The 72089-nt window shown below is 45.9% G+C and overlaps 2 protein-coding genes and 1 long non-coding RNA gene across 4 annotated transcripts in view; 2 read left to right on the top strand and 1 right to left on the bottom strand.

Annotated features, from left to right (window-relative positions):
* Positions 1-42859: 42859 nt before the first annotated feature.
* On the top strand, positions 42860-48250 carry LOC123180668 (phospholipase D alpha 1). The gene is made up of 3 exons (XM_044592751.1): positions 42860-43080; positions 45578-47483; positions 47571-48250. Exons 1-3 carry the CDS (start codon positions 42973-42975, stop codon positions 48002-48004), a joined length of 2448 nt encoding a protein of 815 aa, XP_044448686.1. The 5' UTR covers positions 42860-42972; the 3' UTR covers positions 48005-48250.
* A 1384-nt stretch (positions 48251-49634) lies between these two features.
* LOC123180669 (phosphoenolpyruvate/phosphate translocator 3, chloroplastic) lies at positions 49635-54715 on the bottom strand. Its single transcript, XM_044592752.1, has 9 exons — positions 53978-54715; positions 53722-53844; positions 53208-53360; positions 53031-53116; positions 50933-51017; positions 50715-50834; positions 50550-50618; positions 50084-50213; positions 49635-49987 (listed from the first exon to the last, which is right to left on the bottom strand). The coding sequence occupies exons 1-9, from the start codon at positions 54347-54349 to the stop codon at positions 49911-49913; spliced, it is 1215 nt and encodes a 404-aa protein (XP_044448687.1). The 5' UTR covers positions 54350-54715; the 3' UTR covers positions 49635-49910.
* A 16034-nt stretch (positions 54716-70749) lies between these two features.
* LOC123166500 (uncharacterized) overlaps positions 70750-72089 on the top strand; it is a 3075-nt gene continuing 1735 nt past the window's right edge. For both annotated transcript variants that reach the window (XR_006483571.1, XR_006483572.1), the window contains exons 1-3: positions 70750-71101; positions 71186-71257; positions 72022-72089. The exon at positions 72022-72089 is cut by the window's right edge. This is a non-coding gene — a long non-coding RNA (uncharacterized lncRNA). The remainder of the gene's footprint in view (positions 71102-71185; positions 71258-72021) is intronic.

Genomic DNA, 72089 nt, shown 5'->3' with positions numbered 1-72089 from the left:
CATGGTAATTAGACTGCCATTCTTAGGTGTTTGGTTGGCGCTTGTGATGGAGAGGGGAGTACAGGTTGATCATGGGCATGTGTTGTTGGATTGTGTCTCCCTAAATTAATTAGATAGTGCAATTGTTGGTTTGTTTTGATTAATCCCTGCTTGTTCATTTATCTTAGGGATCAGACATGTCTTCAACCCCTGATTCGTCGATGCTGTTGGAGGGCCCTTCGGCGGAGAGAAGGCCGAGGGCGACATCGTCCCCCAATCCCACGCCTCCAGCCCCTGCTTCGTGCACGCTGCTGGAGCACCCTTCAGCGCCGAGGAGGCCCAGTGCGACACGACCACCGCCGGCATCGGTGCTCCCCAGCGCAACACGAATGGGCTGGCGTCGGTTCTCCCGGCATTCCGACGACGCCCGGGTGATCCATTCTCTTGCCTAGAGATGTCGGTCTTCTCTTTCAAATCTAGGTTTTTGTGTTTCCATTGATTTTGTGTCAAATTTGTCATTGCAGGTCCGTTGTAGCTGTCGTCTGTTCCGTTTTTTGAGGCTTTGTTCGGCCTAATGTCTATTGTCGTGTCAAGAGGTTGCAAGGTTCCTAGTTGTTGAGCTCTTCATTTCCTTCATGGCTAGTAGAGCGAATATATGTAGATTAGTTGTTATGTGCGGCTCCAATAGCTTTTTGGATGTGTTGGATGCCTGAATCTAGCTAAAAATTTATTGGATGCACTGGCTGCTCGGTCCTGGATCTGGTAGGATTCCTCTAAATGGATTAGGTGCTCGGGCCTGCTTGGATCAATGGTATTTGTTGTTGCTTTGCGAGAGACTCGGCCTCATGCCTATATTCATGGCAGATTTTTGTTGCCTTTCTTAATTTGTCTGGTGCTTGGACACATTAGGTGCTCGGATATGATTAGATTCCTAGGAGCCTTTTGTTGCTGTGTAGGAGATTGTTGTGGTCTGCCTAGATTCCTAAGTTTTTGTAGGATATTGGCTCGCTAAATTACTTACCTTGAATATACTAATAAATATAACATGTTTGTAGTTGCTAGTAGTTAATTTCACTCATGTAATAATCCATTTTCCTAAGGCTAAATGTTTTATCTTCCATACTGTTGGTGTGTGACAGGTTCAGACAGCATGGGCAAGTTCTCATTTATTCATGGATCTAGCACAAATGTTTGAGGTTGTTCTGCTCTTGGGGTTTCTAGCTTCTTATGTAGATAGGTCGTATTATGGCCCTTTGGAGTTTAGCTGCGGGTATGTATGTATGTATGTATGTATGACGTGATCTATTTTGGCATTGTTGATTGCTTATGAGGGTGCTGCTTTCCAGGTAATTGGGTACCTGCAGGAATTGTATGGGTTTGTTGTTGTAGATTACAACTACACGACCATGATGGCCTATCGAGAACTTGCTCGCAATGTGGTTATTCTAGCCATGTCGTCAGTTAGATCTACCATTCCAATTGCTATTTCATTCCTTTAAAATGCTTGGTCTAACCATTGTGTGCTTATGACAGGGGATCTCGGACATTTAAAATGCTTGGTTTATGGGATCTTTATATCGGTGGGGGTGTATCATCCATCATTGTTTGTTTTAGATTTAATCTGGTACAAAGCAACCTTCTTTTCCTCTTTTATAAGCTAAAAATGGTGGTTGTGAAATATATTATTCTATAAGACGCCTGTGAAGAATTCTGACCAACTCTATAGTTACAGTATGTGATGTATTTTTTTTACGAAAGCCTTCACATTCCATTGTCGAACATTGGCATGAGAGAGGGATTTGACGGCTATAGTGACCATAATGGCAATATTCGAGCCTTTCACTGTTGAGTTCTTTCTTCCCCAGTCTTTGTGTTGATTGCCTTCTCTTGGATCTGTTTCATACCAGCAGCATGCCAGCATCTATGTTTTGTATATGTCATGTGTTTCGTGAAATTGGATAGTGGAGTCATTGTACTTTTATGTTTTGGGTTGCAAGAGCAAAGATTGACTCACTGGCCACTGCGTCATGACCGAAGAACTGATTGAAGGAACATTTCTTCATGGTATATATCAGCTAATTGTTTAGCCTATCTACTATGCTATCCAGGATAAGGATGACACCATATGAGTAAATAGTCGATATGGATTGTGACAGATTATGTTCCTGCAAGAACTTAGATACCTAGATAGGAGTATGCATATATCATATTAGTTATATTATTATTACTTCCTTGGTTGTAGGAACATATTCATCCAATTAGGCATCTGAAGATGCCTTGATTTATAGTGCACTTCTCCTAAATTTAGGTGAACAATCTTGAAAAATATTTTACTCTTTCATTCACATTCGAGATGACAGATCATGTTAACAATCAGTCCATGTGATGATCCATTAATCATTTTGTTGAAAGACCATTTTCTAAATAAACGGTTCTGTAGTTAGAAGATACATGTGCCTCAATACCATGATGAATCAATTCCACCAGTTTGATCTGTTCTGAATCTGGATGTGTTCGAAAACTACACGCCCTTTCTATTTGTTTACTTTAATAACAACATGTGTTTGAGATTCAAATATAAAATACATTGTATTCATTTTTAATTTATATTTTGTACTTCAGTGAGGACCTCTTTCCTCAACCTTTTCCTTTTTAATGTTCGCTTTAATTTTCAGTGAACTGAACAGATGCAAGGTACAATGAACTGAAAGAGGAAGGGCATTTTCATCAAAGGAACATTTATTGGTTTGTCCGTCCTACTTTTTACTTTTTGGTCACTCCGTTGACGGTTGCCTGAAGGAGGACCAGGACATCGAGTTAAGATGGGTTGCCTCTAATTCGCCTGTGGCGATTGGGGTGCCTCGCCTCCTTGACACCCTCCTTGAGACTTAACATGAGGAAAGGTGAGCTGCTCTTGGTTCTTAGGTTGAGAAGGTTTGTAAATGATTGAAGGTGTTGATTATCAAAATCAGTGGATATTATCTAGGGTGCTTCTCCTTTAGATTTGATGCACTATGTCTTCTAGCTTATACTAGATGATTTCTTTCAATGGTTTTTGATAATTATGGAAATGTATCTAATAATCTTATTTTGGCGTCAACAAATTACTCATCTAGCATTTCTTCTATTGCAGTTCTATATCTTTTTCTTTACATGGTTACTTGATAATCCCCAAGTGAAGGGAATCATCGTAGCAATTCCCAAAGGTGGAAGTGATAAGTATGGAGTGTCAAACCCACAAGGAGCTAAAGGTAAGATCAATATTCTCTCAAGCCCTATCTGCCACTGATACGACTCTACGTACACCGAACGTTTGCTTCCAACTAGAAACGAGAAATAAAACTATGTTGTGGGTATGAAGAGGATAACTTTTCATGATATCGGAGAGCTAAAATATAAAAGTAGGTGTTGTTAACATAAAGTTAGAATATATTACTAAATATTATAAATAGCGAGTGTGGAATAATGATGGATCGGTGTGCGGAATTGTTCTAGGCAATTGTTAACAAGACCGGTAGTCGTCATTGCAATTTCATATGAGGTAGAGGCATAAGCTAACATACTTTCTCTACTTGGATCATATGCACTTATGATTGGAACTCTAGCAAGCATCCGCAACTACTAAAGATCATTAAGGTAAAACCCAACCATAGCATTAAAGCATCAAGTCCTCTTTATTCCCATACGCAACAACCCCCTTACTCGGGTTTGTGTTTCAATCACTCACCAACCCACTATAAGCGAATCATGAACGTATTGCAACACCCTACAGCGGGAATCCCTCACGCTTGCGCGACACGGAGGGCACCATAGGACAGCACCAAAATAAAACATACAACTCGTACCAATCTAGATCATCAATCAACCCAAAGACAAAGGATATCTACTCAAAACATCATAGGATGGCAACACATCATTGGATCATAATATGTGGCATAAAGCACCATGTTCAAGTAGGGATTACAGCGGGGTGCGGGAGAGTGGACCGCGTAAAAGAGATGAGGATGGTGATGATGGTGGTGATGTTGATGAAGACGATCACCGCGGCGATGATTCCCCTCTCGATGGCACTCCGGTGCCACCAAGAGAGAGGAGGAGAGGTTCTCCCCCTTGTGCTTCCTCCTCCATGGCCTCCCCCCTGGATGGGGAAAGGTTCTCCCTCTGGTCCTTGGCCTTCATGGCGATGATGGCCTCTCCGGGATACTCCTCCATGGCCACCGGTGATGATGGCCCCCTCCGGCAGGGTGCCGGAGAGGGCCTAGATTGATTTCTCGTGGCTACAGAGGCTTGCGGCGGCGGAACTTCCGATCTAGGTTTCTTTCTGGAAGTTTGGGTATATATGAGAGGTGTTGGCGTCGAGAATAAGTCAGGGGGGTCTCCGGGCTGTCCACGAGGCAGGGAGGCGCGCCCAGGGGGTGGGCGCCCCCCCACCCTCGTGGGCAGCCCGGGACTCTTCTGGCCCACCTCTTTGACTCCGTGGCCTTCTTCTGGTCCAAAAATAAGCTCCGTCAAGTTTCAGGTCAATTGGACTCCGTTTGGTTTTCCTTTTCTGCGATATTCTAAAACAAGGAAAAAACGGAAACTGGCACTGGGCTCTAGGTTAATAGGTTAGTCCCAAAAACCATATAAAATAGCATATAAAACATCCAAGGTTGATAATATAATAGCATGAATACTTCATAAATTATAGATACGTTGGAGACGTATCAGCATCCCCAAGCTTAATTCATGCTCGTCCTCGAGTACGTAAATGATAAAAGAAATAATTTATGAAGTGTGAATGCTAGCAAGTGCACAAGTTTGATCAATGATAGTTCCAATCACTTTTTATAGCATCATTATATGTCATATCAGTAGCTCATCTTCATAAAACTTTTCATGATCAAGTAACAAGCTATTCACGTGTTAAAGTATAGATCATAAACTTTCTTGAAACTAACAAACTATATTCTTAGTCATCAAACAATTGCAATTCATCTTATTTTCAGGAAGGGTCTATGTCAGAGCTTTGATTTAGCAAACTCCACATACTCAACTATCATTTAATCTTTCACAATTGCTAACACTCATGTGATATTTATGGGTTCAAGGTTTTAATCGGACACAGAGAAATACAGGGGCTTATAGTTTCGCCTCCCAACATTTTACCTCAAGGGTAATGTCAACAATAATAACTCATGAAAACCTACATCCAAGTAGATATATATATCCGGATCGCTCCAACACAAAGTGCTTGCTAAAGGAAAAGGTGTAAAAAAGAAAGGTGATGAACACCATGACTCTGGCATAAGGTAGAAGATAAAAGTAAAAGATAGGCCCTTCGTAGAGGGAAGCAGAGGTTGTCATGCGCTTTTATGGTTGGATGCACAAAATCTTAATGCAAAAGAACGTCACTTTATATTGCCTCTTGTGATAGAGACCTTTATTATGCAGTCCGTCGCTTTTATTACTTCCCTATCACAAGTTTGTATAAAGCTTATTTTCTTCGCACTAATAGATCATACATATTTAGAGAGCAATTTTTATTGCATGCACCGATGAGAACTTACTTGAAGGATCTTACTCAATCCATAGGTAGGTATGGTGGACTCTCATGGCAAAACTAGTTTAAGGGATATTTGGAAGCACAAGTAGTATCTCTACTTGGTGCAAAGAATTTGGCTAGCATAAGGGGGAAAGGCAAGCTCAACATGTTGGATGATCCATGACAATATACTTTATTTTGGATATAAGAAAACATAACCCATTACGTTGTCTTCCTTGTCCAACATCAACCTTTTAGCATGTCATATTTTAATGAGTGCTCACAATTACAAAAGATGTCCAAGATAGTATATTTATATGTGAAATCTCTCTTCCTTCAATATTCTTTCATTAATTGTTCAAGTGAGCAATTCTACGTTTGCTAACTTTCAATGAGTTTACTACCTATACTTATTATGTGTGAAGTCATTACTCCCCATGTTGTAAGCATATGAAACATATAAATTCAGATTTATGACATTCAATTCATTCAACCTTTTATTCATAGGATATACGTGAAGCACGTGAGTTATTGACAAACTACTCCAAAAAGATAAAAGTGAAGAACACTGAGTAGTCAAATAATTAACTAGCCATGGGAGGATTCTTTTTCATTCAATAATTCAGATCCAATGATTTTATTCAAACAGCAAGTAAAAATGAAAATACGCTCCAAGCAAAACACATATCATGTGACAAATAAAAATATAGCTCCGAGTAAGGTGTACCGATAGTTTTGAAGACGAAAGAGGGGATGCCTTCCGGGGCATCCCAAGCTTAGGCGCTTGAGTCTTCCTTGAATGTTACCTTGGAGTGCCTTGGGCATCCCCAAGCTTAGGGTCTTTCCTCTCCTTATTCTCCTCATATCGACTTCTCACCCAAAGCTTGAAAACTTCAATCACACAAAACTTAACGAAACTTCGTGAGATAGGTTAGTATGATAAAGAGTAAACCATTCACTTTGGAACTGTCAAAGACAAGGTTCATAATTTTTCCCACACAATGTCTACTGTACCATATCATTTCTACAATTTATATTGAGAAATATAAGCCATAGAAACTAGAAAACAAGCAAACTATGCAATGAAAACAGAATCTGTCAGAAATAGAACAGTCTGTAATGATCTGAACACCAACCATACTTATGCTACTCCAAAAATTCTGAAATAAATTGGTGGACGTGAGGAATTTGTCTATTAATCTTATGCAAAAAGAATCAACTCAAAAGCACTCTTCTGTAAAAAAAAATGACATCTATTCTCGTGAGCGCAAAGTTTCTGTTTTTTTCCAGCAAGATCACATTAACTTTCACCCAAGTCTTCCCAAAGGTCTTACTTGGCACTTTATTGAAACAAAACCTATAAAACATGATTACTACAGTAGCTTAATCATGCAAACACACAAAAACAGTAAGGGTAAATATTGGGTTGTCTCCCAACAAGCGCTTTTCTTTAATGCCTTTTAGCTAGGCATGATGATTTCAATGATGCTCACATACAAGATAAGAATTGGGACATAAAGAGAGCATCATTAAGAATATGACTAGCACATTTGAATCTATCCCACTTCCTATGCCTAGGGATTTTGTGAACACATAATTTATAGGAACAAGAATCAACTAGCATAGGAAGGCAAAACAAGTATAACTGCAAAACTTTAAGCACATAGAGAGGAAACTTGGTACTATTGCAATTCCTACAAGCATATATTCCTACCTCATAATAATTTTCAGTAGCATCATGAATTAATTAAACAATATAACCATCACATAAAGCATTCTTTTCATGATCTACAAGCATAGAAATTTTTCTACTCTCCACATAAGCAAAATTCTTCTCATTCGGAATAGTGGGATCACTAATTCCTAAAGTTGACACTCTTCCAACCCCACTTTAGATTATAGTATTATTCATACTCCAAAAGATATAAGTAAAGTTCATGGATCATTCTACAATTAATATAGACTAACCAATATCCAAGCTCAAAATATGTAAGTGAAGCACACGAAGCATTCTATAAAACCATACTCAAAAGATTTAAGTGAAGCACAAAGAGCAATTCTATAAGATCATACTTAAAAGATATAAGTGAAGCACATGAAGTATTCTATAAATTTATGAAGGGACATCTCATACTAGCACGGTTCTTAAAGAAAAAGAAAAACACAAAGGACACAAATCATGTGAACAAAACAAAAACCGAGGTATACCGATAATTGTTGAAGAAGAAAGATGGGATGCCAACCGGGGCATCCCCAAGCTTAGATGCTTGAGCATCCTCTTAAATATTTACTTGGGGTGCCTTGAGCATCCTCAAGCTTGAACTCTTGCATCTCTTTATTCTTCTCATATTGATAGCTCCTCAATCTTCGAACACTTCATCCACACAGAACTTTAACAAAAACTTGTGAGATCCGTTAGTATAACAAAGCAAATCACTATTATAAGTACTGTTGCAAACCAATTCATATTTTGTTTTTGCATTATATATACTGTAATATAACTTTTCCATGGCTTAATCCACTGATAGAAATCGATAGTTTCATCAAAACAAGAAAGCAATGCATCAAAAACAGAATCTGTCTTAAACAGGACAGTCTGTAGTAATCTGGAAGTTTAGCAAACTTCTGTAACTCCAAAAAATATGAAATAAATTTGACAATTTGAAAATTTTGCACAGAAGTAATGTGAAAAATGTTTCAGACCCATTTGACCTTCCAGTAAAAAATGTAAAATCACGCGCTACAGCCAAAGTTTCTGTTTTTGTTCTGCACATAGTAAACAAGCAATCTAATCATCCTAAAACCAAAGCGTGGCACATTATTTTTATAATACAATGGATATACACAAGGGGATAATTATTTACAGAGAAACTTCCATGAAAAATTCTACATTGTTTCCGTGAGCATGAACACAAGTGCTCAAGGTCGACCCTCACTTCTTCAATGCATAACTTTCCAATCACTTCTCTTTTTGAAAAACTTTTTAGGCATGAGAGGCAAGTAATAATTTTTTTTGTATTTCATTCTTTAAAAAAATTATGTTTCACCCACAACTAAACAGAAACAAAAAGGAAAAAAATCTACTTAGTGAAGAAAGCAAACAAGCACACACGAGAATATCAACTCCACGCTATTGCTCCCTGGCAACGGCGCGAGAAAAGAGCTTGATAATCCCCAAGTGCAGGGAATCATCGTAGAAATTCCCAAAGGTGGAAGTGATAAGTATGGAGTGTCGAACCCACAAGGAGCTAAAGGTAAGATCAATATTCTCTCAAGCCCTAACTACCACTGATACGACTCTACGTACACCGAACGTTTGCTTCCAACTAGAAACGAGAAATAAAACTATGTTGTGGGTATGAAGAGGATAAATTTTCATGATATCGGAGAGCTAAAATATAAAAGTAGGTGATGTTAACATAAAGTTAGAATATATTACTAAATATTATAAATAGCGAGTGTGGAATAATGATGGATCGGTGTGCGGAATTGTCCTAGGCAATTGTTAACAAGACGGGTAGTCGTCATTGCAATTTCATATGAGGGAGAGGCATAAGCTAACATACTTTCTCTACTTGGATCATATGCACTTATGATTGGAACTCTAGCAAGCATCCGCAACTACTAAAGATCATTAAGGTAGAACCCAACCATAGCATTAAAGCATCAAGTCCTCTTTATTCCCATACGCAATAACCCCCTTACTCGGGTTTGTGTTTCAGTCACTCACCAACCCACTATAAGCGAATCATGAACGTATTGCAACACCCTACAGCGGGAATCCCTCACGCTTGCGCGACACGGAGGGCACCATAGGACAGCACCAAAATGAAACATACAACTCGTGCCAATCTAGATCATCAATCAACCCAAAGACAAAGGATATCTACTCAAAACATCATAGGATGGCAACACATCATTGGATCATAATATGTGGCATAAAGCACCATGTTCAAGTAGGGATTACAGCGGTGTCGGGGATATACCCCGCGGTATGACTCGGCCGGATATATGACCCGGCTGGGACTTGGCGTTTCATTGGTAACCCGCCGGAGGATTGGCAACTCACGAGTCTGGCGGCTTACTGGTCTGATGAATCACGAGCCTGGCGACTCACTGATGGCCCAGACGGTGGTCAGATAGAGGACTAGGCCCAAGGCCGAGAAGGCCGGCTCATGTTATGGTGGGCCGGCTTAAGAGGAAAGGCATAAGGATTATTCTCCTACAAAGGAAGCAAGATCCGGACTTATATTCAACTTGTAAGAAAAGATAGACTAGTCCTAGTCCTACTAGGACTCCACATGTAACCCGCCCCTTTAACTTATATAAGGAGGGGCAGGGCTCCCCAAAGAGGGACAAGCAAGAAGAAACAATCTCTAGGGCTAGACACAAAGAGCCGGTTTACCGGCGACTCTCTCATGAGCATAATGAGACCTAGCCTCAAACAACATGTAGGTCATTACTGGATGATGTTTCCCGGGGCCCGAAGCTGTCTAAACCCTTGTCTTGTGTGTTGATCCGCCTCGCGTCTCTCATCCCAATCAACCCCTCTCAAGCTACCACATAGATGCGTTGGCCTCACGACTAAGTCCTCACACTAGGACATCTGCCGTGACAATTCCACGATAGTTGGCGCCCACCGTGGGGCGGGGCGCACGGTGGTGATGAGTTCTTGGAGGGATCTTTTTCTCAAGGATCGAGAAGTCTGTGGTTAGCCGGGTAAAGAAGAACCGGTACTGGACAAGTCTCAGGCAGGCCTGACAAAATCATTGTTTGTATGGTCAAAATTGTGGTCAATCTTTGGAACAGCAGATGGAAGATCGCGATCAAGAGATTATGGATCCGTGCGCGCCGCCGCACATGACCCGTAAGGCAGATTGATTCTGGTGCGCTACTGTAAAATTAAAGCGTGATTGAGCTGTCTAAAGATCCACAGGAGTTTTGGTTTTCCATTGGATCGCTGATCCGGATAGCCGCCGTACATTGCTACAACATCAACCAAAGCAAGGGAAGTCCCGAGGCGATCGAGCGTTGTAGTAGCAAACTACAGGATATTTGACTGGTTGGTTTACTGCTCGTTACCGGAATCAAAAACGGTCCGGATTGGACTAGCGTAAAAAAAGGAGAAATCAATCTGTGGCAAAGATTCCCGATGGGAAAGAGCTCTAGGCCCAAGGAAAAGAATAAGACGTTGCCATGAGCTAGTAGTGCTACCACCTGACATATGGATTAGGCACGCAGACTCTCAATGCATGGTTATTTGGACATCGTACAGTGCAAATTTAATGTCTGGTCACAAGCACACGCATCAACCATCTAGTCCACATGATTGCATCTGAACAGAACAAAAGCAAGGACGCCTCCCTTCAGTCGCCGCTGCGGTTTTCCCCTCGTCAGCGTCACTTCTGATTTCACCAGCCCGTCGCTCGCATGCTGACTGCTGCCAGTCCGTCAGTCGCTATCGCCGCGTCTGAGTCGCCCCCTACTCCATTGACCCGACGTGACTGCGAGCCGCGAGCTGCCCGCGGCCTCCCCAAGTATCTGCGGTCTCTGCACTCTGTTCGGCCCACAGCAGCGGCTCTGCCCTGCGCCGTCTGGCCACTGCTGCTTCTCGCAGCATCGAGCCGGCTTGTTCCACTGTTGAGTTGCCGCCGGGTCGATCTCCTGCCTTGGAGCCTCTCCGTATTAATTTGATGGTCAAGAGGACCTGGAGACAGGGTCGGCGTACAGAGTTGTCGTCCAGATACATCAGGTGATATTTATCCTATATATTGTTTGTTCAGTGCATGTTAATTTCTTTATACACACAACTACCCCCTCTCTGTATTTTTTATACACAGGACAATTATTTCCGCCATTACACCATAGATGCGCATTCGGCTGTGCCGCGCAGCTTCACAGATATGTGAGTCACAGTCCAGATTGCATCAACGTGCCGGCCGACTCACCTGTCCGCGCCGCCTTACAAACGCCACGGACGATTCACCCGTTCGCCCTTGAGGACGGTTCACGCGTCCACACCGGCTTACAATGCATATGACAACTTGCTCGTCCGCACCGCCTTACAACACCACGGATGACTCGCCCATCCGTTCTCGCGGCCGGTTCACGCGTCCGCGCCAGCTTACAACGCCGTGGCCGACTCGCTGTCCGCGCCGGCTTACAAACGTCGCGGCCGACTCACCCGTGTCCGTGACGTTTTTCCAACACCGCGGCCGGTTCACCCGTGAGCGACTTCAACTTCACATAGCGATCATCAATTTCATGGCGGATTATTTCCGGCCTGGCACATCAGGTGGTATCCATCTAAAATATATTTTATTGGTACATATTATTTTTTGTCAAAGAGCAGTTTATCTTTGTCTTGGTCTGCAATATTGTTGATGCAGGACAATTGTTCACTACATCAACACGACGTGATTGACTCGCCCGACCACACCGGTTTACAATGCTGCGGCCGACTCATCTGTCCGTGCCACCTTTAATATTGTGGTCGTCTTTACCGTCCGTCTCTCGCGGCCTGATCTACATCAACACACCGGGCCGCACCTGTCTGCCTAAGCTGATTATTGAATATGAGCAAGTCACTGCTTGGGAAGCCCGGTTTTCTTCCAACGACTTGGAGGAAAATTATCATGTGTTATCAGCCGCCGTCTGCACTGGACGGCTCAATGGGCAGGCGCACAAGTCGCCGCTACTACAGTTTGGTTAACTTCAAAAACATCCAGTTGGAAGGAACCATTGGCCGAGTTGCTAACACGGCTCATACGGGATCATTTATAACCCGCCACAGTCACCTCAACTTTCTGTGGATTCACATCCCGCTATTAACACCAATGATATACACCTTATGCTATGGTCAATATGGAGAATCTCAAAGCCAACTCCTCGAGTCGTCTTGAGACTCGGGGGCTACAATGATATGACTCGGCAGCATTGGTCGGTTTCAATGCATTCAAGAACTCCGGGTCATTGGAGGGAAAAATAACCCGGTCCCGGAGGCTACCGCCATATTGGTAAAAAGTTTAAAGGCCGTCAGAAAATTTCTGGCTTAAAAAGAAGGATTCCGGTTTAGATCCGGCTCAAGAGACTTGACATCTCCCACAAAGCACTGAAGCTCTTAAATATCCGGTTTAGAATCCGGTTCAAGGGAAATTTATCTGCCACAAAGTTTTGAAGCTCTCAAATCCGGTTCAAAATCCAGTTCAAGGTAAATTTGTTTATCACAAAGCTTTGAAACTCTCAATATCCGTTTTTTCCGGTTCAAAAAGAATTTATCTCTCGCAAAAGTTCGAGTTCTCAGGAAAAATTAAAGGGACCAAAAAGAGTCTATTACAAAGCACAACCCAAACATAGGTACCCTGCTTTAATGACCATTGGGAGCTGATCGTATTCGAATTTAGCTTAACCCTTTAGGTGTGACCCTGATCGTATTCGAATCAGAGTCATTAAATATTCTCATGATCACTAGGGGGCTTCCTGTTCAAACATAGGTCGTATTCGAACCAAAGAGAACATAGCTGTCGATACCCTTTTGATCGGCACACTGCCGAGCTCACTAGGGGGCTTCTTGATCGTATTCGAATCAGAGCTCAACCCCTTTTGGGAACCGACGTGGATCGTATTCGAATCAGCGTCGTTAAACAACTCTCGAGGTCATTTGGGGGCTTCCTGTTCAAACATAGGTCGTATTCGAACCAAAGAGAACATAGTTGTCGGTACCCTCTTGATCGGCAATGCCAAAGCCACTGGGGGCTATATGATCGTATTCGAATCTTAGCTTAACCCCTTTGGGACGGTTTTCTGATCGTATTCGAATCAAAAGCCTCAAATTTTTTGAAGTCTCTTTTTGCAAACAATTTTTGGATTTTATTTGAAGCTCTTTTGATCATATCTAAAGTGTATATGAGTTGTTGCTATTTAACCCGGTTTGACTTTGGATGATAAGTCGCCATCATATGGCAATCATAAACATTTGGAAGTCTTGATTTCTAAAGATTGGGTTATCATCCCTACTGCACAGGTCACATAAACCGGCAGTGGAAATTCAATATCACGGGTATAATATTATTATTATAGTTATGTTTCAAAGTTACGATTCATAACAGGCTTATCTGTGACTCCTTGTTACACATCAATGGTTATATGTGAGATATTATGACCCGCCCCGCGGTAAACTGCCAAGGGATCTTGTGATCTAATTATGTGCAGGATAAGACTACATTTGGGTGGTTACCCGCCCTGGTTTTAGACGTTAAGTCGCCAGGGCATATGTTGTTTAAACTCTGCTGGATTTACAGAGCTATGACTTACATAAATGATTAAATTCAAGCCCATCAACATAGATTGAAATTGGTGTCTCAAAAGGGTTATCAATTCTTGATTTTCTCAAAGGCTATAAGCCGCCGGGTTGTACAAATTCCGGCTTACAATGGAGGCGTATTAAAACGCCATCGGCCAAGAACCGCCGGGTATTGAAACTCCGGATTGACTTATCAGCAGATGAGGTATTCAAAGTCGCTTTGGCGCAATGGCTATTATTTTATCAATGGATATGATTTATTCTACAATGGAAAGAATAGTCCCGAGTCACTGCAGGCTTACGACCCGGCACTTGGGGGCTACATTATTCAAATTGATATTACATCGAATATGCAAGTCCCATGTTACTGCCAGCATGTACCATGGCACTTGGGGGCTAATGCAAAGTCATTTTTTGCTCAACTTATTGAAGACCCGACTCATCACATTCTAAATGAGCCGGCCCTTGGGGGCTACCAATTGCTCCTGTCGAAAATTCAAGGTACACAAGCCTTAATCCATTATATTGAAAGATCCACTACTCAGTTGGTAGAGTACAAAGCTCTTAACCTTGTGGACGTGGGTTCAAGCCCCATGGTGGAGATTACATCATATGATGTTATTATCAATGAATCATATACAAAGTCCGAGCTCAGTAATATTTTACTAAGTCGGCCCTTGGGGGCTACACGTTGCTGCTCAAGTTTACATGGTTATATCTACAAAGTCCCTGCTCATTATTGCATAATGACCCGGCCATTGGGGGCTACACTGGTTGAAGTTTTTATGAGCATAAGGCAATTACAAGTCCCAGGTTGCTGCAAGCATGACAACCCGGCACTTGGGGGCTACAGGTGATATGCATATAAGGGAGAAAAAATCTTCAAATTCTCAGTTTGGAGTAGACCAGATTAACCCGGTGTCTACAACAATCATGACCCGGCATCATTTATTTATAACCCGGCAATTTTGGCAATCATAAATCGGCAAGTTCTACATTTTCAAGCCGGCTGAATATCTGTTGAATATTTCAAGACCAATATTTTTGTCAAGTCAGAGCATTGAAGGCCGACTCAAATGGATGCTTTATTTACAATATTTCTTCTACAAGCCAATATATTATGAAGTTGGACTATTGACCCGGATTTTCCAGAAGGAGGAGATGACAAGGACTTAAGGATGATCAAGTGCCGGCTTACAAGAATATTTAACCCGGAGTACAACCTGCCAATTTGTTCTTGTGTTTATGTTGCAGATCAGTTTAACATGGATAAATCCAAATTAAACTTGGGGGCTAATGTCGGGGATATACCCCGCGGTATGACCCGGCCGGATATATGACCCGGCTGGGACTTGACGTTTCATTGGTAACCCGCCGGAGGATTGGCAACTCACGAGTCTGGCGGCTTACTGGTCTGACGAATCACGAGCCTGGCGCCTCACTGATGGCCCAGACGGCGGTCAGATAGAGGACTAGGCCCAAGGCCGAGAAGGCCGGCTCATGTTATGGTGGGCTGGCTTAAGAGGAAAGGCATAAGGATTATTCTCCTACAAAGGAAGCAAGATCCGGACTTATATTCAACTTGTAAGAAAAGATAGACTAGTCCTAGTCCTACTAGGACTCCACATGTAACTCGCCCCTTTAACTTATATAAGGAGGGGCAGGGCTCCCCAAAGAGGGACAAGCAAGAAGAAACAATCTCTAGGGCTAGACACAAAGAGCCGGTTTACCGGCGACTCTCTCATGAGCATAATGAGACCTAGCCTCAAACAACATGTAGGTTATTACTGGATGATGTTTCCCGGGGCCCGAAGCTGTCTAAACCCTTGTCTTGTGTGTTGATCCGCCTCGCGTCTCTCATCCCAATCAACCCCTCTCAAGCTACCACATAGATGCGTTGGCCTCACGACTAAGTCCTCACACTAGGACATCTGCCGTGACAATTCCACGATAGTTGGCGCCCACCGTGGGGCGGGGCGCACGGTGGTGATGAGTTCTTGGAGGGATCTTTTTCTCAAGGATCGAGAAGTCCGTGGTTAGCCGGGTAAAGAAGAACCGGTACTGGACAAGTCTCAGGCAGGCCTGACAAAATCATTGTTTGTATGGTCAAAATTGTGGTCAATCTTTGGAACAGCAGATGGAAGATCGCGATCAAGAGATTATGGATCCGTGCGCGCCGCCGCACATGACCCGTAAGGCAGATTGATTCTGGTGCGCTACTGTAAAATTAAAGCGTGATTGAGCTGTCTAAAGATCCACAGGAGTTTTGGTTTTCCATTGAAGTAGTTGTATTGTGGCCTCTTTCCATTTGACCTGGCTTGGCTGACCAGAGCCCAGAAATAACATTTAGTTCTGGTTGTTTTGATCGAGTAAGTGACACCTAACTGTCATTGACTTCTTGGATTGTTCATTATCTTGAGTCATGCCCGGTACTAAATCTGAATGTTTCCATCTCTAGTACCATGGCACGGCATTGACGGTGGCATCTTGGTGAAGAAGAAGACGATAGTGGCTTAGGGAGGAAGATGAGAGTGGCAACCTGATCTATATGAATTGAGAAGCTTTCCTTTCTTCCTAAATGTGCTAATATGCTCTTCATTGATATAGCATATCCTTTTCTGTATTATTCACATAATTCTTTTGCTAGTAGAATATCCTGAACAATCTGAAAAATAGATAGCTTGAATGATGCACGTGTTATTAACTTCATACATTATTTTGAGAAAGAGTTCAAGCCGTGTATGTTTTTTTAGAGGAATCCATCTATGTTTTCGCTATCCATTTTAAGTTTTTAGCTGTATGGCAGTGGTACTTTTTAGTTCGTGTTGCTTACAAAAATAGTTGTTTGTAGACTGTATATACGATTGACGCAACCTAAGTCTGCTAGCACAGTGGGACGAGTTATTTATTCTCTTAACTAAAGATTTGTACCTCATATGTGTTATTTAATTCTCTACTCGCTTTAAATATACATTATTTAAGGATAATGTGACTTGTAGTTTAATTTTGACCTTTGAGTATGTAGTTCTGCACTAGAATGCTTTTGTGACGCATATATTAGCTACAGTTCATTGTTTATGCTTCCTATATTCAGTGTCACATTTATATGTTGCGCTCATTCGGCAGCCCCAAAACTAGACTGTCTGATTGACGTGTATGGTGGCTATGAATGTTAGATCATGTAGTAATCCTTTTTCCTTTTTCTGGGAGAGCCATTGGCTGCTAACAAACATTGTTTTGTTCATTGTACGAGGGTGTTGGAAATATGCCCTAGAGGCAATAATAAAAATGGTTATTATTATATTTCCTTGTTCATGATAATTGTCTATCGTTCATGCTATAATTGTGTTATCCGGAAATCGTAATACATGTGTGAACACATAGACCATAACATGTCCCTAGTGAGCCTCTAGTTGACTAGCTCGTTGATCAATAGATGGTTATGGTTTCCTGACCATGGACATTGGATGTCATTGATAACGGGATCACATCATTAGGAGAATGATGTGATGGACAAGACCCAATCCTAAGCATAGCACTAGATCGTGTAGTTCGTTTGCTGAGGCTTTTCTAATGTCAAGTATCATTTCCTTAGACCATGAGATCGTGCAACTCCCGGATACCGTAGGAATGCTTTGGGTGTGCCCAACGTCACAACGTAACTGGGTGGCTATAAAGGTGCACTACAGGTATCTCCGAAAGTGTCTGTTGGGTTGGCTTGGATCAAGACTGGGATTTGTCACTCCGTATGACGGAGAGGTATCTCTGGGCCCACTCGGTATTGCATCATCATAATGAGCTCAATGTGACTAAGTGTTAGTCACGGGATCATGCATTACGGAACGAGTAAAGTGACTTGCCGGTAACGAGATTAAACGAGGTATTGGGATACCGACGATCGAATCTCGGGCAAGTAACGTACCGATTGACAAAGGGAATTGTATATGGGATTACTTGAATCCTCAACATCGTGGTTCATCCGATGAGATCATCGAGGAGCATGTGGGAGCCAACATGGGTATCCAGATCCCGCTATTGGTTATTGACCGGAGAGTCGTCTCGGTCATGTCTGTGTGTCTCCCGAACTCGTAGGGTCTACACACTTAAGGTTCGGTGAGGCTAGGGTTGTAGAGATATTAGTATGCGGTAACCCGAAAGTTGTTCGGAGTCCCGGATGAGATCCTGGACATCACGAGGAGTTCCGGAATGGTCCGGAGGTAAAGATTAAATATAGGAAGTCCAGTTTCGGCCACCGGGAAAGTTTCGGGGGTCACCGGTATTGTACCGGGACCACCGGAAGGGTCCCGGGGGTCCACCGGGTGGGGCCACCTATCCCGGAGGGCCCCATGGGCTGAAGTGGGAAGGGAACCAGCCCCTGGTGGGCTGGTGTGCCCCCCATGGGCCTCCCCCTGCGCCTAGGGTTGGAAACCCTAGGGGTGGGGGGCGCCCCACCTGACTTGGGGGGCAAGTCCCCCCTTGGCCGCTGCCCCCCCTTGAGATGGGATCTCCAGGGGCCGGCGCCCCCCAGGGCCCCTATATAAAGGGGGGAGGGAGGGCTGCGCACCCAAGCCCCTGGCGCCTCCCTCTCCCCCTGTAACACCTCTCCCTCTCGCTGAGCTTGGCGAAGCCGTGCCGAGATCCCCGCTGCTTCCACCACCACGCCGTTGTGCTGCTGGATCTCCATCAACCTCTCCTTCCCCCTTGCTGGATCAAGAAGGAGGAGACGTCTCTCCCAACCGTACGTGTGTTGAACGCGGAGGTGCCGTCCGTTCGGCGCTAGGATCATCGGTGATTTGGATCACGACGAGTACGACTCCATCAACCCCGTTCTCTTCAACGCTTCCGCTCGCGATCTACAAGGGTATGTAGATGCACTCCTTCCCTCTCGTTGCTAGTAAACTCCATAGATTGATCTTGGTGATGCGTAGTAAATTTTAAATTTCTGCTACGATCCCCTACAGTGGCATCATGAGCTAGGTCTATGCGTAGTTTCTAAGCACGGGTAGAACACAAGTTGTTGTGGGCGTTGATTTTGTCAATTTACTTGCCGTTACTAGTCGTATCTTGATTCGGCGGCATCGTGGGATGAAGCGGCCCGGACTGACCTTACACGTACGCTTACGTGAGACAGGTTCCACCGACTGACATGCACTAGTTGCATAAGGTGGCTAGCGGGTGTCTGTCTCTCCCACTTTAGTCGGATCGGATTCGATGAAAAGGGTCCTTATGTAGGGTAAATAGAAATTGGCATATCACGTTGTGGTTTTGGCGTAGGTAAGAATCGTTCTTGCTAGAAACCTATAGCAGCCACGTAAAAGTTTGCAACAACAATTAGAGGATGTCTAACTTGTTTTTGCAGCAAGTGTCATGTGATGTGATATGGCCAGAAGGATGTGATGAATGATATATGTGATGTATGAGATTGATCATGTTCTTGTAATAGGAATCACGACTTGCATGTCGATGAGTATGACAACCGGCAGGAGCCTAGGCGTTGTCTTAATTTATTTATGACCTGCGTGTCAACTGAAACGCCATGTAATTACTTTACTTTATTGCTAACCGTTAGCCATAGTAGTAGAAGTAATAATTGGCGAGACAACTTCATGAAGACACGATGATGGAGATCATGGTGTCATGCCGGTGACGATGATGAACATGGCGCCCCGAAGATGGAGATCAAAAGGAGCAAAATGATATTGGCCATATCATGTCACTATTTGATTGCATGTGATGTTTATCATGTTTTACATCTTATTTGCTTAGAACGACGGTAGCATAAATAAGATGATCCCTCCCTAAAATTTTAAGAAAGTGTTCCCCCTAACTGTGCATCGTTGCGAAGGTTCGTTGTTCCGAAGCACCACGTGATGATCGGGTGTGATAGGTTCTAACGTTCGCATACAACGGGTGTAAGCCAGATTTACACACGCAATACACTTAGGTTGACTTGACGAGCCTAGCATGTACAGACATGGCCTCGGAACACAAGAGACCGAAAGGTCGAACATGAGTCGTATAGCAGATATGATCAACATGAAGATGTTCAACAATGATGACTAGTCCGTCTCACGTGATGATCGGACACGGCCTAGTTGACTCGGATCATGTAACACTTAGATGACTAGAGGGATGTCTGTCTGAGTGGGAGTTTGTTAATAATTTGATTAGATGAACTTTATTATCATGAACTTAGTCTAAAAATCTTTGCAATATGTCTTGTAGATCAAATGGCCCACGCTAATGTTGCCCTCAACTTCAACGCGTTCCTAGAGAAAACCAAGCTGAAAGACGATGGTAGCAACTACACGGACTGGGTCCGTAACCTGAGGATTATCCTCATAGCTGCCAAGAAAGCATATGTCCTTGAAGCACCGCTAGGTGATGCACCTGTTTTCCCAGCAACTCAAGACGTTATGAACGCCTGGCAGTCGCGTAGTGATGATTACTCCCTGGTTCAGTGCGGCATGCTTTACAGCTTAGAACCAGGGCTCCAAAAGCGTTTTGAGCAGCACGGAGCATATGAGATGTTCCAAGAGCTGAAAATGGTTTTCCAAGCTCATGCCCGGGTCGAGAGATATGAAGTCTCCGACAAGTTCTATAGTTGTAAGATGGAGGAGAATAGTTCCGTCAGCGAACACATACTCAAAATGTCTGGGTTGCACAACCGCTTGTCTCAGCTGGGAGTTAATCTCCCGGATGACGCGGTCGTTGACAGAATCCTTCAGTCGCTCCCTGTAACATCCCAAAATTCTAAATTTTGGAATGTTATATTAAATAAATAGTTTTGATTGATTGTTTGTTTGATTGTGTGGAACTCAGTGAAATTTGAAAATTTTGAAAGTTGAATGAGAGGGAATGAAATGACTTTCCCAAACTTTCACCCTTGCATTTATGATCTCCATGAATTCAAATTATTTCATCACAAAACCCTAGAGTGAAGATGATATGACTTCTTCCATTTAAATAAATGAAAAGGGTTTTGAAAGGATTTGAATTCCATTTGGAAATATTTCAAATTCGGAAACTTTATGCAACTCAATGATTTTCACGAGAGAAGATAAAATGACTTCTTCAATTATATGAAATACGAGTTGGAAGTTACAAAGAATCAAATTGAAAGTCATTGGAAGTATTTTGAAACTCCCTTTCAAATTTGGAATTTTTTGGATTTTATTCAAATTATTTTTCTCCTAAAAATAAATAAATGGAAATAAGGGTAAAATGATTCCCTTCAATGGAAAATTAGGAGAAAATCATTTTGAAAATCATTTTGGTATTTAAAAAATGATTTTTGTTGAGCTTTATTGCAACAGTAGCTCTGTTCACTTTATTTAAAGTTTTGCTGATTTTATTTGGACTGGAAAATATGTTCATGTTTTAGGATTTCTTTTTATGAAAATTTTGATATATTATATGCCTATATACTTTTCATTATTATTTGTTGTTCCTTTTTATTTTGTTGTCTGTGAAAAGAATAAAAAGAAAATCCTCGAACAGTACCAGGCCGAAGCCCAGCACTGTTCCTCTCTCTCTTCCCGCACCGCACCGGCCCACTGGCCTTTCAGCCCACAGCTGCGCGCACGCCCGAAACACCTCCGCCCCGGTCGCCCGATCCCCTCGCACCCTTCCCGCGCTCACTGACGCGTGGGACCCCGCCGTCGCCTTCCTCCGCACGCAACCGCCGCAGCAGGATCGCGCCGCCGCCGCCGCCGAATCCCGGATCTCAAGGGATCGCGATCCCCGCTCGCCCCCTCTCCCAAGTCGCCCTCCCCTCTATAAATACCCCCCTCTCTCTCCGTTCCGCCCCTAAAGCCTTCCCGAACCCCTCTCCCTCGCGTGCAATCCCTCGCCGGAGCTCTGCCTCCACCACCGCGCCATTGCCGCCCAGGCCACTCTCTCCGTTGCCCCCGAGCCCCACCACTTCTACCAATCGCCTCTACACCGTCCACCGCACCTCCCCGTGCCCTCGCCCGAGCTCCAGAGCCGCCGGAGCGTCGTCGCCATCCATCACCGAACGCCATCCGCCGCCTCGAGCTCGTCGTCGACCGCCTCCGACCATCTCCTCCGACTCCACGACCACCGTTGGACTCGTCGTCGCCCGCTACATCGCCCCGACCCCTCCATCTTCATCGTCGACGACCGGAGCGCCACCGCCACCGACGTCCGAGCCGCCACCGCCGCCGACGACCTCGCTGGAGTCGCCACCACCGCTGTAAGCAACCTCCACCGTCCGATCTATTATTGACGGCGTAGATTAGATCTAACGATCGGTTACGTTTTTTTATTAGATCGGTTTAGTTCCGGTTAGTTACGGCTTTATTAGGTTTAGATCGGTTCAAATCTAGCCGGTTTAGCCGAGCGTTTTTTTTCTGTTTAACCGTACGCGTTTTATTTAGTTTACGACCGAGCGTCGTTCAGTTGAGATCGCCCATTGCTTAGGCCCAATAGCAGCCCGACGCGTAGTACCTGCCCGTTTGTTTTTTTTAGTTTATTTTCGTTTCTGTTTTAAAAACAGAAATAGTTTCAATTTTAGATTGCTTATAACTTTTATGTTTTAGATTCAATTTGAGTGATTCTTTTTGCATTGTGTCACAAATTTGTTGAAGTTTTTGTTTGCGTACTTAGTTTGCAAATTTGAGTAGTTTAAATTTGAATTATTTCAAATATGCTTCAAACACTGTTTTGGCTCTAGTTTGAGTTTTATAAAATATTTTTGATTGATTCTTTTTGCTACTGTTTTATTATGGTTTTGTCTATCCAGTAGGATATATTTATTTATTTTTAGTTTAATTTTAAATTAAGTTTTTAGCAAAACAGTACTGTTTTAGTTATAGTGTTGTTTTAGTCTTTTCTTTATTGTTTTTATTAGTTTTAAATTATTTCTTTTTGTCACTTTTGACAAATTTAGTTTTGTTTCTGTTAGTCAACCAAAGAAAATTTTATTTTTATTTCAAAAAATTATTTTATTTAGTTTTGTATGAAAACTTGTTTAGGTCATAGTTACTGTTTCATAAAAGCTTTTTATTTGTTTCTTTTTGCAAATAAAATTTTATGAAAAATACCTTCTGTTAACTTAGTTGTTTTACTTTGTATTTTCTGTTAATTTATAAGTTTAGTGTTTTAATTGTTGTTAAGTTTTTACTTAGGACAAAACTATTTTGTGTTATGTCTTAGAGTTTTCTTTATTAGTTTTGTTGTGTAGTTGTCCTTTGTTCTTATTTGGTGTCCCTTGTTGTTTTGCAATTTATTTGTTGGTTTTATTATGAGTGTTAGAATTGCTTGCTAGTATGTTTGCTTATATGAATGCTATGTTTGACTATATAGATTTTCAACGGAGTGACGAATAGTTCTACCAAGTCATTATTCCGAGAGTTTTGTTATCTTCATCAAGTAATACCAGGCAAGTTCACTTTGACCATGTTTTTCATACCTATGTTTTATTGCATTTAGTGTCATCTTTGCAACAATCCCTCCAGTAGTGATATTGAATTCTTGTAGTTGAGTAGTATGCATGAGGTAGGAACCCATCACCCTGTTACCAAGCCCGGGACGTTATTTATTTTAATGCTACGCTATAGTAGACGGGGTTTGGTATGAGTGCACGAGAGTGGTGTGAAGAAGGAGGACTCTACGTCAATGACGACAACTCCATGATGGCATATGCGAGGACTGCATCTTCAAGGCCTCAAGACTTCAAGACTCGAGACAAGAATTCAATACACACTACTGGGTGAAGGACGGTTGACGGGCACCCTGGAGAAACCAGTGGATGGCCGGGATGCATGGAGAAGCGCCATGACATCTTGCGGAAAGCTTCACCCAGACTCAAAGAGACGGAAGAATACTTCATGCCCGGAAGCTTACCTGTGCAACCGCAAGTCACTATGGGCTCTGGCTTGGTTGACCTTAGTTGTGACTCTGGCTGGGACGGTGCTAGCAGATGTAGAACTACGGTAGGATTGGATGAGCACCGGACAGTGGTCAGAGGAACTCTTTGGAAGACCATGTTTCGGTCATCTTGTTCTCAAACACCCTGAAGTGCGAGAACGTAAAAAGAGGGATCGAATCTTGCGGGTAAAGTGTACAAACCTCTGCAGAGGGTTTAAACCTAATCGATTAGCCGTGTCCCCGGTTATGGACAATTTGAGCCTCTGGACTTGGATCTATCTCGGAACTCTCAACACCGGACTGATAACATAATTGTGGGCAAGTTATGATGATTTTGGGCTATGAGACATCGGTTGGCGGAACCATGTCATGATAGAAAACTCCGTAGTACAGACTCCGGTTAATTCCTTTGATGTAGGGAAAATAAAACCAGCTTTTATGCAAACAAAACTCAGATACAGAGCCACAAAGCCATATTGCATATAGTATAGTTTTATCATATGTTTTCTCATGTTGTGATCTTGCCGGTACATTCAATGTACTGACCTACACGGCTGCAACGTATCATGTTGCAGGATACTTCTTCGACGAGTAAGAGTATGGTACAGGGTTACGGTCTACACTCAACTTGCCGATGGCGTTGATGGGACTCCACACCCGATTATTGTTTCCGCTGTGACTTATGAGGTATATATCAGTTTTACGTTATTTATACATGTGATTGCACTTTGATATATACACTGATGTACTGTGTGTGCCAGCATACTGATCCAGGGATGGCACAGAAACACAGAGACTTGACCGTCTGAGGTCGGGTCGCTACACTCCCACCTAGCTACAAGAGCTTTGTGATGAACTTCAATATGCAGGGGATGGAAAAGACCATTCCTGAGGTGTATTCAATGCTGAAATCAGCGGAGGTGGAGATCAAAAAGGAACATCAAGTGTTGATGGTGAATAAAACCACTAAGTTTAAGAAAGGCAAGGGTAAGAAGAACTTCAAGAAAGACGGGAAGGGAGTTGCCGCGCCCGGTAAGCAAGCTGCCGAGAAGGAGACAAAGAATGGACCTAAGCCTGAGACTGAGTGCTTTTATTGCAAGGGAAACGGTCACTCGAAGCGGAACTGCCCCAAATACTTAGCGGATAAGAAGGCCGGCAATACCAAAGGTATATGTGATATACATGTTATTGATGTGTACCTAACCAGCGCTCGTAGTAGCTCTTGGGTATTTGATACCGGTGCGGTTGCTCATATTTGTAACTCAAAGCAGGAGCTGCGGAATAAGAGGAGACTGGCGAAGGACGAGGTGACGATGTGCGTCGGGAATGGTTCCAAGGTCGATGTGATCGCCGTCGGCACGCTACCTCTACATTTACCTACGGGATTAGTTTTAAACCTCAATAATTGTTATTTAGTGCCAGCTTTGAGCATGAACATTGTATCTGGATCTCGTTTAATGCGAGATGGCTACTCATTTAAATCTGAGAATAATGGTTGTTCTATTTATATGAGAGATGTGTTTTATGGTCATGCCCCGCTGGTCAATGGTTTATTCTTAATGAATCTCGAACGTGACGTTACACATATTCATAGTGTGAATGCCAAGAAATATAAGGTTGATAATGATAGTCCCACATACTTGTGGCACTGCCGCCTTGGTCACATTGGTGTCAAACGCATGAAGAAACTCCATGCAGATGGACTTTTGGAGTCTCTTGATTATGAATCATTTGACACGTGCGAACCATGCCTCATGGGCAAAATGACCAAGACTCAGTTCTCTGGAACAATGGAGCGAGCAACCAACTTATTGGAAATCATACATACTGATGTGTGCGGTCCAATGAGCGTTGAGGCTCGCGGTGGCTATCGTTATGTTCTCACCCTCACTGATGACTTGAGTAGATATGGGTATGTCTACTTAATGAAACACAAGTATGAGACCTTTGAAAAGTTCAAGGAATTTCAGAGTGAGGTTGAGAATCAACGTGACAGGAAAATAAAGTTCTTACGATCAGATCGTGGAGGGGAATATTTGAGTCACGAATTTGGCACACACTTAAGGAAATGTGGAATTTTTTCACAACTCACGCCGCCTGGAACACCTCAGCGTAATGGTGTGTCCGAACATCGTAATCGCACTCTATTGGATATGGTGCAATCTATGATGTCTCTTACCGATCTACCGCTATCATTCTGGGGTTATGCTTTAGAGACTACCGCATTCACTTTAAATAGGGCTCCGTCGAAATCCGTTGAGACGACACCGTATGAATTATGGTTTGGAAAGAAACCTAAGCTGTCGTTTCTTAAAGTTTGGGGATGCGATGCTTATGTCAAGAAACTTCAACTTGAAAAGCTCGAACCCAAGTCGGAAAAATGCGTCTTCATAGGATACCCTAAGGAAACCATTGGGTATACCTTCTACCTCAGATCCGAAGGCAAGATCTTCATTGCCAAGAACGGGTCCTTTCTAGAGAAAGAGTTTCTCTCGAAAGAAGTAAGTGGGAGGAAAGTGGAACTTGATGAGATGACCCCTCTCGAACCGGAAAGTAGCGCAGCACAAGAAAATGTTTCTGTGGTGCCTGCACCGACTAGAGAGGAAGTTAATGATGACGATCATGATCAAGTTACCACTAAACTTCGTAGGTCCACAAGGACACGTTCCGCACCAGAGTGGTACGGCAACCTTGTCTTGGAAATCATGTTGTTGGACAACGGTGAACCTTCGAACTATGAAGAAGCAATGGCGGGTCCAGATTCCAACAAATGGCTTGAAGCCATGCAATCCGAGATAGGATCCATGTATGAAAACAAAGTGTGGACTTTGACAGACTTGCCCGATGATCGGCGAGCGATAGAAAATAAATGGATCTTTAAGAAGAAGACGGACGCGGATGGAAATGTTACCATCTATAAAGCTCGACTTGTCGCTAAGTGTTATCGACAAGTTCAAAGAGTTGACTACGATGAGACCTTCTCACCCGTAGCGAAGCTGAAGTCCGTCCGAATCATGTTAGCAATTGCCGCATTCTACGATTATGAAATATGGCAAATGGACGTCAAAACGGCATTCCTTAACGGCTTCCTGTAGGAAGAATTGTATATGATGCAGCCAGAAGGTTTTGTCGATCCTAAGAATCCTGACAAAGTATGCAAGCTCCAGCGCTCAATCTATGGGCTGGTGCAGGCATCTCGGAGTTGGAACATTCGCTTTGATGAGATGATCAAAGCGTTTGGGTTTACACAGACTTATGGAGAAGCCTGTGTTTACAAGAAAGTGAGTGGGAGCTCTGTAGCATTTCTCATATTATATGTGGATGACATACTATTGATGGGAAATGATATAGAATTCTTGGAAAGTATAAAGGCCTACTTGAATAAGTGTTTTTCAATGAAGGACCTTGGAGAAGCTGCTTACATATTAGGCATCAAGATCTATAGAGATAGATCGAGACGCCACATAGGTCTTTCACAAAGCACATACCTTGACAAGATATTGAAGAGGTTCAATATGGATCATTCCAAGAAGGCGTTCTTGCCTGTATTGCAAGGTGTGAGATTGAGCACGGCTCAATGCCCGACCACGGCAGAAGATAGAGAAAAGATGAGTGTCGTCCCCTATGCCTCGGCCATAGGGTCTATTATGTATGCCATGCTGTGTACCAAACCTGATGTAAACCTTGCCGTGAGTTTGGTAGGAAGGTACCAAAGTAATCCCGGCATGGAACACTGGACAGCGGTCAAGAACTTCCTGAAGTACCTGAAAAGGACTAAGGATATGTTTCTCGTCTATGGAGGTGACGAAGAGCTCGTCGTAAAGGGTTACGTCGATGCTAGCTTTGACACAGATCTGGATGACTCTAAGTCACAAACCGGATACGTGTATATTTTGAATGGTGGGGCAGTCAGCTGGTGCAGTTGCAAGCAGAGCGTCGTGGTGGGATCTACATGTGAAGCGGAGTACATGGCAGCCTCGGAGGCAGCACATGAAGCAATCTGGATGAAGGAGTTCATTGCCGACCTAGGAGTCATTCCCAATGCATCGGGGCCGATGACTCTCTTCTGTGACAACACTGGAGCTATTGCCCTTGCCAAGGAGCCCAGGTTTCACAAGAAGACCAGGCACATCAAGCGTCGCTTCAACTCCATTCGTGAAAATGTTCAAAATGGAGACATAGATATTTGTAAAGTACATACAGATTTGAATGTCGCAGATCCGTTGACTAAACCTCTTCCACGGGCAAAACATGATCGACACCAGAACTCTATGTGTGTACGATTCATCACAATGTAACTAGATTATTGACTCTAGTGCAAGTGGGAGACTGTTAGAAATATGCCCTAGAGGCAATAATAAAAATGGTTATTATTATATTTCCTTGTTCATGATAATTGTCTATCGTTCATGCTATAATTGTGTTATCCGGAAATCGTAATACATGTGTGAACACATAGACCATAACATGTCCCTAGTGAGCCTCTAGTTGACTAGCTCATTGATCAATAGATGGTTACGGTTTCCTGACCATGGACATTGGATGTCATTGATAACGGGATCACATCATTAGGAGAATGATGTGATGGACAAGACCCAATCCTAAGCATAGCACTAGATCGTGTAGTTCGTTTGCTGAGGCTTTTCTAATGTCAAGTATCATTTCCTTAGACCATGAGATCGTGCAACTCCCGGATACCGTAGGAATGCTTTGGGTGTGCCCAACGTCACAACGTAACTGGGTGGCTATAAAGGTGCACTACAGGTATCTCCGAAAGTGTCTGTTGGGTTGGCTCGGATCGAGACTGGGATTTGTCACTCCGTATGACGGAGAGGTATCTCTTGGCCCACTCGGTATTGCATCATCATAATGAGCTCAATGTGACTAAGTAGTTAGTCACGGGATCATGCATTACGGAACAAGTAAAGTGACTTGCCGGTAACGAGATTGAACGAGGTATTGGGATACCGACGATCGAATCTCGGGCAAGTAACGTACCGATTGACAAAGGAAATTGTATATGGGATTACTTGAATCCTCGACATCGTGGTTCATCCGATGAGATCATCGAGGAGCATGTGGGAGCCAACATGGGTATCCAGATCCCGCTGTTGGTTATTGACCAGAGAGTCGTCTCGGTCATGTCTGCGTGTCTCCCGAACCCGTAGGGTCTACACACTTAAGGTTCGGTGACGCTAGGGTTGTAGAGATATTAGTATGCGGTAACCCGAAAGTTGTTCGGAGTCCCGGATGAGATCCCGGACATCACGAGGAGTTCCGGAATGGTCCGGAGGTAAAGATTTATATATAGGAAGTCCAGTTTCGGCTATCGGGAAAGTTTCGGGGGTCACTGGTATTGTACCGGGACCACCGGAAGGGTCCCGGGGGGTCCACCGGGTGGGGCCACCTATCCCGGAGGGCCCCATGGGCTGAAGTGGGAAGGGAACCAGCCCCTGGTGGGCTGGTGCGCCCCCCATGGGCCTCATCCTGCGCCTAGGGTTGGAAACCCTGGGGGTGGGGCGCCCCACCTGACTTGGGGGGCAAGTCCCCCCCTTGGACGCCGCCCCCCCCCCTTGAAATGGGATCTCCAGGGGCCGGCGCCACCCCCCCTAGGGCCCCTATATAAAGGGGGGAGGGAGGGCTGCGCACCCAAGCCCCTGGCGCCTCCCTCTCCCTCCGTAACACCTCTCCCTCTCGCTGAGCTTGGCGAAGCCCTACCGAGATCCCCGCTGCTTCCACCACCACGCCGCCGTGCTGCTGGATCTCCATCAACCTCTCCTTCCCCCTTGCTGGATCAAGAAGGAGGAGACGTCTCTCCCAACCGTACGTGTGTTGAACGCGGAGGTGCCGTCCGTTCGGCGCTAGGATCATCGGTGATTTGGATCACGACGAGTACGACTCCATCAACCCCGTTCTCTTGAACGCTTCCGCTCGCGATCTACAAGGGTATGTAGATGCACTCCTTCCTTCTCGTTGCTAGTAAACTCCATAGATTGATCTTGGTGATGCATAGAAAATTTTAAATTTCTGCTACGATCCCCTACAGAGGGCGTTGAGCAGAAGAACCAAGTAGAAACTGCGCAGGCCTTACTTGTGTAGATGTGATGCCTTGGCATATATAACAGAAATATATGATTTCAAATCAAACATTGTCATGTCTTCTGAATCAGGGCTTCCTGTCAAACAACGGAAATTAGTGATTCAAATTGATATGGGGGTGGTCTAAGAAATTGCCTAATTTTCTAAACATTTAGTTGTTCAAATTGCAATATATTGTAAAAAAAATATTGTTTTAAGAGTGTTATCAGGGTTGTTGGTTCTATTACAATATAAATCCCATTAGGCAATTCAAGTCATAGATAATGTGATACTTCACTCTTGGGAACAATTTCTCCCAGCTTCTTTCAAGTCTCCTTGCCTAAACGTGAGTCGTGTTTCTTACGTGATTATCAGAATTTTTTTCCTTGCAATGCTCATTGTTGTTGGTTATAATTTATCCCGGTTCTTACTAAATTTATTCTCAAGGTGGTAAATGGCTTTCTTGTTGTTACATTGTCATTAGGCCAGCCCACCCTTATCTTGATGTCTAGGTATCTATGGTGCTCACAGTGGTTGCCCAGGTCACGATGGAGATGGTAGTCCCTAGCCAGGGCACATAATTGTTGTCGTCGACCCCGCCATTTCCAATCCACCCTGAGGTATCTAGATCCTTACTTCATGGGCTTCGCTACTTCACATGAAAGGATCCATGCTATATGATAAATTGCTTTAATTCATGTTCTTTACAAGTATATGCAATCTTGGACTAGATGCCAAAATTGTCTTTTATGTCATCCTTTAACTGACTGCAAATCAATTTTCTGTTGTACCAATGCTTCCTGATACGTTTGTACTTCTCAGATTCATGTTCTTTAGTTGAGGCATTGTAGCTTGTAGCTACTGTATATGCAACACCGCATTTTGAGTCATCCAATAAAGGTTACGTTAATGCCTTGACTGTTTTAGATAGCGGATTATAACATATGCAAACCCTTGATGTATATAAGGGAGTGTTTGTTCATTAGTATGGCAACATGTGTCGTAGTGGCCAGGACCTTCCAGTTTGCTCATCCACTCCTTAGTTTTTCACCCCTAAAACGTTTAATTTTGTTGTCCTTTCTTACGGATTTTCATTGTTTCTTCGCTTTATATGTTCAAATTGTGAAGGAGATAACAGAATAAGTGTTTACTCTCAAATTGTTTCTTCTCTTTACCTAACTGTGACAAATGCATGCTTCCTTTTCCAGTGCTTCTCCAGTCGTTTTACAAAAGATGGTCTCAAGGACCATTTCAATGAACCAGTTGAGGACATGATGATCCGATTCAACAGTGAGGTACTAAGAGACAAGTCAGAATGATGATCGGTACGAATAAGAGGTCCACAATAACAACCAACTGATCAGATTTTGTCAAAGGTGTCGTGCTGAATGAATATCAGATATGTGTCTTCGCCTTCAAGATTAAAAGGGGGAAACCATTGCTCGCTGTCCATATGCTCAGGTACCGAATCACAAGTGCATTGTCTATACAAAAATCATTCTATGGTCATATGTCTCACGAACTATTCACATTAGGTTATGGAATGGCACCCATGGAGTTAATCGACAAGACAGTTGAACCAAGCTATCTATTATCATGCATAACTATGGCTTCGTAGTTTTACTGTCTCCACTGCCACTGTGTTTGGCTTTTGCTCTCTATGTTTATGTTCTTGGTAGTGAACTTAATGTCAGCTAATTAACTTTTGTAATCTCTTGACTATACTGAACCTATGATGTTTGCTTCTGGAACGGATTAGCTTTTATAATCTCATGACCGTGATGAACTCTATGATGTCATGCTTCTGGTATATAGTGAATGTTCCTTCTTTCTGTTAAACCAGAAAATTACCTGTTTAATGCATGTTCTAAACTTGCTTTCCTACTAATTTATTATAGTGCTGATCTTTACCCGATTGGCCATGTCGTTGGCAGATGAATGACGCCACTTATTAGTATGCTTAGTAGCTATGGCTCCGTCATTGGCTCTCCATTATTATGTTCCTACTCTTATTACCTCCTCTTCTATACTCTCGCTTTTCGTATCGAACTTCATGTGAGTGGAAGTCTTTTGTGTTCTTATGAACACACTAAGCTTCATCATGCCTTATAATTTGAGCATCATTTTGTCTTGCTTATATCGCAATTGATTGTTTCTTCTTTGCCTTATTGTTATCATGTATTAATGTATCTGCCAAATCTGGATCCCTACTAACTTACCATCACCTGCTTGATCAAAACATTGGGACCGGCACCCTTGATCTAGTGATTACATTATACTAATACTGAGGAGAACTTAGGATAGATGCATCACAGGCAAGATACTAAGAATTAGGAACACACATATCACTTTCAAATTATATAAGCTAGCATCACCAACAAGCAATGCTTCTTACTTGGTGGCCACCTGTTGGAACTCTGCTTGCTGGTTGGTGCGGTATTGCCGGAGGATATCTGGCTGCTGTTCTGTATGCTCATTAATATCATCTGTGATACCGGGCATGAACTCGAATCAATCAACGTCCATGATCCTGCGTATGGGCTTACAGAGCATGTAGTCGACGAGCTCGGCACTGATGATGTAATCTACGAGAACCTTCGTCGCCGGCATCTTCCTCATCCTCATCTCCTTCTTGGATACGGCGTTCACCCCGTGGAGCTTGGGCTTGCCGCGGCTGTTCCTCTTCTTCGTCCGATCCAGGTGATGCATGGTGTCGTAGGGGCGCTTGGTCATGTCGACGGAGCTATGCTCCTCGAGCTTGTAGCCCTTCTAAAGTGCCCGAACGCACACCGACGCCTTGACCTCATGCCCCTCCATCTCGGCGTCACCCTAACCTCTCCCTCCTGAAACCCTAGATGTGTTGCAGCGGTGACCACTGCGAGGAAACGTGAGGGGAGCCCCTATATTTGCTCCCGCAACCCTCCTCCTAGGTGCTTAATGGGCCAGACCTAACCGAAAAATCCCAACTCGTAGCTGGCGCTCAGTTTTTGCTCTCGCGCGTTTCGATGCAGAGCCGGATAAAACCAAAGCCCTAGCCGAGAGTCCCTATATACCGCGCGTATGCATCAAAACGAGCTAGCTTCGCAGGTACCAAATGAAAAATCGAGAAAAATGAAAGGACAATTGTGGAGTCTAACCTCCGACTCCGCGATCAACAACAGCATTCATAGCTCTACCGAGCCAATTTGTAGCCATAAACTTAAGGGCCGGTCGGCCCCCAACCTTCTTATCCTTTCTGTTGTAGCCGTCAGATCAAGCATCTCGCACGCATTTCTTTTTCCTCCCGATGCAAAAATCCTGTAGCGCCTCGTCGCCTCTTCCTCCCACGGCCTCCTGCTTGCAGCTCCGCGCACTGGCTCACCGTCGTTGTCGCCGCTCGCCGGAGCAGCTCGTCGGCTCGGCGGTTGTTGTGCTTGTGCCCCGTGTGGTTCTGCCCCCCTATGCAACAAAGCCTATTTCTGGTTCCAGCAAAATAACTCGCACGCCGTAGCATCGTCGTGGTTGCTCCATCGTAGCCGGTTGTAGCAACTGTGACTGCCGGCCACAGCTCGCCATGGCCGGTTGTAGCTTCCACCGACACTGGTTGTAGCTTGCACAAACGCCCGTTGTAGCAAAAAATACATCACCGCCATCGTCGGTCCGCATCATCACCGTGAAACGGTTGTAGCATTAGTCGACGACGCCTCACCGGTTTGCAGCTCCGGTGTACGTGGTTGTAGCATCTGCGAGTACTCATAGTAGCTCCTGCGGCACACGGTTGTAGCATGGCATCGCCCGGCTAAAATTCCGGCGAACTCGGGTTGCAAATCTGACGGACGTGGTTGTAGCTTTTTCGTGAACGGTTGTAGCATTTGTCGACACACCTTGCCGGTTGTAGCTCCGGTGTGCGCACGTTGTAGCATATTTGCCAGCTGGTTGTAGCTTTTGTGGTACGTGCTTGTAGCATTCACGACTCGGTCGTCAGCAGGGTCATGCAGCAAGCTCCCTTGCCGATCATGGTGGTTCAGCCACCCTCCGTCGCCCTGCCGTTTGCAACTCTTCCGTCTGCTAGTTCTAGTTGTAGCTCCCACGTAGCAGGATGTAGCTCTTCCATGCACCAGTTGCAGCTCCCCGTCATGCTTTCCTCCTCCGTCCCCACCGTCATGTGGTCCATCTCTTGTTTCTGTGGCTTCGGGGAGCAGGAAGGAAAAGGGGCTGACGAGCTTTGTTTGCCCGGGCAGACGGGGATGAGAAAATGAGCAGCAGGGGATCGTGCCGCCGACGCCGGCGAGCTCAAACTGCGAGAGACGGGATGAATCTGGCGGAGGCGGGGGGAGAAGAAGCAAGAAGAAAGGGGAAAAAGGAAAAGGCGATAGGGAGCATTGCCTGCCAACCTGTCTCTGCGAGAAAAAAGGGAGCGAGCGACAGCGACCGGCCGAGCGCTTCAGCCGGCGTGTAGACGCGCAACGTTTTCCTAAACTTAGAGCAACTCTAGCAGACTCCGCATCCGCTCCCTACCCGCAAAATAACTGCCAAAATGCGGGTGCGGACCGGAAAGCTTGCCCGACCAGACCCCGCATCCCGCCCCGGCCCGCAAAAAATTTTAGGGGGCGCGGCAAATTTCCGGCCTCACCCCGGGAAAACGCGGGTTTCCCCTTTGCGGCTGCGGTGCCCTGCATCACAGAGAAGCAGTTGGCGGGAGGGACATTTCAGCCCGCGTTCTTTTCTCCCTTCCTTCCGCCGCCGCCCGCCCTTGCTTCCGCCCGCCCGCCGCCGGCGATTCCGGCCATATCCGCGGGCGGAATCGCTCCGCGGGGTCGCCCCACACCCTCCCGCACCGAGCCGCTGCACCGCCCCTCCGGATCCGGCGAGAAGAGCCGCCCCCCAGTCGCCGCCGCCGCCGGGAGCGACCACCGCCGAGCGCACCACCGGTTAGTCCCCTTTTTATGATTTTCGCGAGCTGTGTAGTAGATTGACGCGCCGGCGTGCGTGTAGATGGAGTTGACCCCGTGCGAGAAGTTCTTGCTATCCGATTCATCCGATTCGGACGACTCGGATGTGGAGACCATGCTTGCGAACTTTCGGCAGCAAACATTGGTCATGGCGCTTGCCGTGAAGGAGCATGAAGACGAGTACCGAAAGAGGAGGCGTCTGTGCATTCCGCGGAATCGCCATCTTGGAAACGAGATGTTGATGCAAGATTATTTTTCGGAGAATCCTACATATCCTGCACACCTCTTCCGCAGAAGGTACCGAATGCGCCGATCCCTTTTTGTGAAAATTGTTCAAGCTTGCGAGGAAAATTGCCGGTATTTCACTCAGAGAAGGAGTGTCGCGGGCTTAAAGGGATTTTGTGCATATCAAAAAATCTCCGCAGCTATGCGGGTGATTGAATATGGCGTTCCGGCTGACTATGCCGATGAGTATCTTCGCATTGGTGAAGATAGCACAATTGAGTCTGTGCGTAGATTTGCGAAAGTGATCGTCCGTGTCTTTGGTCCCGAGTATCTTCGGGTACCAAATGAAGATGACACAAAGAAATTGATGGCAGCTAATGAGAGGAGAGGTTGGCCTGGGATGCTAGGTAGCATTGATTGTATGCATTGGAATTGGAAAAATTGCCCCAAGGCTTGGCAAGGAATGTATTGTGGCAAATCTCGTGATGCAACAATTGTGCTAGAGGCCGTAGCATCTGAGGATTTATGGATTTGGCATTGCTTTTTTGGTATGCCCGGCACACTCAATGATATCAATGTGTTGCAACGCTCTCATTTGTTTGCTAGGCTTGCTAGTGGTGATGCTCCTGCTTGCAACTACACTATCAATGGGCATGAATACACAAAGGGGTACTATCTAGCGGATGGTATATATCCTCCTTGGTGCACATTTGTTAAGAGCATCAAAGAACCCAAAACAAAAAAACAATATGAATTTGCAAGGGTGCAAGAGGCAGCCCGAAAAGACATTGAAAGAGCATTCGGTGTTTTGCAATCTAGGTTTGCCATTGTCCGAGGTCCTGCTCGTTTTTGGGATAAGAAAACCCTGAAGAACATCATGACTTGCTGTGTTATCCTGCACAATATGATTCTTGAAGATGAGAGAGGAATGGACTTAGAATTCTTTTACGATAATGTGGATAGCCGTGTCAAACCAGCTAGAGACCCAAACCGCATTAGAGCTTTTCTTCAGACATACAAGGAGATTGAAAATGCAGACACACACTTTCAACTTCAGGAAGATCTCATTGAGCACCATTGGCAAAGGGCTGGACAATGACTAATTTTTGTACTCATTTGTATTTGTATTCATGACAAGTTTTGTATTGCATTATTTTTATTTTGCTACGGTGATATGAATAATTATTTGTAATGCGGATGATTATGGTTTTATGTTTGATTTGAATAATTTAGTTTGTTTTCGATTGTTGAATTATGTTGGATTTGAGATTTGCGGGCTGATGATTTGCGGGGATGCAGCGGCGCAAAGAGCAGAACCCGCATAGCCGACCCGTAAAAAAGCATATTCTGCGAATATACTTTTTTACGGATCCGTTTGGGGGGTCTGCATCTGTGCCAGCCCGCGCCGGCCCGCAAAAGTTGTTTTGCGCGAACTGCATACTTGTTTTGCGGGCCGACGTTTTGCGGGGTCTGCTAGAGTTGCTCTTAAAGCATTGGGTACAGCGGCAGATCCGGGTTTTTTTTTAATTCTGGGGAAAACGTGAACAATTTTTTTCAAAATTTTGCTTATTTTCTAAAAAAAAATCAAATCATGTTTTAAAAGTTGTTCGAGTTTGGGAAAAAATCAGGATTTTCCAAACATTATTCAAAAAATAAAAAATGCGAACGATTTTTAATTTTTTTTAATAATGTTTGAAAAATCCTGAAATTTTTCCCAAATTCAAACAACTTTTAAAACATGAACAATTTTTGGAAAACATAAACATAAATTTGAAAATATAAACCGTTGTTGATTTTTTTATATATGATGAACAATTTTCAAATATACATTGAACAATATTTAATGTGCATTGAATTTTTTTTGATATATTCTGAACAATATTTAAAACACACACTAAACATTTTTGTGATATATGTTAGAATTAATGGGCTAGGCCCATAGCAATTTTTGAAATCTCAAAGCCCATGTGTAAAATGGCAAGTGGTGGTGCTAAGTTTAGTCCCACCCCGGAAGTTGAAGAAGAGTTGGACCTCTTTATATAGTGGGTTCTCTCCATCACTCTAAGTGGTGTGTGAGAAGAGAAAGGAAAAACCACGCGCGCTCGCTCGCCTCGCCTCGCCTCGCCGGGGCGTGGCGTGGCGTGCATGCGATGTGCGCGTGAATGGTCCGCCGAAATCTGGTCCGTCTCCTTGCAGGAGCGCAGCTTCCTTTTGCCGTTTTATTTTTATGTCTTGGCAGACAAGTTTTTGATTTCTTGTCCGGTAAGTATACGAATTAGAAACCAAGTCGGTTTGGGATTGTGGTCGCGACACAATACCGCCTCTGGTCCTAATATATATACAGCTACCGGCTGCGGCCAGAGACACACCGAAAAACACCTAGGGTTTTGCCTCATCTCACAACTTGCGCCGCCATCGTAGTCTACTCCATCCCAAACGTCGGCGTGCATCGGCGCGTGGGAGAGCAGGTCTCCGGAACCGTTCGTCTTTGCGATCCTGCATCGGGAGAGGACGAATTAGGTTTTTGGGAAGCGCTTTGCGCGACTGCTCAAATTCATCATCACGGGTCGTCTTCCGTCCAAGTCGGGCGGTGCTACTCATCGCCGTCAGCAGCAGATCGTCGCCAACATCGTCATCAACACTGTCGCACCCATAATAGCTAACGATCAGTACGTCCAACATCCTCTGTTCATGTCTGTTTCTACAGCTATTGTTACGTGTTTGCTGCTGTTATGCATGTCTTGCTGTTCTTCTAGTTTGCTAGATTATTGCATGCTAGTATCTCTTCTAGTCATGAATTATTTACTGGAATTAATCATGAACTTGCCTAATATTCCAACAATATATACTTGTTGATGCTCAAAAGTGGCACAATCATAAAGAGTAGCTTTAAGTTATATCAAGACTAATTCAAACTTATGGTTGGAGATCACCTCCGGATGGCTCTCTTTAAGAAGATCAAGATGGATATGAACATGGTCTAAAACGGAGCTCTTTATGACAAGTTCAGAGATGCTCATGTTGACACCAGATTAAAGAATGGCATGAAACTCAATTAAGAAGGCCTCTCATGGAAAACGTTTCAACACGAAAGTTGTGTGTCTCGTCAAATTGGTCGATTTTTATATAAAAATCGTCTAAATCCGAATTCGTATGCAAAAGTAGCCATCAGAATGCAGCCCTGCCAGGAGGCAAAATATGGCGCGCCCCACCAGACACACGTGTGATGGATAGCGCCACCAATCGGCTGTTTTGCGTGAGAGATTCGGCCCACAAGATGGGTTCGAATCGAAAGACATTCAACACGAAAGTTGTTCGTCTCGTCGAAATGGTCTAATTTGCTTTTGTGCTCATCTTCATCCGAGGTTGTTTGTGGCCTGTGGGGCCTAAAAACCGATTGATGTCCTAGACTTACCTAAATTGGAATTCGGTTAATTCTGGAAAGGATTGGACGTGATTTGAAGTCCTTTTCTTGTACGGGAAGTCCAGCCACCTCATAAATAGATGAGAGGTGACTGTCGACTGAACAACACACAATCGAACAATCAATCTATCATCTTTTATCTTTACTTTTACCTTCTCCCTTGTTCCTCTTCCTCGTTCTTCGTCCATTCTTCTTGTTGCAGGGCGGCGAACTTCGAGGCCCTAGGGGCGACCAGGTCGACCTAGGGCAGCCCATAGCCGCTGTGCGCCCTAACGGGGTCCCTCCCGGGTGTGTGCGGTTTCGGGTCTACAAAAGTACCCGCCGGATTGCTTGCGTACCGAGCTTCCGGACGAGCCTCCTTCGACGTGAGCTGTGGCGCATCACCCTCGGCGTCGAGGGCACACGGTGACGTGTTTGTGTACGAACACACTTTTGGCGACTCCGCTGGGGACGAACCTTTGAACGTTTTCTAACCCGTTCTTGCTACGAAGAGATCGTCATCTAGGGTTTGCAATCTACAAAGGTAATATAAATATCCAATTCACTCATGTAGATGCAAATAATGCATATGTTGTTGCTAGATCGTTTAATGAGCATAATCTGTCGGCTAGCCCTAGTTTTATCAATCATGCATCTAATTATGCGCAACAGCCGACTCAGAATAATCTTCATACTTTAAATTCATATAATTTTAGCAACATGCAACATATGTATTCCAACTCCCATGCATTGGTAACCCCACTAATCCATATGCTGATGAACAACATGATGAATTTAGTTAATCAAGTTGAAACACCCCATGTAGGAACTTTTCAATAGCATGCAACATAATTTTTCACTTTTTTATTCATCGGCAACTAAGTTGCAACATGTTAATCCAAACATACCGGTGGATAGCGGAATTGGTCAGACTACTACTAGTGCATATGAAGGTGGGCATAATATGGACATTCCGTTTCTTCAAGGTTGCCAACGATCCAATTGTTCTTCGTTTGGAATGTGTACCTCTATCATGAAGATCGACTCTTGTTGTCTGATCGATCGAAATATATTTGTTTGTACTGATGATATGCAACAATTAATAATAGATATCCGCCCGTGATTGTCTCCGAAAAGTGTGCGATTGGGGGTAAAAAACCATGTCAACAATTAATATATGAGTGCGGCGTTGGTCATGACAACAAGTATGGCGACGGTGCCAACGATGCAGTGGAGCGAGGGCGCTATCCTGCAGTCAGCCAGCGTGAGGAGCTTTGCCATTATGGAGCTCAAGGCAGCCACATACATCTTCTTAAAATCCATGAGGGAATATTTTGTCAAGTTTGTGATGTCGTTACTAAAACAAAAAAGAAACAAATCAAAGGGCGCGTAATATGTTATGCCTATGACAACAATGCACATAGGCACAAGAAACTGAGGCACGTGGCTGAACGCGGGCAACACAACCCAACATCAGCCCACATTCCCAGACCCAGCACGCACAGAACCGGTGAATGTTTGAACCCTGTACCTCGAGGCCCTAGGGTGAAAACAGTGGATCACTCTCATCCTACGGTTTTGCTAAGGTGAGTGTTGATGCTTTGGTGTCTTGGAACCAGGGGAGAGGGGCCATAGATGTTGTTTGTTGTCGGGACGATCAGGGGCTCTATTTGGGTGCTTCCGCTGTTGTTATGAGAAGCTTAACTGAACCAAAAACTTTAGAGACGATGGCACGATTAGAGGGCCTTAATCTGGTATGTGATATTTACCCGCGTAAGATACAAGTTGCAACAGACTGTTTGGCAACTGTTAAGAACCTAAAGAACCTTTCCTGGTTGCAAGCAGTACAATCATCCAAGATATCAAGGTCGAGAAGGGTGCTTCGGCAAGACCAGTATTGACCATGAGATTAGGGAAGCCAGCTTCAAGCTCATGAACTAGGTAAGACAGCAACATCCCTGGATCATGGTCGATATGTGTGGACCGTGGAAACTCTGGATGTTGAATAAAAGTGTTTCACCTCCTTAAAAAAATGACACACGAGATAAGAAAAATAGTCGCAACGATGCGTCGCACGTTGATCTGCACACATGTGTGGTGTTCTCAATCGGCTGAGCTCTAGGCGTGCTCTTTTATGAAACACACACACACAAGCACACACAAAGATGGTGCTACACCAGCCTTATAACGCGCAGCAACGCATCTATTTGGCGTTCTAGCAAATTTTCAATGCCAAGCTCCTAAATGCGTACATCCAAACGGATGTACATGGTATCAACGGACCCATTTGAAGTGTATAAATCGTCTTGCTACAGTTGCACATGTCTCTGTACATGACTCACATCATAGACCAAACAAGCCAGCCCAATGACCGGTAGCCAACACAGCGTCGCACATGAACGTACCGGGAGGCGCGCCGCCCAACCCGTACTTACAAGAAAACCGGAACTAGCGTCAAAGCCTTTTTTTTAACGAGCTAAAAAGACTTGTCATTTTCATTGATTAAGAAGAGGAGAATTGCCCGGTTAATTAACGAAAAACCGGGCTAAAACCGATACAACACAACCCACATGACGTGCGCACCACCGGCCAACCTGGCCACCGACATGGAACATAAACCACGACGGCACATGCCAACGAATGGCCACACGCGCAAGCAATCGACAACTCCGACTTTAAATGACGAGCAACATAAAGCAAATATGCAGGACTTGCGCCGACCGTGCCTTCTGCAAACGACCACCAAATGCCTGTCATCGTCACCACCTGGACTCGCTCCAACGCAGCTCTTACTTCAAAGCAACCAAGCAACCACGGAAGAGTACCTCGGACACGCCACGAAGAACCGACTACCGAAGACCACGCCGCGACCCAAGCTCCTCTCGACGCCATCATCCTTGTCAAACAGAAACCAGCGCCCTACCTCAGCAAACCACACGGCCAAGATGCTGCAATTGACGGCAAAGATGCCATCATCCACCAACCTCTCAGTCGTAGCCGGCTCCGAGACGATGCCCCCAAGGAGGAGAAAGACGTGTACATGCCTCCATCGCCCGATCCAGCAGACCTGAGGTTTACCTCCGGAGTCAAAGCCACACCGTGTGGAGAAGGAGGAGCACCTCCGTGACGACGCTTCCAAGAAAGATCACAACACCCGCGGGCACCGCCGTCGCCGACTCTGGTGAAGACCGGAGCAAGGATTTCTTCAGGAGATGTGCCGACCACCTGCCACCACCGACCGCCGCCCACTAACCACCACCCCTCCGAGGCCGACCTCACTCTGACCACGGGATCCCACGATCCACCGCGACTAGACATGACCACCCCCTGGCTGAAGCCACCACCACCACACTCGGGGCCGCCGCCCCGGAGTCCAAGAGCATCGCCCGCAACCACAGACGAGCCATGGCCGGCAGATCTGGCACCCACCTTGAGCTGCGCCGCCACGAAGCAGCAGATCCTCGCTGCAACAACCCCGTCCCGAATCCCGTCTGGACGAGCTGTCGGGCTGAACCCAAAGCAACCTGCACCACAGCCACCATGTCTAGCCACAACTCAGCTACCAGCCGAGCACCCAGCAGGCACAGCTTCCCACCGCCGTGGGAGAGCCGGATCCGGCCGCACTCGCCCAGATCTGGCGAGCCGTCGTCGTTGGATCGCTGAGATGGCCGCCAGAAGCCGTCCCAAAGTTGAACACGAGGGGATCACCCCAATCACCGAAGAAGAAGGGGGCACCACCCGACCCCGACTCGCTGGAGAGGAGTGCCGGCGGAAGCCCACCGGCTACGAGCAACCACGTAGAGCAGAGAAGTGGGTCAGGCCTCCCCCACTGAGAGCCGCCAAGCGAAAAGAGCGCCCCCGCCACCAGCGTCCGCCACGCGGGCTTCGCCCAGCGGCATCCTGCAACGGCCGCGGCGGGGAGGGGAGGGGTGACGAGGGTGGCTGACGGCGCGGAACTAGACTCCGCCCGTGTCACTAGAGAGGCGAAGATATATATAAATAAAAATATCATCATTAGTCTATCGAATATATATATTTTTGTCACAAAAGAGATTTAAATTTGCTAACATCATCATTGTTAATCCAGTACTTCCCCCGCAAAAAAACATCATCATTATTAATCAAATGCTTTTCTATGCATGTATACAATCTTATGCATTCATCGCATGAGCAAAAGGATACCACTGATAAGATGGCCGAGACCGCCAGAAGTAACATGAGCTTACGTGAGCTCCATATTTAAAATATATATAATATAAAAATACATGGTGCCACACGAGACTTGTAACGCGCAGGCGCAGCAGCGCAACCATGCACGATCGGATGGGCACCGGCCGCAGAGCCAGATTGATCGCCCTCACGCACCGCACGGCGCGCCGGGCCCTGGGATGCAGCAGCTACAGCGATCGCCTCGCGGCTTTGCTCCGACGTACGCGGCGGCGCTCGTCCGTCCCCTGGTCTTCCTCTCCGACTTTCTATTTCTGACGTACCACCGCCTCCACATCTCCCTCCTTAATTTCCTCCTCGCCACAACAAATTACTCCACTCCTCCGCTGCTCATACAACATTCCATCACCCCATCCATTCGGCCCAGAACAGCAAAGCTCTCTTCCCGGAGAGCGACGGTGAGAGGGGTAAAATGGCGAGGATCCTGCTGCATGGGACGCTGCACGTCACCGTGTTCGAGGGCGAGGGGATCACCAACAACAGCAGGCCCAGCAGTCAGGCGCCGCAGTTCCTCCGCAAGGTCTCGCTCTCTCATCTCTCATCTCTCATCTCTCTAACTTTCAAGTCATCCAAGTCGTTGCAAACAATCCACTAGTAACGATCAAACGTAAACACAGGAATGTTTGGCTGCCGGAGATCCCAAAACGATCTGCATTTTTTCGGTTATATATAGATGACTCACACGCACACATAGACCCACTCACACAGACGTCCCTTCTAAGTTCTAACCCCATGTAATGAATTGGTTAATTCCGTGTGCCCTTCGGGCCTCAGTCCCCCTGAGATCTTTGATCCCTTGTTTTGCTTGAGGCTTGGAACTTTTTTTTTGTTTTTGAGCGCGGTCCCTTAGGACTGAATTCATTTTAAAACGCAGGAGAGATTGCCCGATTAATTAACAGAAACTCGAACAAAAATTGTTACAACGTGATCAAATGAAAGGAAACCCGTCGACCTGGCTACCCGCAGGGCCCCCACACACCGTTGAGCTTGCCTACAATGTCATCGTCATCACTTCTCCTCAAGCAAGCCACTCCGACTTCACCGTGGACTACTCGTGAAGACCTCTACAAACAAATGGCACACGTTTGCCAAGTCGGCCTATGCCAAGCAGTCGGTCAAACGCGTCGAGGATTAGCCAGCTTCGACTTCAGGCACGTACTCATAGAAGTAAGAAGCACGCCTTGCACCAACATAGCCACACCGGCTTGGCATGTTCTAAATGAAAGAAACTTGAGGATCTTACTGTATGTCTTGATTATATTCTTGAGGATAAAAGATAAAGGCGATAATTGACAAATTGCGCCAAACACTTGAGTAGTCTAAGAGAGAGTAATCCTCTAGACGTTGCCCATATTGGTTTGTGTTCTTTCCTACTGTTTAGTCTGGTTAGGATTTCTGTATAGTTTCACACCTTATTAAAAGGAGGACAAAGATTTTGCCTTTTTTCAGAAAAAACTTTGTGTAGTCCCTTCAAGACACTTCTTATTCTAATAATTCCTTTATTATTGACTTACAACGACGTGCTCCACAGAGTCACTCGCTATCTTCATAGATGCCCATACAGTTTGCCATCAATCCATTGTTACCTCGAAATCCTAGTTATTTGCTTTCAGGGAAAAATAAAAAACCAAGTTGTCTCTGTTTTTAAGTTATTGTTTTCCACATTCACATGAAGGTTGCAAACTACTCCCTCCGTAAGGAAACATAAGAGCGTTTAGATCACTAAAATAGTTACCTAAACACTCGTATATTTGTTTACAGAGGGAGTAGATGGGAGGAGGAAGGGAGATTAACATGATCATCAACTTCTGGTCCATAAGCGGGTCGAGCCCTCGTCTGCATTGCCCCATGTTACTGGCCTAAATAGACTCCGCATGGGCGGTCTGGACTCACGTTGGCAGCGGCGATGGCAGGCGTCCCTAGACGCTGCTCGGCTGCATGTGTTGCGCAAACATGATTCTAGTGTGGCTAGGTCCAATTCACGACTATGCATGTGTGTGTCTGTGCAATGGTGGATCAACAGGTGACGTCAGCATAGAGCGACGTTGGCTACGTGGTGCTCTTTGAGTGTGAGGTCTCATTTTTTCGGGGCGAAAACTCTAGGTCCGACCTTCATTGTTTGAACCTAGCAATGTTGTGTTAATCTTTTTTCTTGGAGGCATTACATGGAGTTTGAAGATATTTCTCTTTAGTGTGAAAACTCATGATCTGACTAAAATGGTTGAGTTCAGCGATGACGACACTCATGCACCGCCCTTGTGCATCCTTGTCTACCGTGTTTATTCCGTTGATCGCTCTCTTTTTTTGCAATATTTTCATGTGCGTGCCCTTGATTCCTTGAGTGGCTTTTGAGATTGTGTTTTTCTTAAATAAAATCCTACACTTTATTCATTAGAAATAACCAATACATCATTTATGAGGATCAATACATTTTCATTTATAGGCTCCTCAAACTAGTCAGAAATCAAAAAAAATTCTAGCCAATCTAGCGAGCTCATGAGCAACTTTATTTGCTTCTATATTACAATGTTCTCATGAGCAACCCTTGAGTGGCTTTTGAGATCGTGTTAGTGTAGAGGTGGGGTGCAAAAGAAATAATGTTTAGGGTACAAGGGTATCTCTAACGGGGCCCCTAAAATGGACATGGTATTCGTCCGCGGATAATGATACAGGAGTCGTCCATCCAACCGTGCCTGCAAACATTTTAAACAGGAATTGAACGATTTTCATGCAAACTGAATGATTTTCATTCATATCAGAGCAAAATCATTATATTTTTGCATATTTCAACTAAAAAAACGAGGTGAGACTTTTTTTAACCAATCTAAATGATTGTTGGCCATGGCGGCGTTCGTATCCCCGTGTCCAGCAACCTCACAGACGGCGCTGACTGCTTTTCCGCCATGACGGCGTTGGGCTCTGGTAGGATCGTCGTGTACATTCAGCGAATGTTTCGATGCTCATTTTCCAATGCTGGTAGATCTCTCTGTTGATTTATAAAAAATGGTGAGCAACAGCTGGTGGAGGGGATCGAGGACACGGTGGGCGTCGGCAAAGGCGCGAGCAAGCTCTACGCCACCGTCGGCCTTGGCAAGGCCCGCATCGGCCGCACTCGCACGCTGAACGACGAGTCGTCGACCCCGCGCTGGTTCGAGTCCTTCCACATCTACTGCGCGCACCTCGCCACCGACGTGCTCTTCACCATCAAGGGCAGCAGCACCATCGGCGCCTCCGTCGTGGGCACGGGCTACCTCCCCGTCCGCGACATCTACGGCGGCGACGAGGTCGAGCGCTGGCTCCCGCTCTGCGACGACAGCCGCAACCCCGTCGAGGGCGGCGGCAAGATCCACGTCAAGCTCCAGTACTTCGACATCTCCAAGGACCGGGCCTGGGGCCGCGGCATCCGCTCCGGGAAGAACCCCGGCGTGCCCTACACCTTCTTCTCCCAGCGCCAGGGGTGCAAGGTGACGCTGTACCAGGACGCCCACATCCCCGACGGCTTCATCCCCAGGATCCCGCTCGACGACGGCCGCTGCTACGAGCCGCACCGCTGCTGGGAGGACATCTTCGCCGCCATCAGCAATGCCAAGCACCTCATCTACATCACGGGATGGTCCGTGTACACGGAGATCGCGCTGCTCAGGGACGCCAACCGGCCCAAGCCGGCCGGCGGCGGCGTCACGCTCGGCGAGCTGCTCAAGAAGAAGGCCGGCGAGGGCGTCAGGGTCCTCATGCTGGTCTGGGACGACCGGACCTCGGTTGGGGTGCTCAAGAAGGACGGCCTCATGGCGACGCACGACGAGGAGACGATGAACTACTTCCAGGACACCGACGTGCACTGCGTGCTCTGCCCCCGGGACCCCGACGACTCCGGCAGCTTCGTCCAGGACCTGCAGATCTCCACCATGTTCACGCACCACCAGAAGACCGTCATCGTGGACCACGACATGCCCCAGAGCGGCGGCGGCCGGCGCCGGCGGATCCTCAGCTTCGTGGGCGGGCTTGACCTCTGCGACGGTCGCTACGACACGCCGTTCCACCCCCTGTTCGGGACGCTGGACGGCCCCCACCACGACGACTTCCACCAGCCCAACTTCGCGACGGCGGCGATCGCCAAGGGCGGGCCGAGGGAGCCGTGGCACGACATCCACTGCCGCCTCGAGGGCCCCGTGGCGTGGGACGTGCTCTACAACTTCGAGCAGCGGTGGCGCAAGCAGGGCGGCAAGGACCTGCTCGTCCAGCTCAGGGACCTCGCCGACGACATCATCCCGCCGTCGCCGGTGATGCACGCCGAGGACAGGGAGGCGTGGAACGTGCAGCTGTTCCGGTCCATCGACGGCGGCGCCGCCTTCGGGTTCCCGGACAACCCCGAGGACGCGGCGAAGGCGGGCCTGGTGAGCGGCAAGGACCAGATCATCGACCGGAGCATCCAGGACGCGTACATCTGCGCCATCCGGAGGGCCAAGAGCTTCATCTACATCGAGAACCAGTACTTCCTGGGGAGCTCCTACTGCTGGAAGCGCGACGGCATCGACCCCGACGACGTCGGCGCGCTGCACCTCCTCCCCAAGGAGCTGTCCATGAAGGTGGTGAGCAAGATCGAGGCCGGGGAGCGGTTCACCGTGTACGTGGTGGTGCCCATGTGGCCGGAGGGCATCCCAGCGAGCGGGTCCGTGCAGGCCATCCTGGACTGGCAGAGGAGGACCATGGAGATGATGTACAGCGACATCGCGCAGGCCATCCAGGCCAAGGGGATCGACGCCAAACCCAAGGACTACCTCACCTTCTTCTGCCTCGGCAACCGGGAGGCCAAGAAGTCCGGCGAGTACGAGCCGCCAGAGCAGGCCGAGCCCGACAGCGACTACCTCAAGGCGCAGCAGAACCGCCGGTTCATGATCTACGTCCACACCAAGATGATGATCGGTACGTTCGTACGACACATTCAGTTTGCTCTCCATGTTGGTAGACACATTTGGGCTGTTCTTGATCGTTCGTGTGTTTGATTGCCAGTGGACGACGAGTACATCATCGTGGGGTCGGCGAACATCAACCAGAGGTCCATGGACGGGGCGCGCGACTCGGAGATCGCCATGGGCGGGTACCAGCCGGGCCACCTGGCGACGAGCCGGCCGGCGAGGGGGCAGGTGCACGGGTTCAGGATGGCGCTGTGGTACGAGCACCTCGGCATGATGGACGAGGCGTTCCAGCGGCCGGAGAGCCTCGAGTGCGTGCACAAGGTGAACGCCATGGCCGAAAGGTACTGGGACCTCTACGCGGCCGACGGCCCAGAGCGCGACCTCCCCGGCCACCTCCTCACCTACCCTGTCAGCGTCACCGGCGACGGCTCGGTGACGCAGCTGCCCGGGGTGGAGTTCTTCCCGGACACCGAGGCGCGGATCCTCGGCGGCAAGTCCGACTACCTCCCGCCCATCCTTACCACGTAGAGGCACCTCTGTCTGCATCACGTTGCACCGATCAAATTCTTCCTTCTGTTTGGTTTTTCCTCTGAAGATTTGGTGTTTCTTCTGAAAACTCTGAATAAGAACAGCCCTAGATTGTGGTTTTCCTTTTTTTTTAGTGAATATAAGAAATGCACTACTTGCATGGTGCATGGTGATGGGTTTATCGTGATTGTAGGTTAATTTGTTAGTGCTAAATATTGGTGAGCTTAACTTGGTTTAATTCGTGCATTAGTGTCTGCCTGTTTTCTTTTGACAGTTCAGTGTTTGTGCCACAGCTTGTCAGATAACTAACCATCTTCACGCCTATATGAGATCATGGGAATTACTCCCTCCGTCCCATAATATAAGAGCGTTTTTGACATCCATAATATAAAAAACGCTACCCATAATATAAGAGCGTTTTTAAAACTAGTTTAGTGTCAAAAACGCTCTTATATTATGGGACAGAGGGAGTACTAACTAGCAATACTCTGCTACAACTACTTTGTTTTTTGCTAGATTTTACTGTCATATCTTCAACCATATGGACTCTCAAATTTCACGAATCGGGTGAAGAAAGATACATTTCCCCCATTAGTTCAACACTTGTTTTCAAACTATGCAAATATGTAAATTCTGTCTCCACTGGTGAAGCTACAGTGTTTGTGATGTTAACTGACATCGCAGACTTCGGAAAATGCTCACAAAAATTACACAAGTACTACGAGTTTATGTGGATTGATATCGCAGGTTTTTATGTCAAGCACCGCCACTGACTGTTTCTATCTCCAGAGCTATATGTGGTGCAAGGTAAATTTAATTGAATGGTTGCAGTATGAGCTAATCTACTGAAAGTTCTTTCTCGCCTCACCTGGAACATGAAGTTGTGGGAACAGATCCACTCTGAATTCACATATATTTCCTGTGATGTGTAAAATTTCTATTATTTTTTTATGGTGAATGTGTTCTCAACTCCTCATCCACAGGTTAGTATGGCTATCGATGGCCACCTGTCAATACCATCAGTTTCACTTTCACTCAGTCTATCCAGAATGTTCTATTCTTTTAAGCAAACAAAAGGAAATGATATTTATTTTTTTCTATTTGGTGAGGAATTGAATTGACCTGAATGTTTTTATCATCCATTACCGGCCTTTTTGTAGTGAATAAAATTCCCTCAGAAGTGAAAAGGCAATCTCGAACAAAATTGAAGTTTTCCACAAGACACGCAGTTTTTTAATGTATATTTGGCTAAAGGAAACCACACATGCACATGCAAATGATTAACCTATCTCGAATTTTTGTTTTCCATTTCCTGAATTTTTTCATTCCACTGATAGTGATCTTCAGGGAAAAAATAAGTAGTTCAGAAACTAGATCTGTTGGTTTTTCAAATGATAACACTACCCCTTGTTGAGATTTAATATTTATCTTTTCACTATGGAAGTTAGAATCTTGAACGTTATAGCACTGCGGTGCTTAAACAATATTTAGCAGAAGTCATGAAATGAATAAAGAAAAATGTACTAGAAGCTGACCAATAATGCATCTGGATGCACTTGACTTGAAAACAACAGCGACGTTGCATGCAGAGTGCACCAGAGGTATAAGTTTCATCAACATGTCAAGAGAATCACTGCAAAAAGGCTAATATTCTGTATCAGAACTTTCAGGAGTACATGCCAAAATTCTTATTCTCTTGAAAAGAGTTTTGACAGTGCTATTTCTTTGTCAGTCCACCACAACCTTCAGAAAAATCTTCTATACAAGGTACAAACAGCCAAATAAGAAGATGAGAGAACATGGTGGAGACAAACTGGGGGAAAGCCAAGTGTATGCTATCGGTGAAAGCAGTACATTCCCCTGATCCTGATCCTTCTGAAGCTAATTGTTGCTATATAAGCGGTCTTTATGCAGCCTTTGCCTTTGGTTTTGCCTTCTTAAATCTAGAGTACAGGAAAACACCGAGCAGAGCCAGACCAGTTCCTGCAGGCAAGGTAAGAATATATTTCAGAGAAACAAATTTTAAAGTGAATTGTTAGAACTTGCTGGTAAAATAGGATTGGTTAGTCATGAAGTTACCAAGTGCATTTATAGGTGAAATTGGAGTTCTGAAGAAGATAACGGATGACACAATGACAACAACTCGTTTGACAGAGTTTGCAACAGAATGGGTCACAGGTGATATTCTGGCCAATAAACTATATGAAACCTGCCTCGGCAACAAACAGAAACTTTGTTACAGGCAATCAGGGACAAAATTGAATAGAACTCATGGTAAATATCAAAGAGAAAAGAAAAAACAGATAAGTGGTAGAAGTTGAATTTCAGATCATGAAACCTATTATGCAGGACCACTCATCTAACATCACTGAAGGTAAAATAACATGTACACTGAAAGCAGTTGACCATAGTAATATAATATAAAATGGGCAAAGTCCAGCCCCTAGAGCTACTAAGTGACAATCCTTGGAACCTTTGTAGAACCTCCAAAACTTCTAAAAATATATTTCTGAAGGGAACTGATTCTTAGTGAAGATTAGCACACCTGTTGATAAAAATGGAAACAAGTGCCAGCAATGGCTGCTTTCACGCATAGTTCTTGAAGATTTACGCCCTACATAAAAGGTACAATGTTCGAAAAAGTTATGATTAGCTAAAAAAAGGGAGGCAAACCAATCCATTTCTACTTTTGGGAACTGGCAATACTCACAGTGCTCTGTACGTATGATGGGCTAAACTTGATGCCCTCTAAATATAGCATTAATGGGACCGACAACAAAAATGACATGACAGTCATAATTGAGAAGAGATTTATATCGTCCAACGTTTCCTGTAGGAAACGAAATGCGTAAGGGGAAGTGGTTCAGGATAGTTATCATGTTTGTACGGTGTGAATGCCCAATGGAACAAAATAAAGTAGTAAATCACCTCTTTGTCAGCAAGAAGTTTCTTGCTGAAAACATTTCGCGACTGATTTGTAACATTAGAAGCCATGGCACTCCAAAATCCAATCCTGTTTCCCCAAAGTACATATGCAGTCAGTATATATGATGGCAGATGGTTCTCAATAAGACCACAGGAAATAAACCAGTTGGGGGAGACTGAAGTACAACCAATGTTTTGGATTGCAAAATAAAATAAAATATATTTTGCTGCATTATTTTAGCTAAATAACTGGAAAACCAATATTATTATTATTTGCATTTTCGGTAATGTATACAGTTGTAACCTAACCAGAGTCTATTCATAATTGACACCTCACTTCCCATTTTAGCAAGTTTTGAGTGATACAAGCATATAAGGCTAACTGGATTGCCAACAATGTGAACTACTGGTTTCTTTCTTTCTAGAGTGGTAGTGATAAGCTTGACTGAACTAATGGATAGTGTGATACATTCCATATTTATATAGCTTATAGCATCTATAGCTGGGCTCCTCAAACGTCCCCTATACGCCCGGGTGGACGGCCCGGTCAGTGAGTGGTCACAAAAACATGACCCAGCCGGGCTCCTCAAACTGGCCCTATATGTCTGGGCTGACCGGCATCCCTCGTATCCAGCCCAAATCTAGGGCGTATATGAGGAGGCCCAGACGCGCCTGGGCGCATCCGCCACATCGGATTGATGCCCGAGGGGTCAAATCTGGCTATTTAAGCAGGACGGTGACCCCTAACCCTAGCTGCACTCACATTTCCTTCCCCTCCGCGCCGCCACTCCCCATTCACTCGCAGCTCGGAGCTCGCCATCCGCCTGTAGCCATGGCTCGGCAGCGGATCACCACCTATGCAATGCTCACTCCGGAGCGTCGGTTCGAGCTCCTTGAGGAGATCCGGGCCCGACGCGAAGCTCGGATTGCAGCCGGCCTGCCTCCAGACTCGCCGGAGCAACAGGAGGAGGAGGAGGAGCAGGAGGAGGAGGATGCGGAGCAGCAGGCGCTGGACGCGGCCATGGAGGACGCAGAGCCAGAGGAGGAGGAAGACAAGGCAGATCCGGCACCTCCGGCTGCCGGATTCGGCATGGCCGATGCGCCCGGCGAGTTTGAGGTCGCCCAAGCGGAGGAGGCGGCGGAGCAGCAGGCCATCCTCGACTCCATCCGCTCAGAGGCAGAGGTGGGGGCAAACCTCCGCAAGGCACAGGTGGAGGTGGAGTCCGACGGGGAACCGAAGCAGCGGGAGGCGGCCATCCACCAGGAGGCAGGTCCGTCCGGCACTACCGGCACGGAGGTCGTCTACATCTCTGACGACAAGTAGAAGTAGGCTAGGTGTTAGAGTACGTAATGGGCCTAATGGCCTGGGCTGGCAGTATAGCCCGTTAGTCTTAGGGTTAATTAGAGATAAGGGTCGCTTGCTTAGGGGTCAAGTAAGCCTTGCTTGGGAGTCAAGTAAACCTCTCTATATAAAGAGAGGAGATGTATCAATCTAATCAAGCAAGAATTAAGAAGGAAATCCCTTCCCTCTTGCCCGGCCGTGGGCGAGAAGGCCCCCGGCCGGCCCTCTCGCGCCCTCCTTCTAGCAGCCACATAACAATCTGGTATCAAAGCCCCGCATCGACCGCGCCGGCGGGAGTCCCGATCCACCAGATCAAGTTCCCGCCGTCGCCGTCACCGCTTCCGGCTTGGATCACTACCCGCCACGTGTCGGCGGCGGTGAGGCTGCAGGCTGCTGCGCGCGGCCTCCTAGCGCGTCGGTGTGTGCGGGAGATGCATGGTCTGCAGCTGCCGCCCTCCTTCTAGCAGCCACATAACACTAGGTTTATCTATGTGGTACTACGTAGCTTTTGTGTTGGATATGTAGTATGGATTTGAGGTGTGATATTTGAGGTACTCGGTTGCACCGGACGCAAAATGAGGGGTGACCAGGCCCTCTCCACGGACATGCCCGGAAACGTCCGCGAACCTATGAGGGGCTGGATTTGCTATATCCGGATGTAGATGATCTTACAAATATCTGAAGAGGTAATCAAAAAGTCAATGTTTCCCCAATCCTTTGACATTTGGAATATTAACTAATGGCAATATTACAACTAACCAGTTGAAAGAAACTTCAGTCATAGATGCCAACACAACTCCACCGACAACCGGCACGAGAGAACCTACTGCCAGTAAAGAAGGTGTCTGCAAGAACAGCACAATTAAGAACAACATATTCATCTGTTTCTGTACATTTCATTTGTCAGGACGGACCACTTAAGATGAAATAAAATACCTGCCCGAGGAGCAAGACTGAGAACAGAACAGAGAAGAAGGGCTCCATGGCCTTGATGGTGTGCGTGAAGGAGACAGCCACCTTGCCCAAACTCATGTTGGTGAAGACGTTGCCCATCATGTGTATTAAGGCCAAAGGCAGGATCTTTGCGTACTGCATCGATAATTAAAAGATTAATCCATTCATCTCAAAATTGAATTACTATACAATTTCACATGAATCATGAACGTGTTACCGAAAAGGAAAATTCATTTTTTTAGACGATCAGGGTATAATAAGAACTTTGCTTCGGTACACCCCCTAGAAAAGCTTACAGATTCCGATGCAGATTAAAAGTGAGGATTAGGAGTACACCCCTTCAATAAAAAATGGTAATATAGTCTTTTGTATCCAAATCAATCGATTGATACGCTTTGATCTGCCGGCTAATATGGCAATAGCTTTTTCAAGTAATTTTAAGATCCGTGCAAACTTTTAAGGGTAATAAAAGATCAGTGTTTATCCTTGTTGTTACCTGTTGAAGGGAGAGCCTTGGCTTGGGATGCAGATTGAGCAGCCACATGAGAGTGATGAAGAAGGAGCCGGATGCGAACTGGAAGGTGGTGATGGTGTAGGGGAAGGGCACTGCTTTCAGAACCTGTGTAGTAGCATCATCAATCATCATCAGTCACATGCAAAGGAAGATTGGATTAGGAGGATCAAGAATCGATTTGTATGTGTAATGATCCTATAAAGGAAGAAAGCGGAAATAAATGTCGATTAGGACTGACCAGCTTGTTGTAGATGTTGAAGTAGATGTTGAGGAGGTACCAGACGAGGATCATGGCGCCGAGCTGCAGCGTCCGCGGAATGCCGCCGGCCTCCGGCTTCCCGTCTCCCTCCGCCGACGGCGCGGCGGCCGCCGTCGCCCTTCTCGCCGAAGCGCCGTTCTTGCCGCCGGGCGGGAGCAGGGGGCAGGGGAGCGGCAGGCGGCCCCCGCGAATGCCGAGCGGCAGCACGGGCGCGCCGGCGCCCGCGACGGGGCAGCGGGAAGAGGACGAGGAGGAGAAGGCGACGTGCCGCGCGGACAAGGAAGGGGAGGGGCAACGTCGCACCGCCGCCCAGCCTCTCGAAGACGAGGAGGACGCCGCCATGCTCTGCATCTCGCGGCCCTGACTCCTCCGTCCGGTTCTTGGACTCTCACACGGGCGCCGCGCTAACTAACGGACCGCGGCGAGGAAATCTACTCGCGCGGCGGATCTCCTCTCTCTCCCTCCCGCTGTGCCGTCGTTGGAAATGCGGAGGGAAGGTGGTAGAGGCAGGCGCCGCCGCTGCCCGCCGAGCCGGCGCTATTTATGGAGGGGGGAGGAGGAGCTCACAATCGCGCGGTTGGCGTGCTCCTCTCGCTGCGCGGCTGCGCGACGACAGAAACGGAAGGTAATCAAAGCAGACGCTGGTGGAGGGAGGGAGCGGGCCGCCATCTCCCTCTCGTCGAGCGGCGGCGCTTTCTTACTTGTGCGGGTGCGGAAAGGAGCAGAATTAAACGGTACACTCGCTTTTTCTGGCCGTCGTCGCTCCGGTTTTCTCCGACGACGACAGCCCTTTCTTGGAACTTTCTGCTGCTCCTTTTTTGATAAAAACTGAAATTCCACCATGGAAAAGCCTAATCTGGCCGTTCGTGAGCATGTCTATTCCGCATGTTTTCGTCCACTCCGTGGTCACGTGGAGTGTTTTTTTATACTAATAAATGTGTACGTGCATTGCACGTTGGTATTACTAGGTAATATATTAATTACACGTAAATATTATGTACTAGGATATTATTTGCATATTAATTATATGATTAGCATTGGCATTAATATTTGATATTATATTAACTGCACACGAAGCGTGTTGAGCGCTCATCATTAGAGCAGGCTGACTCGTCGGATTGACCTGATTTGATGGCCGGGATTTGTTTGATCTGCCCCTTTAAATCTTTTTATATTGGTATGGATAAACCGCGTGTATCATTAATCAACAATCAGAGTAACACATGTCTGAAAACTATGAAGAGAGGACCCTAAGACAGCTTGAAAACCGTTCTTATGTTATGGAACAGAGGGAGTAAAAAATTCAAAAAGGTCCATAGAGATCCCTGCACACCCCGAAACTAACGGTTGCGGCTAACATCCAACGCCGCCGAGGCGCTTGTCAGAGAAGAAGCACAACCTCCACCATTGCCCAATCTAAGGGGACACCATCACTATAAAGGCTTTCTGAGTCGATGAACATGCCTGCTGCAAAGCAGGAAGGCACTGGTCGTTGTGGCATGTTGACCGGTCAATATCCCCATGCTAACCTGGATACGAATAGCAAGCGCCAGAGAGAAAAGGAAAACCTAATCTCACCACCTCGACCAACGGTGAGAAGGCGAGGCCATCGGCTCTCGATGCCACCATGAAGAGCATCGTTGTGGTGAGGAGGAAGCCAAAGCAACTTTATTCCACGCGATGTCTTCCTCATCCTTCCAACGTCACCACACAAAAGACTAACTCCACATGAAAAAGTGCGGGAAAGAAACGGGACCCCTTCCCCCCATCCACCCGCCACCGAAGCAACGAGTAGAGGAGGAGGAACCAACCTCATCGGCTTTCAGCAATAGGAGAAACCGCCTACCCACGACCGCTTTTTTTCTGAAGTAGACAAGGTACGGGCAACTGACGTGATCACGTGGAGTGTTGTGCAATCTCAGATCTACTAATCAACATTTCTGATCCACATGCGTTAATGTGTTAGTTATGTCAGGATTAGAATTAACACGTATGGTTTTATCAATTAATACGTGTTACTTAAGAAACATCATTACGATAATGTGCGTGTCCAACACTAACTGTCGTCTAGTACGGACACATCTATTCGTACGGACGCGTCCCTCCCCTCTCTCGCAAAATCTGCAACTGACATCCCTACAAGGCATCTCTTCACAATGTATACATACATTCGTCAATCAATGAATTTGGTCACAGATTCATTCACCTATCCTCTTTACTTTTGTTAGGGATTCATTCATCTATCCTCTTTACTTTTGCCTGTAACAAGTTACACGAGAGCCCATCAATCATGCCCAATCAAAGAGCAACACGAACTTATAAGGGCATGAATTATGTTACACCGTGGACAGCTGCACCATGGATCCACGTCAGAAAAACTACTTATGTGGAAGAGAGGTGTTAGGTCATTTCCCATCTTTGTGTTTTGGATGATGATGACAACTCTCTGTTGGTCTAATCGTGTGATATGTGCTTCGGGTTCTCGGTGTTTAGGTATGCATCAATTAGTCATTCTCTCTGGAAGGAAAAGATCGAAGACGGTGTTTTTCTACATGTTTATCTTGTTGGTCGTAGGAAACCCGTACTATTAAGAGGGAATCCACATCGGAAGGATTTGGGGGAATCATTGCACGTACACATTTCTCTCTCCCACTCTTTTCTTCTGTTCCTCGTTTGAGAGAGAGGTCCCTTCTTTCCATACTGTTGTTGTGGCCCTTCCTTTCAGCGGTTATACCGCTCACTTGAGCGGTTGTACCGCTGGCCCAGTTATACCAGCCCAACCACCGCCCCAGGGGTGATACCCTGGGGTTGGACCTCCCAGTATCTTGCCAAGCAGTTGTACCGCCGCCATGCTTGAAGATCTGGGTGTTGCATCCTTGGCGGTTGTACCGGCCAGGTACCGCTCTACAACCGGACTAGCTTCTGTTTTGGACCGGTACTTGGGTGGTGGTGGCCCGGTTTTTCCGGTCGTGCTTTGCACACTGGTACTACCAGTGCTCTAAGCGGTTCTACCGCTTAGGACTTAGCCATGCCCGGTGCCAGGGCCAGGCGGTAGTTCCGACGCACTACCGCTCGACCACCGCTCACAGGGGTGACTCCCTTCTGTTTCAAAGCGGTTATTGAGCGGTAGAGGAGCGGTTGTTCCGGTTGAACTTGTTTACCGGTACTACCGCTCGGGTGTCCGGTTGTACCGCCTATCAGGTTTTCTGCAGTGTAACCGTGAATCCCAGTTGTACCGGGATATGGAGCGGTTGTACTGTTGCAGTGCAATAACTGCGGTAACGGTTGGATTTTAGGGTTTCCTATATAAAGGAGGTTCTTCCACCTACCTCTTTCACTTCTTGCCTCTCTCTCTCCACCATTAATGCCTTTCAAGCTTTCTTGCCCGATCTCTCTCTCTCTCTAGCCACTCAAACTAGTTGATTTGCTAGGGATTGAAGGGGGAGACCTAGATCTACACTTCCACCAAAGGATATTTGATTCCCCCATACTTTCTTGTGTGGATTTTGTTACTCTTGGGTGTTTGAGCACCCTAGACGGTTGAGGTCACCTCGGAGCCACATTCCATTGTGGTTAAGCTCCATGGTTTCGTTGGGAGCCTCCAATTCGGTTGTGGAGAGAGCCCCAACCTTGTTTGTAAAGGTTCGGTCGCCGCCTTCAAGGGCACCAATAGTGGAATCACGGCATCTCGCATTGTGTGAGGGCGTGAGGAGAATACGGTGGCCCTAGTGGCTTCTTGGGGAGCATTGTGCCTACACACCGCTCCAACGGAGACATACTTCCTCTCAAAGGGAAGGAACTTCGGTAACACACCCTCGTCTCCATCGGCTCCACTCTTGTTTATCTCTCACCTTTACTTGTGCAAGCTTGTATTGAGTTGTATCCTTGCTTGCTTGTGTGCTTGTTGTTGTTGCATCATATAGGTTGCCCACCTAGTTGCATATCTAGACAACCTACTTTGATCCAAAGTTTAATTTGGTAAAGAAAAGCCAAAAATTGTTAGTTGCCTATTCTCATCCCCCTCTAGTCAACTATATCGATCCTTTCAATTGGTACCAGAGCCTCGTCTCTTTTTAAGGACTTTACCGTCCGAAGAGTATGGTTGACACCGTAGACGGTGGGGAGGAGCACCCCGGTGTGATTCTGTCCTCGTCTATGGTCGATGGGGGATCCTCGGTCTCTCGTGAGGAGTTCAATGCGGCTTTGGACACATTGAAAACCTCCATGACGACCGAGGTTGAAGGCATGTTCAACAAGTTTTTAGAAGGCCTTAAATTATCCACCGCACCAATGAAAGTGTGTGATCCCGCTAACAAGGTGACGGATGCTAACTCCGACAAGGGGGAAGCTACTAGTGACAAAGTTCCTTTATCTAGTGGTAGAAGTGGAAATGGCATCTTTGCCCATGTTGAACCTCCACTTACTTATGGAGGACCGGTTCCCTCCACTCATTTGAATCATGTTGGTCCTCCTCCTAAGTTTGTGAAAAATGAGGATTTTGCCTCTTGGGTCTATCGCTTTAAACGTCATTTAAATCATAGTAATACTAATTTTTGGAGAATTATTGAGCAAGGTTTCTACCCGCATGACCCAAGAAACTTCACCCCTAGAGAAGCCGCGGATAATCAATTCAACGAGCCCGCTCTCTTCATCATCCAAGATGCAATTCCATCCGAAGATATTGCGCATCTCTGACCTTTCACTGTGGCCAAGGAAGAACATGTTGTTTCCATTTACAAGGGAAGCGCAAGCATTCAATGCCCCAACTATGAAGTGGTGCAAGATGAAGTCGATGAGTTTGCAATGAATGAAGATGAAGAACCTCGTGAGCTTTACCGGAGATTAACCACTCTCGCGGTCTCACTCCGAGATCATGGGAGCAAGGATACATATGACAATTGGATCAAGCGCAAGTTTCTCAAGGCCATGATGCCTTACAATAAGGCCATGTCCTCCGTCATCCGTCAAAGGCCGGACTTCCACACCTTGTCCTCAAGTGAAGTGTTGGATGAGTTTGTGGCAATGAGGATCTTGGACAAGACCGCCGACAATGCGGTGTTGCGTTCTCAATGAGCAAAGAAGCCCAACCTTGCCTTGAAGGCCAAGGCTAGTGTGGAAGAAGAGGGCGAAGAGGAAGAAGAGGAGTGTTGCCCCGAAGATACCAAGTATGCATATCATGAGCACATGGCTCTTGCTTCACGGCAATTTTGGAGCAAGAAGAACTCAAGGCCCAACTTCGACAAGAACAACTCAAGTGGCGCCAAGGGCAAGCAACATGTGAGGACATGCTATAATTGTGGCAATGTGAGCCACTTTGTTGCGGATTGCCCATACGAGAAGAGGGACGACAATGGTGGCAAGCTTATCTGAAAAGACAAGGCCAAGTCCTTCCCCAACAAGAACAACTTCACCAAGAAGACTCCTCCCAAGGGGTTGGTGGCACAAGAAGAGTACAATGAGGATGATGATGATGATGAAGACGGTGAGACGGTTGCCATGGCCTCCGTTGCCATTGCCTCAACTCCACGGGTGTCCCTCTTCGATTCACCCAATGAGAACATCACTGCCAAGTGCCTCATGGCCAAAGCCACCAACAAGGTAACCCCCAACATCAAAACTACCATCACTACGAATCCTTCTTTGACGGATTGCATAGATGAATGTGAGGGGTCAAATGAGGAAGAAAATGAATTTGAGTCTTTTATGAGTAAGCTCAAGTGTAAATCCAAGAAGCACTTTGTTGCTCTCTTGGAACAACTTGGTGAAGCCAATGACATGATCGAGGCTCACGAAGAAACCATCTCTAAGATGGAAGGGCATAGTCGTGACTATGCCGATGAGATATCGGATCTCTCTAATGCGCTTGAGGAAGAGCGTGGTCATCGTTTGGCTCTTGAGGAGTCACACAACAATGATCATGCTAAATTAAAGAAAGGTCTTGATCATGCTCTTGTTGTATCATGTGTGCTAAATTCCGAGAAGGCCAAACTTGGGATTGACCATGCTAGACTCAAGGAGGAGTTTGATATACTTGACAAGGCTCACAAGGCCTTGAAGGGTGCTCATGCTAGCCTCAAAGAGTCTCATGATCAACTCCAAGTGAAGCTAACCAAGGAGAAAGCCACATTTCCTCATATGGTTTTAATTGATAATGCAAATGCTACTAACCCGTGTTGTGAGCATGTGCATCTTGTGGAGGAGAATGCAAAGTTGAAGGAGCAACTTGAGAAAGGCCTTGTGTCTTGCATACAAGGTGAGAAGAACCTCAACGACCTTTTAAGCAATCAAAAGGAAGTTGTGGGCAAGGAGGGAATTGGGTTTGCACCCAAGTCCAAGAACAAGAGAAGAATGACAAGGCCAAACGACCTCCCCCTCTCAAGCAAACTTTTGTGAAGGAGGGAGAGGGTGCTCCTAAGGAGAAGAAGAACAATGTGAAGGGTGGTGGTGTCAAGAAGGGCAATGCCACCCCTTCCAACAAAGCCGGCGATGATGCGGCTGGAAGCTACGTCGGTATTTCGCCAAAGAGGAAGGGATGATGCAGCACAGCAGCAGTAGGTATTTCCCTCAGTGATGAAACCAAGGTTATCGAACCAGTAGGAGAACCAAGCAACACAACGTAAACAACACCTGCACACAAATAACAACTTCTCGCAACCCGACGTGTAAAAGGGGCTGTCAATCCCTTTCGGGTAGCGGCGCCCGAGATGGGCAAACGGACATGAGATAAAATTGTAGTAGATTGATAGATCGAACGCCAAATAAAATAAATAAGAATAAATTGCAACAAGGTATTTTTGTATTTTTGGTTTAATAGATCTGAAAATAAAAGCAAAGGGAAATAGATCGCAAAGGCAAATAATATGAGAAAGAGATCCGGGGGCCGTAGGTTTCACTAGTGGCTTCTCTCGGGAAAAATAGCAAACGGTGGGTGAACAAATTACTGTTGGGCAATTGATAGAACTTCAAATAATCATGATGATATCCAGGCAATGATCATTACATAGGCATCACATCCAAGATTAGTAGACCGACTCCTGCCTGCATCTACTACTATTACTCCACACATTGACCGCTATCCAGCATGCATCTAGTGTAATAAGTTCATGGAGAAACGGGTTAATGCAATAAGAACGATGACATGATGTAGACAAGATATATCTATGTAGAGATAGACCCCGTCGTTTTATCCTTAGTAGCAACGATACATACGTGTCGGTTCCCTTTCTGTCACTGGTGAAAGAACATGCGGTGCCCCCATGTTTGGTTTTGGTAATTGATGACAATCTCTATGGACTAATGGTTGCTTTGAGTTATATTTGAAGGATTTGTCCATAGTCATTTCTTGAAGTCCATGTGTTGGTTTCAAGGAGTTTATGTGGTGACCAAGGTGTTATTAAGGAATTATCCAAAGATTGGTCATGTGAGAGTTGAGCTTATTGCAAGCATGTCTTGAAGAAGAAGATTGTGTGATCATTCATGTTTACCTTCAAGACATCATCCAAATGAAGAGAGTTGGAAAGAGTCAAGGTTGATCAAAACTAAGTCAAGAGTGAATCAAGTTGATCAACACACAAAGCGACAAGATGTACCGAGGGATCAAGCGATCCCATGGTATGGTAAGCATTGTCAATTACGCTTTGTGTACTAACCCATGGCCTTCGTGAGAGTTCTTTGTGGGGTTAGGTTGTGGTGTGCAAGTTCAAGTGAAGCGGGCAAGTTCAAGTAAAGCATCACGAAGAGATCAAATGCTTGAAGCCATTGTGGTGACAATGGACTTGTGAAGATGTGCGGAAGGGTGGCTCACCCATAGTGGAGTATGGGGGAGCAATCAATTAGTCTTCATCGAGCCAACGCAATCAAGAAAGGTGGTCCATCTTGAGGGAGTCAAGATCGTCATCATCTAGCTCAAGTGGACCATGTGCAAGGCGAAGGTTTGCTCTTGATAGGTTTTCTATTTTACCGGTCTCATGATGGTAGTTGGGAGACCGGGTTATAGGATCGATTGCCGTACTATCAAGGGGGGCTCTCGATGAGTAGCTTGATCGTATCGTTCATAGAGAGCTCAAACCATTGCATCCTTGCATCATCTTTATTGGTTCTTGTTTGGTTCTTCTCTTTGTGAGTTTTGGAGCTTATGGTCATCTTGATGACAAGCTCGAGTTCATCGAAAATGGAGTTCACTCGCATCTTCTATGATGTTTTCGATGTTGGGGGTTATGCCGGTTCTTCTCGGTTGGAGGTTTCACTCCTCTATTTGTTGGCATACCTCCCCTGCCTCTTCTTACTATAACCAGTCGCTGTTTTGATGCTACTCGTCGTCTTGTATCCAACAAGCTTGAGTTTGCTCAATTCGGAGCTCATATGAAGAAGTTTTGGCAGTTCTGTTTTTCTCCCTGCGGTAGTACCGCGGTGGCAGCGGTAGTACCGCTTGTAGCGTCAAGCGGTAGTACCGCTCTACTACCGCCTCGATTTTGGGTCTGCTCTTTTTGTGTCGGGTTCAGCGGTAGTCGCGCGGCAGTAAGGCACGGTAGTACCGCCTATAAGCGGTAGTACCGCTCCGGTCGAGCGGTAGTACCGCTACTGCACTACTGCCACCGTACTCTGCTCTGTCCTGCCTCCTTTTGTCCCGTGTTCTGCTCCTCCAGAGGTAGTACCGCTGGGGTGAGCGGTAGTACCGCTTATCGGCGGTACTACCGCCCCAAGGTTCTTGTGTTGTTGCTCCTTTTCACTGCTTCTTCCGCCCGAGCGGTAGTACCGCTAGTGGAGCGGTAGTACCGCTCGTGTGCGAGCTGAGCACATAACAGGTGGATTTTCCCCCTCCTATAAAAGGGGGTCTTCTTCCCCAATGAACCTTATCCTTTGAGCTCGTGTTCTTCCCATTGTTGACCTTCTTCGAGCTTGCTAACTCTCAATCCCTCCATGGATTCTTGCTAGTTTTTGAGGGAAAAGAGAGAGGAGATCTAGATCCACATTTCCACCAATCACTTTCTCCTCTATGTGAGGGGAACCCCTTGGATCTAGATCTTGGAGTTCTTGGTGTTCTCCTTCTTGTTCTTCCTCTCATTTCCTCCCTAGCATTAGTTGCTTCGATGGGATTTGAGAGAGAAGGACTTGGGCACTCCGTGTGCCCTTGCCATTGCATTTGGTGCATCGGTTTGAGTTCTCCACGATGATACGTGGAAGTTACAAGTTGAGAAGCTTATTACTCTTGGGTGCTTGGTACCCTTGAGCTTGTTCCTCTTGGGTGCTTGGGCGCCCTAGACGGTTGGTGGTGTTCGGAGCTCAATCATTGTGGTGTAAAGCTCCGGGCAAGCGTCGAGGTCTCCAATTAGGTTGTGGAGATCGCCCCGAGCAATTTGACGGGTTCCGGTGACCGCCCCCAAGGGTTTCCAAAGTGTACGGGTTCGGCGACCGCCCCCAAGGGTTGCCATTTGTACGGGTTCGGTGACCGCCCTCAAGGGTCCCTTAGTGGAATCACGGCATCTTGCATTGTGCGAGGGCGTGAGGAGATTACGGTGGCCCTAGTGGCTTCTTGGGGAGCATTGTGCCTCCACACCGATCCAAACGGAGATTAGCATCCGCAAGGGTGTGAACTTCGGGATACATCGTCGTCTCCGCGTGCCTCGGTTATCTCTTACCCGAGCCCTTTACTTATGCACTTTACTTTGTGATAGCCATATTGTTTCTTGTCATATATCTTGCTATCACCTAAGTAGTTTTTCTTGCTTAGCATAAGTTGTTGGTGCACATAGGTGAGCCTAGTTGTTGTAGGTTTTGTGCTTGACAAATTAACCGCTAGGTTTATTCCGCATTTGTTCAAGCCTCAACAGTAATTATTTTAAAGCGCCTATTCACCCCCCTCTAGGCGACATCCACGATCTTTCAACTGGGATCAAGCACCGTGAGATCGAACCCACTACAAAGCACCTCTTCCCATTGCAAGATAAATAGATCAAGTTGGCCAAACAAAACCTAAATATCGGAGAAGAAATACGAGGCTATAAGCAATTATGCATAAAAGAGATCAAAGAAACTCAAATACTTTCATGGATATAAAAAGATAGATCTGATCATAAACTCAAAGTTCATCGATCCCAACAAACACACCGCAAAAGAGTTACATCATATGGATCTCCAAGAGACCATTTTATTGAGAATTCAGCGAGAGAGAGGAAGCCATCTAGCTACTAATTACGGACCCAAAGGTCTACAAAGAACTACTCACGCATCATCAGAGAGGCACCAATGGAGGTGGTGAACCCCGTCTGAGATGGTGTCTAGATTGGATCTGGTGGTTCTGGACTCTGCGGCGGCTGGAATTGATTTTCATCAATTGCTTTAGGGTTTATGGAATATTGGGGTATTTATAGGGCAAAGAGGCGATCCGGGGGGCACCCGAGGTGGGCACAGGTTGTGCTCTCCTAGGAGCACCCCCAGGCATAGCCAGGGCCCATTATGTGTCTTCTGGTCCAAAAAAAATCTCCGTAAAGTTTTGTTGCATTTGGACTCCGTTTGGTATTGATTTCCTGCGATGTGAAAAACATGTAGAAAACAACAACTAGCACTTGGCACTATGTCAATAGGTTAGTATCAAAAAATGATATAAAATGACTATAAAATGATTATAAAACATCCAAGATTGATAATATAACAGCATGGAACAATAAAAAATTATAGATACGTGTGACGCCCCCGATTCAACCGTACACTAATCATACACGCAAATGTGTACGATCAAGATTAGGGACCCACGGGAAGATATCACAACGCAACTCTAAAAGTAAAAAAAAGTCATACAAGCATCATAATACAAGGCAGGGGCCTCGAGGGCTCGAATACTAGTGCTCGATCATAGACGAGTCAGCGGAAGCAACAATATCTGAGTACAGACATAAGTTAAACAAGTTTGCCTTAAGAAGGCTAGCACAAACTGGGATACAGATCGAAAGAGGCGCAGGCCTCCTGCCTGGGATCCTCCTAAACTAGTCCTGGTCGTCGTCAGTGGCCTGCACGTAGTAGTAGGCACCTCCAGTGTAGTAGGAGTCATCGTCGACGGTGGCGTCAGGCTCCTGGGCTCCAGCATCTGGTTGCGACAACCGAGAGGAAAGGAAAGGGGGAAAAGAGGGAGAAAAGCAACCGTGAGTACTCATCCAAAGTACTCGCAAGCAAGGATCTATGCTACATATGCATGGGTATCTGTGTAAAGGGGCAATATCGGTGGACTGAACTGCAGAATGCCAGAATAAGAGGGGGATAGCTAGTCCTGTCGAAGACTACGCTTCTGGCAGCCTCCATCTTGCAGCATGTAAAAGAGAGTAGATGGTAAGTTCACCAAGTATCATCGCATAGCATAATCCTACCCGTCGATCCTCCCCTCGTCGCCCTGTGCGAGAGCGATCACCGGGTTATATCTGGCACTTGGAAGGGTGTGTTTTATTAAGTATCCGGTTCTAGTTGTCATAAGGTCAAGGTACAACTCCAAGTCGTCCTGTTACCGAAGATCACGGCTATTCGAATAGATAAACTTCCCTGCAGGGGTGCACCACATTACCCGACACGCTCGATCCCCTTTGGCCGGACACACTTTCCTGGGTCATGCCCAGCCTTGGAAGATCAACACGTCGCAGCCCTACCTAGGCACAACAGAGAGGTCAGCACGTCGGTCTAAATCCTATGGTGCAGGGGTCTGGGCCCATCACCCATTGCACACCTGCATGTTGCGAGGGCGGCCGGAAGCAGACCTAGCCCCTTAATACAAGCGCAGGCTTACAGTCCAATCCGGCGCACGCCGCTCAGTCACTGACGTCACGAAGGCTTCGGCTGATACCACGACACCGGTTGCCCATATCTTGTCCCACGTGGTGGTTAGTGCGTATAAGGTCAATGACCCAACTCAGATCAAATACCAAGATCTCGTTAAGCGTGTTATTATGAAGTAACCGCGGACGCCGACCAGGGCCAGGCCCACCTCTCTCCTAGGTGGTCCCAACCTGCCCTGTCGCTCCGCCACAAAGTAACAGTCGGGGGCCTTCGGGAACCCAGGCCCACCTCTACCGGGATGGAGCCACCTGTCCTTCCAGCCCCCCACATCAGAATCACTTGCGGGTACTCTACGAGCCGACCCGACTTTAGCCACCACATGTATCATATAATATGTATGGTAGTATATACCCGTGACCACCTCCCGAGTGATCACGGCCCGGTAGTATAGCATGGCAGACGGACAAGAATGTAGGGCCATTGATGGAATACTAGCATCCTATACTAAGCATGTAGGATTGCAGGTAAAGGTAACAACAGTAGTAGCAAGGACAGGCTATGCATCATGATAGGATTAACGGAAAGCAGTAACATGCTACACAACTCTAATGCAAGCAGTAGAGAGAAGAATAGGCGATATCTGGTGATCAAGGGGGGGGGGCTTGCCTGGTTGCTCTGGCAAGTAGGAGGGGTCGTCAACACCGTAGTCGTACTGGGTAGCAGCGGCGTCGGTCTCGATGTCTAGCGAGAGAAGAGTGGGAAGAAACAATAAATATAATGCAAACATATGCATGACGATGCATGACATGACAATGAGCATTGCTAGGTGTGCCCTAACGCGGTAGTAGGTGATACCGGCGAAGGGGGGAAACATCCGGGAAAGTATTCCCGGTGTTTCGTGTTTTCAGACAGATGAACCGGAGGTGAAATGTTGCATGTTTGCTATGCTAGGGATGTGCGGCAGAAGACACTACAAGAAATATGTCAACTAGTGACCTTCTGTCAGTGACCCTGGAAGAATTGGTCATAGATCTATGACCATTTCAGACCAATTGGTCAAAAGCTGTTCAGGGGGCTCGAAACCCTAAACTATAACGACTATTTTGGTCAGAAAGGTCGTAATTTCCTTACACGAAATGGTCATAAAGCAGATAGCACTGGTCCGATGCCTTATTTCTAGCTGATCATGACCAATATAGATGGTCATAACCTTGTAAATTGTGGTGGGTTGCTATGACTAGGCGCCACCTCATCAGTTTTGCCTATGTGTCATGTCCATGTGGCAGTTTTTGCCCTAGGTTGTGAAGCAACCTATATTTCTGTCATTCCCAAAATTCCCAAAAAAATCTCAAAAATTCTTTGGGTCATATCTTCGTCAAATATGTAAAAAACCATCCTTGCCTAGTTCAAAAATAATTCAAAAATATTCATTTTCCTATTCCGTTCAGAAAAACATTTTATGAAGGAAGTACCACTTTGGCATGTCCAAATGGTATCCATTTTCTACAGTGCTTTCCTATGCCCAAATAACCATCCTCCACCAAATGCCAGCTCAATCCCTTCATTATTTTGAGCCCAGCTTCAACATTTGTATTTATGTCCAGTGTGGTACTTTGCAAAGCAAGTACCACCTAGGCTCCTCCTTTTGAGCTAAAAATTTGTGAAGACGGTCTTCTTAGTAACTGATCATCCTCAGCCAAAACTCACGGCCATTAGCCATGTGCATTTCCCGTACCACTAATCAAACACTTGGCTGCTTATTCATGTTTGAGCATCGATCGGTCTCCTCGTGAGAATCTTATGTTGTGATTTTCTTCCTAGCACCTACCTGGGGAGTGCCCAACCCACTAGACATGCCTAGGCCGCCCAGAACACATGGCAACGCCACGGTCACGCGGTGACCATGCGGCGGGCATGCGAGTTTACGCGCTCTAGAGTTGGGGCCCTCGGCCAGTGTCCAAACCTCGACGTATCGCCACCAAACCATGTATTTATGATTAAATAGGTACTTATGTAACTAGAAATGATTTTTGGAAAAAATAAATAGCAAATTATGAGGCAGCTGCAGTTCAAATTTGACCCGCTTCCTACTGAATCAGCAGGAATTTGTCTTTTTCACCAGAGGTGGATCAAAACTTTTGACACCCAACCATTTTGTCAATTGTGCGTTAAATATGTCCTAGTATTTTAGAAAATTGATTTGGTCCAATTTTGCAACAAATATATGGTAGGTCCTTCACAAAAAAAACTCATTTCAGGCACTCGGAAAATGGAAAATGATTTTTCCGTTCAAAGAAAATGAAAACTCCCTTATGCAACATTGTTTGGAATTCCAAGATGCACCCTCGTGCACAATATGAGATCATTTGAACAAACTATGCCATTAATGTGGCCATAAGATTGATCATTTGGCTTGAAAGTCATGAATCTTCACGCATGATAGCTCATTTCTGAGAACACTTTTCTTAAAATAATTGCCGTATTACAAGTTTATTATTTTTCCTGGAAACTTGGTCACATATAATGACACAATGCGAAGGTTTTCCAATTTTTTATTTTTTTATTTTTTATGCCCGTTTCAAAATGCGGTCAAAACGGCGGGCTTGACCGTTCCTAGCTAGTGGTTGAATCTTGAATTTTTTTGGTGTTTCTCTGATAAAATAGATACTTATGTACCTAGAAATGATTTTTGGAAAAAATAAAGAGCAAACTACGAGGTAGCTACAGTTAAAATTTGACCCGCTTCCAGCTGAATCGGCGGAAATTTGTCTTTTTCACAAGAGGTGGATCAAAACTTTTTACACCCAACCATTTGGTCCATTGTGAATTAAATATGTCCTAGTATTTTATAAAATTGACTTGATACAATTTTGCAACAAATATATGGTAGGTCCTTCACAAAAAAAAACTCATTTCAGGCACTCGGAAAATGGAAAATGATTTTTCCGTGCAAAGAAAATGAAAACTCCCTTAGGCAACATTGTTTGGAATTCCAAGATGCACCCTTGTGCACAATATGAGATCATTTGAACAAAATATGCCATGAATGTGGCCATAAGATTGATCATTTGGCTTGAAAGTCATGAATCTTCACGCATGATAGCTCATTTCTGAGAACACTTTTTTAAAATAATTGTCGTATTACAAGTTTATTATTTTTCCTGGAAACTTGGTCACATATAATGACACAATGCGAAGGTTTTCCAATTTTTTGATTTTTTTTTAAAAAATTATGCCCGTTTCAAAATGCGGTCAAACCGGCGGGCTTGACCGTTCCTAGCTAGTGGTTGAATCTTAATTTTTTTTGGTGTTTCTCTGATAAAATAGATACTTATGTACCTAGAAATGATTTTTGGAAAAAATAAAGAGCAAACTACGAGGTAGCTACAGTTCAAATTTGACCCGCTTCCAACTGAATCGGCGGAAATTTGTCTTTTTCACGAGAGGTGGATCAAAACTTTTTACACCCAACCATTTGGTCAATTGTGCATTAAATATGTCCTAGTATTTTAGAAAATTGACTTGGTACAATTTTGCAACAAATATATGGTAGGTCCTTCACAAAAAAACTCATTTTGGGCACTCAGAAAATGGAAAATGAATTTTTCGTCCAAAGAAAATGAAAACTTCCTTAAGCAACATTGTTTTTCATTCCAATATGCACCCTTGTGCACAATATGAGATCATTTGAACAAACTATGCCATGAATGTGGCCATAAGATTGATCATTTGCCTTGAAATCCATGAATCTTCACACGTGATAGCTCATTTCTGAGAACACTTTTTAAAAATAAGTACCGTATTACAAGTTTATTATATTTTCTGGCAACTTGGTCACATGTAATGACACAATGCGGAGGTTTTCCAATTTTTTGAATTTTTTTGAATTTTTCATGCCCGTTTCAAAATGTGGTCAAAACCACGGGCATGACCGTTCCTAGCTACTAGTTGAATCTTGGAATTTTTTGTGTGTTTCTCTGATTAAATAGATACTTATGTACCTAGAAATAATTTTTGGAAAAAATAAAGAGTAAACTATGAGGCAGCTGCAGTTCAAATTTGACCCACTTCCTGCTAAATCGGCGGAAACTTATCTTTTTCATGATAGGTCCACAATATTCATTCATTTTAACAAACTATACATGGTTAATATGTTGAATGTTTGCCCTAAATAAGAGGATAAAAACTATAAGAAAAACATAAGCTGAATTCTGATTGGTGGAATCCGTTGTGGCATGGATCGATGAAGTGGCAAACATCCATCCATCCGTCCATCCATACATCCATCCATCCAACCCGCTGCAGCCTCTCTCTCTCACACGCGCGTGAACCCTAGCCGATCTAGATCCCTTCCCGCCCCCACTCCTCTCCCCCGATCCAGATCCCTCCGCCGCCGCCCCGTCCTCCCCTTCCTTCCGCCTCCCACCTCTCCCCTCGCCTCCGCCACCCACCTCTCCCCTCGCCGCCGGTCTACAGCTGTCTGCACCCTCCCCTCCCCACCACTCATCACAAGACAAGAGAAGAAGAAAGGGAGGGAGCTCTATCACCGGCGGCCATGGCACGCCTCTTCCCCGTCCCAGATCAGATCCAGCACGCCCCCAACCGCATCCACAACCCACGTCGCCGCGGCTCCCAATCCCTCCCATGCAGCCGCCGCGGATGCCTCCTGGACCGCCACCTCAAAGGGACGACGACGGCGACTAGGACGTCTTCCTCCCCCAGCGACGGCGACGTTCTTCGCCACCGCCGTGGTCGGGCTGCGGCGACCAGCAGAGGAACTCCTCCGGCAGAGGGGGAGTCCTCCCTTGCTTCCTTGTCCACCACGAAGCACGCACAGGCAGGGGAGGAGCCGCGCCATCCAACCTCCACTGCCGCCCGAAGCCAACAAATCATCTGACGCGTGAGTGCCTTCTCTCCTTCTCCCTCCTCTGCTTCTTCCTTCTTCCCCCGAACTGATGCGTGATGTGCACGCAGAGGCAGTTGAAGGGGCTAGGCCATGGAGAGGCTGCAGGGCCATGGACATGGCGGAGAGGAGGACATTCTTGGCCGATGTAGAAGCTGCGGGAGAGGAGAGCAGTTTCAGTCATGCAGCCCTCCTCCCCTCCCCTTATCTTCTTCTTCTGGATTTGTTCTGATCCGTGCGTTTGGTTTGTGCAGGCCATCACCAAGCTGTTGCCGGTGTGCCCGCCAAGGTGCCTAATTTGGGCAGCTCGACAGTGGCAAGCAACCCCAGCCCGCTCCACCGAGCGCACCAAGGTGCCTGATTTGGCACCTCGACGACGACGAGCAATCCCACCCTTCTCCACCGAGCCCACCAAGGTGCCTGATTTGGCAGCTATGGAGGTTCAACACTATGCCCTTGTTCATCCATCTTCCCCTTGTCTTCTAATTCTGTAGTATTTGTTCATGGAGGTGCGGTTTGTGCAGGCCATCACCAAGGTCCTGCGAGTTTGAAGGAGCAGAAGGTCCAAGGGCCTGCCCACCAAGGCCGCCAATGTGGTGACTCCCCTCTCTCCCACTCTGTTGGTCCGTTTCCATCAAGTATTGCATTAGATGTTACTGATTTATTATGTCAAAGTGAATGTGATTTGGTCAAAAAATAAATAATAATCATGTCATACTGAATGTTGCTCTATGTGCACTCTGAAAACACCATGTACCAACGGATACAAAACCACAATTAGCCTCTCTTTATGCATAGTTCTGATGTTGAGCGTGTTCTGGGTAAAAAAAAGTATGGCATCAGACAAGTATTGCATTGCTTGTACTTGCATGTTTGCAGCCACGTATCAAAATACATGAGAGTTTTGGATTTTTTTTAGGAACAGGAACAAGTTCTGTCTTCTGCTATCTTCTTAACCGATAGAAAGTATAAGGCCGTGTGCAATACTATTAATTCTTCCTCTTCGGGTAAATAAATAGATTACATCAGTGAGAGGATGAAGAGAGATGCAGACTAACAACAACAGCACCATCTGTTGAAATTTGAGTTGAAAACTAAATGGGCGAGTGTGAGATTTACACTTGCTGACCTGTCCCGTCCTCTCCACTTTTGGATGATGGCAAAGTTCAAAACTCATGTTCACTTTGCAGGAATGGGATCTGTGTTATATTGTACCCACTTCTTTTAATTGTTATGATGATGAATAGTTCAGTCCATGAACTATGTGACAAATGCCTGATTCCATATTGCTCTCCATGCCCTCTATTTTTTTGCGTTTCATGCAAGGCTGAATTCTTCTTGTAAACTACTACCTATGCAGCCCAACTAAAGAGAGGAAGCTCACCAGCGAGTTGATTTTGAATGTCGGCCACTACAACTGAGTGATAG

This window comes from Triticum aestivum, chromosome 1D (assembly GCF_018294505.1).
Source record: "Triticum aestivum cultivar Chinese Spring chromosome 1D, IWGSC CS RefSeq v2.1, whole genome shotgun sequence".
Classification (NCBI taxonomy): domain Eukaryota; kingdom Viridiplantae; phylum Streptophyta; class Magnoliopsida; order Poales; family Poaceae; genus Triticum; species Triticum aestivum.
This window is presented reverse-complemented; position numbering and strand designations above follow the sequence as displayed.

Bases quoted from the DNA above. Each gene is read 5' to 3' on its own strand.
- LOC123180668 (XM_044592751.1), top strand. From the start codon at position 42,973: ATGGCGAGGATCCTGCTGCATGGGACGCTGCACGTCACCGTGTTCGAG. The intron at 43,081-45,577 runs GTCTCGCTCTCT...GGTGAGCAACAG, and splicing joins CGCCGCAGTTCCTCCGCAAG to CTGGTGGAGGGGATCGAGGA. The intron at 47,484-47,570 runs GTACGTTCGTAC...TTTGATTGCCAG, and splicing joins CCACACCAAGATGATGATCG to TGGACGACGAGTACATCATC.
- LOC123180669 (XM_044592752.1), bottom strand. From the start codon at position 54,349: ATGCAGAGCATGGCGGCGTCCTCCTCGTCTTCGAGAGGCTGGGCGGCG. The intron at 53,361-53,721 runs GTAACAACAAGG...TTATCGATGCAG, and splicing joins CAAGGCTCTCCCTTCAACAG to TACGCAAAGATCCTGCCTTT. The intron at 50,835-50,932 runs GTGATTTACTAC...CGTTTCCTACAG, and splicing joins AACTTCTTGCTGACAAAGAG to GAAACGTTGGACGATATAAA.